Source organism: Hordeum vulgare, chromosome 4H (genome assembly GCF_904849725.1).
Source record: "Hordeum vulgare subsp. vulgare chromosome 4H, MorexV3_pseudomolecules_assembly, whole genome shotgun sequence".
Classification (NCBI taxonomy): Eukaryota; Viridiplantae; Streptophyta; class Magnoliopsida; order Poales; family Poaceae; genus Hordeum; species Hordeum vulgare.
The window spans coordinates 329,370,835-329,442,923 of record NC_058521.1 but is presented as its reverse complement, the minus strand read 5'-3'; the positions used below and the strand labels follow the sequence as shown (position 1 = coordinate 329,442,923).

General features: G+C 46.3%; 1 protein-coding gene across 5 annotated transcripts; it reads left to right on the top strand.

The window, feature by feature from the left end:
• Positions 1 to 22,392: 22,392 nt before the first annotated feature.
• On the top strand, positions 22,393 to 58,465 carry LOC123448572 (protein S-acyltransferase 24). 5 transcript variants are annotated; one of them, XM_045125518.1, is made up of 13 exons: positions 22,401 to 22,723; positions 22,829 to 22,969; positions 24,506 to 24,618; positions 30,789 to 30,868; positions 34,214 to 34,377; positions 35,472 to 35,601; positions 35,696 to 35,795; positions 36,130 to 36,178; positions 53,358 to 53,432; positions 56,641 to 56,739; positions 57,316 to 57,394; positions 57,467 to 57,615; positions 57,989 to 58,465. In XM_045125518.1, exons 1-13 carry the CDS (start codon positions 22,460 to 22,462, stop codon positions 58,175 to 58,177), a joined length of 1,632 nt encoding a protein of 543 aa, XP_044981453.1. In that variant the 5' UTR covers positions 22,401 to 22,459; the 3' UTR covers positions 58,178 to 58,465. The 5 variants fall into 5 exon arrangements, 4 of the variants coding, with proteins under 4 accessions (XP_044981456.1, XP_044981455.1, XP_044981454.1 ...); XR_006631826.1 differs by lacking the exons at positions 57,467 to 57,615; positions 57,989 to 58,465 and adding an exon at positions 57,129 to 57,205 and having other exon boundaries at positions 22,393 to 22,723; XM_045125521.1 differs by lacking the exon at positions 57,467 to 57,615 and having other exon boundaries at positions 22,396 to 22,723; positions 57,989 to 58,092.
• Positions 58,466 to 72,089: the final 13,624 nt, after the last annotated feature.

Below are 72,089 nucleotides of genomic sequence, written 5' to 3'. Positions count from 1 at the left end.
TATTTCTATCAATATAGTGTTATCCCATGTCATTAGCTTTCCAACAAACTTGGTTTCGTTGAATTCGGAGTCCGTATGCGAAAGTTAGAGCAGTTTCAGTATCCAGCGGTAGTACCGCTCCTGGAGCGGTAGTACCGCTAGGGAGCGGTAGTAAAAAATTACTACCGCTCCGGGGGTGGTACTACCGCTACACGAGCAGTACTACCACTCGCACCACGAGCGGTACTACCGCTCTATGCGGGTCGTGAAGCATAACGGTTGGGTTTTTCCCCACCTATAAAAGGGGGTCTTCTTCCCCATTGAACCTTATCTCTTTAGCTCGTGTTATTCCCCATTGTTGACCTTCTTCGAGCTTGCTAACTCTCAATCCCTCCAATGATTCTTGCTAGTTCTTTAGGGAAAAGAGATAGGAGATCTAGATCCATATTTCCACCAATCACTTTCTCCTTTAAGTGAGGGGAACCCATTGGGTCTAGATCTTGGAGTTCTTCGTGTTCTTCTTCATTCTTCCTCTCATTTTCCTCCCTAGCATTAGTTGCTTTGGTGGGATTTGGGAGAGAATGATTTGGGCACTCCGTGTACCCTTGCCATTGTATTTGGTGCATCGGTTTGAGTTCTCCACGGTGATACGTGGAAGTGAGAAGTTGATAAGCTTATTACCTTTGGGTACTTGGTACCCCTAGAAGCTTGGTGGTGCCTCGGAGCTCAATCATTGTGGTGTAAAGCTCTGGGCAAGCGTCGGGGTCTCCAATTAAGTTGTGGAGATTGCCCCGAGCATTTGTGGTCACCTCGAAGCCATATGCCATTGTGGTGAAGCTTCGTGGTGTTGTTGGGAGCCTCCAATTAAGTTGTGGAGATTGCCCCAACCTTGTTTGTACGGGTTCGGTGACAGCCCTCAAGGGTCCCTTAGTGGAATCACGACATCTTGCATTGTGCGAGGGCGTGAGGAGATTACGGTGGCCTTAGTGGCATCTTGGGGAGCATTGTGCCTCCACACCGCTCCAACGGAGATTAGCATCCGCAAGGGTGTGAACTTCGGGATACATCATCGTCTCCGCGTGCCTCGGTTATCTCTTACCCGAACCCTTTACTTATGCACTTTACTTTGTGATAGCCATATTTTTATTGTCATATATCTTGCTATCACTTAGTTGTTTATCTTGCTTAGCATAAGTTCTTGGTGCACATAGGTGAGCCTAGTAGTTGTAGGTTTTGTGCTTGACAAATTAAACATTAGTTTTATTCCACATTTGTTCAAACCTAAACCATAATTATTTTAAAGCGCCTATTCACCCCCCCCCCTAGGCGACATCCACGTCCTTTCACCGTAGTCCTTGAGGGTTTTCTTCATCCATAACAATTGAGCACAGCATGATCCAGCACCAATGTACTCAGCTTCGGCAATGGAGAGAGAAATGCAGTTCTGCTTCTTTGAGGACCAGCAGACTAATGATCTTCCGAGGAAATGACAAGTGCCAGAAGTTGAATTGCGATCCACACGGTCACCATCATAGTCAGAATCAGAATATCCCACAAGATGAAGATTTGAGCCCTTGGGGTACCATAATCCTAGTGTCGGTGTGTGAGCTAAGTATCGAAGAATATGTTTCACACCCTTATGGTGTGATTCCTTCGGTTTTGCTTGAAAACGTGCACACATGCAAATACTAAGCATTATATCTGGCCTAGATGCACACAAATACAGTAAAGAGCTAATCATTGAGCGATATACGTGCTAATCAAATTCTTTACCATTTTCTCCAGTGCACAGGTGGCCTTTGGTAGGCATGGGTGTCTTGGCGCCTTTGCATTCATGCATGTCGAATTTCCTCAGAACATCCTTGAGGTATTTCTCCTGTGATATGAAGATGCCATTGCGTTGTTGATGAATTTGAAGACCTAAGAAGAATTTCAGCTCCCCCATCATAGACATCTGATATTCTTCACTCATCATGTAAGCAAATTCATCACTGTAACGTTTGTCAGTACAGCCAAATATGATGTCATCGACATATATTTGACACACAAATAGTTCATTGTCATACGATTTTGTGAAAAGAGTTGGATCGAGTGAACCAGGTTTGAAGCCTTTCTTCATGAGGAATTCCTTCAATGTGTCATACCACGCCCGAGGGGCTTGCTTGAGGCCATAGAGTGTATTTTGAGTATGAAGACTTTGTCTGGATTCTTCGAATCCTCAAAACCTGGGGGCTGAGTAACATATACTTCTTCCTCAAGCTTACCATTGAGGAATGCACTTTTCACATCCATTTGATATAAGGTAATGTTATGATGATTAGCATAAGCAAGTAGTATTAAAATAGCTTCAAGTCTAGCAACAGGTGCAAAAGTTTCATCGAAATCAATTCGTTCAACCTTTGTGTAGCCTTGGGCTACAAGCCGTGCCTTATTCCTCACCACTTGACCATCCTCATCTTGCTTGTTTCGGAAAATCCACTTGGTGTCGATGATATTGTGCTTGCGAGGATCTGGTCGTTTGACGAGCTCCCACACGTCATTTAGCTTGAATTGAAGAAGCTCATCTTGCATGGCTTGAATCCACTAGGGTTCCATGAAAGCCTCAACAACTTTTGAAGGTTCTCTGATAGACACAAAAGAAGAATGCCCACAAAAGTTAACTAAGTGTGAAGCTTTTGAGAGAGTGAGAGGACCTGGCGCGTTGATGTCATCGAGGATTTTGTCAAGTTCTACTTCATTTGCAATCCTCGGATGAGCTGGTTGAGGATTTTCTCTAGGCTGAGGAATTTGTTCTCCAGCAATTTCCTGAGGAGCATCTTCTTGATTTTCATCAGTGTTGGGAGTGATTTCTTCAGCAATTTCCTTAGTAGGAACAATGTCTTCGGTAGCTTTGAGCTCGATTGCTTCCTCAGGAGACAATTTATCTGGATCAGGAGGCAATTGCTCTCTTTGCGAGCCATTAGTTTCATCGAATCGCACATCTATAGTTTCAACAACCTTGTTGTGATAGTTGTTCAAGATTGTGTAGGTGTGCGAGTCTTTTCCATAACCGAGCATAAAACCCTCATGTGCTTTAGGTGCAAACTTTGAGCTATGGTGAGGATCTCTAATCCAGCATTTTGCATCGAAGACTTTGAAATAACTTACATTGGGTTTCTTGTCAGTGAGGAGTTCATATGAAGTTTTCTTGAGGAATTTGTGAAGATATACCTTGTTGATGATATGGCAAGCAGTGTTGATTGCTTCAGGCCAGAAACGACGAGGAGTCTGATATTCTTCAAGCATGGTTCGTGCCATCTCAACCAGAGTCATGTTCTTTCTTTCGACGACGCCATTCTGCTAAGGAGTATAAGGAGCAGACAATTCGTGAGTAATACCAAGTTCATCAAGATAATCATCAAGACGAGTGTTTTTGAATTATGTTCCATTATCGCTCCTGATGTGTTTGATCTTGACGCCGAAATTCGTCGAGGCCCTTGAGGAAAATCGTTTGAAGACTTCCTGCACTTCAGTTTTATACAGAATGATATGCACCCAAGTATATCTAGTGTAATCATCAACTATAAAAAAGTCGTATAGAGATGCTGAATTTGTTAGAGTGGCATAATGAGTAGGTCCAAATAAATCCATGTGAAGCAATTCAAATGGACAAGTAGTAGTCATGATAGTCTTTGAGGGGTGTTTGGATCTGGTTATTTTTCCAGACTCACAAGCACCGCAGAGGTGGTCCTTGAGGAATTTGACTGATTCGATGACAATGACATGCTTCTTCTTCGCCAACGTGTGCAGTTCCTCATGCTTGCATGACCAAGTATTCGATGCCATAGCCAGCCTTCTGAGGTTTTTGCTAATAAGCAAGTGTATGGTTGAGGACCTATAGAGAAATTAACAATGTACAAATCCCCACTTCTAACACCTTCGAAGACTTTGGGTCTGTCAGATTCCATGATGACAACACATCTATATTTTCCAAAGATAACTACCATATCAAGATCACAAAGCATTGAGACTGACATGAGGTTAAACCCAAGGGATTCAACAAGCCTCACTTTGTCCATGTCTTTGTCCATGGAAATAGCCACTTTGCCAAGTCCCAATACCTTGCTTTTACCTTTGTCAGCATAAGTGATTTGCTTCGGTGGTGATGGAGTCAACGGCATATTCATCAACAAGCTTTTGTCACCATTCATGTGGTGTGTGTAGCCACTATCAAGAACTCACTCAGTACTCTTGGGTTTGTCATCCTGCAGATGAATTAGTACAGCTTACCATCTCATATGCTTCAAACTTGAAGAATATGGTATCAATTTCATCATATAGGAATTTCATCATAAACAGTAACTTTGAGGACGTGTGAAATGTTTTCATTTCATCAATGTTAGCTTGCGTCCTATCAATCATTTTCCTCAGGTCTCCAGCAAAGTCTTCAGATGATGATTTTCATCTGGAGACCTGTCCTGCACAAGTGATTAGTTCAATTCCTTCACCACCCACATCTGAAGGGGTGGTAAAGAATTCATCATCCTGCGAGCAACATATGAGAAAGGGGGCATTGAAGCTAATGCGCTTCTCTTTACAGTAGGGGGGTACAGTAGTCAAATGAATAGGCAGAGAAGTTCTTTGAGGATTTATGAACATAATGATTTGAAGAGTAATGCTCATATTCATATCCCTTGTAATTTCCCTGCATATTAGAAGCATTAGCATGGGTACGAGCATAGTTTTGACCAGATGAGGATTTTGATCTTCTTGAAGACTTTGGTCCTCCTAAGGAATTTGATCTGGGGTTCAAATTCTTCACTCGTGGTGTCATGAGGACATTCACCTAAAGATTTTCGAGACAACTTTTGGGGACCCAGATTTTCCTCACGGGTGGTCCATTCCTGCAGTTAATTCCAACATATCGAGCAATTACTTCACCAGATTGATTTTTGAACAGTTTATAGTTGGAGTCAAATGACTCGTCTGAGGAATAGGATAATTCACATGCAAAGCCTGTTAGATTGGATGGATCAACAAGAGGCCCTTTAGGAGCAACCCATGAGGTTTTGGGGTACTGCTCAGGTTTCCAGTATGATCCATCGGAATTCAGTTTCCTTTCAAAGGCAATTCCTTCTTTCCTTGGGTTCCTGTTCAAAATCTGCTTTTTGAGCACATCGCAAAGGGTTTGGTGCCCTTTGAGACTTTTGTACATGCATGTCACATACAATTCCTTCAGTCCTACATTTTCATCAGTAACCTTTGTGGTTTCCTCAAGTGAGGAATTTGATACCACATGAGCAGTTGAAGAATTTGTAGCAATAAAAGCATTTGATGATTCTGGTGAAGAATTAGCAGTTTCACGTTTGATGCATTTAAGACATGGAGGAATGCATTCAACCCGAGCGGCACTGATCTGTTGAGCGAGTAATGAATCATTTTCCATTAGAAGATCATCATGAGACATCCTCAGGTTCTCAAGATCAAGTTTCCTTTGAAGGAATTCATAGGAAAGTTTCTCATGATCAGCGAGGAGTGTGCCATGACGATCTTGAAGATTATCAAATCTAGACTGAAGACTTTTCATATCTTGAGTGAGGATTTGGGTAAGATTCATTTCATCATTCAACAAGTCATCGCTTATGTCTAGCAGTTTCTGAAGCTTTTCAAGGGCAGTTTGTTGTTTAGTTGCAATGATAGCAAGTTTACTGTAACTGGGTTTTTTATAATCATCAGGTTCACACTCACCTGAATCAAAGGAGGAAGTATCATTCGGTACCTTTGAACCTTTTTCCATGAAGCAATAGGTTGGAGCGAAGTCATCAGCATAGTCATCAGTGTGGATGGAGTTGTCGTTTTCTTCAAGGTTGAAGATTGACTTGTGGACGAATGTGGTAGCTAGTGCGAGACTAGCCTGTCCAGATTCGGAGTCTTCTTCAGATCCCTCCTCATCATCACATTCCTCAGATTCTGCCTCAGAATCCATTTCATTGCCAATAAGTGCCCGAGCCATTCTGAAACTAGTCTTCTTGTGCGATGAGGACTTTGAGGATGAGGATTTCGAAGATTTCTTCTTTTTCTTCGAGTCATCAGAACTTTCATCCTTGTATTTCTTCTTCTTTGATTCCTTCACCCAACGAGGACAATCAGCAATATAGTGACCTGATTTCTTGCATTTGTGGTGGGTTCTTTTTGTTGGAAATATGCCCTAGAGGCAATCATAAATAGTTATTATTATATTTCCTATTTAAAGATAATCGTTCATTATCCATGCTATAATTGTATTGAATGAAAACATAGATACATGTGTGGATACATAGACAAAACAATGTCCCTAGCAAGCCTCTAGTTGGCTAGCCAGCTGATCAATGATAGTCAAGGTTTTCTGACTATATGCAAGTGTTGTCACTTGATAACTAGATCACATCATTAGGAGAATCATGTGATGGACTAGACCCAAACTATGAACGTAGCATATTGATCGTGTTGTTTTATTGCTATTGTTTTATGCGTGTCAAGTATTTATTCCTATGACCATGAGATCATATAACTCACTGGCACCGGAGGAATACCTTGTGTGCATCAAACGTCGCAACGTAACTGGGTGACTATAAAGGTGCACTATAGGTATCTCCGAAGGAGTCCCTTGAGTTAGTATGGATCAAGACTAGGATTTGTCACTCCGTGTGACGGAGAGGTATCTCGGGGCCCACTCGGTAATACAACATCACACACAAGCCTTGCAAGTAATGTGACTAAGTGTAAGTCACAGGATCTTGTATTACGGAACGAGTAAAGAGACTTGCCGGTAACGAGATTGAAATAGGTATGCGGATACCGACGATCAAATCTCGGGCAAGTAACATACCGAAGGACAAGGAATGACATACGGGATTATATGAGTCCTTGAAACTGAGGTTCAACCGATAAGATCTTCGGAGAATATGTAGGATCCAATATGGGCATCCAGGTCCCGCTATTGGATATTGACCGAGGAGTTCCTCGGGGCATGTCTACATAGTTCTCGAACCCACAGGGTGTGCACACTTAAGGTTCGATGATGTTTTAGTATAGTTGAGTTATTGTGTGGTTACCGAATGTTGTTCGGAGTCCGGGATGAGATCACAGACGTCACGAGGGTTGCCGGAATGGTTCGGAAACGAAGATTGATATATAGGATGGTTTCGGGCAATTCTGACAGTGTACCGGGAGTGACGAATGGGTTCCGGGAGTTCACCGGGAGGGGCCCACCCACCCAGGAGTGAGCCCAAGGCCATAGGTTGGCACCACAAGTCCTTAGTGGGCTGGCGGAGTCAGCCCAAGGAGCCCATGGCGCCACATAAGAAAATACCAAAAAGAAAAGAAAAAAGGAAAGGGAAAGAGGGAGGTGGGAAGGAAGGGGAGGACTCCTCCTTCCCAAACCGAATTGGAGGAGGAGTCCTCCTCCTCCCTAGCACCGGCGCACCCTTGAGGCCTTGTGCCTCAAGGCTAGCCCCTCCCCCTCCCTCCTATATATAGTGGAGGTTTAGGGCTTTTTGAGACACAACTTTGCCACGTGCAACTCTAGCCTAAACCACACAGTTTCACCTCTAGATCGGATTTCTGCGGAGCTCGGGCGGAGCCCTGCAGAAGTAGATCATCACCACCACCGGAGAGCCGTTACGCTGCCGAATAACTCATCTACTTCTCCATCTTGCTTGCTGGATCAAGAAAGCCGAGATCATCGTCGAGTTGTACGTGTGCTGAATGCGGAGGTGTCGTCCTTTCGGCGCTAGATCGGAACGGATCGTGGGACAGATCGCGGGACAGTTCTTGGGACGGTTCGAGGGACATGAAGACGTTCAACTACATCAACCGTGTTTCTTAACGCTTCCTGCTATGCGATCTACAAGGGTACGTAGATCCAAATCTCCACTCATAGATGGGCATCACCATGATAGGTCTTCGTGTGCGTAGGAATTTTTTGTTTCCCATGCAACGTTCCCCAACAGTGGCATCATGAGCTAGGTTCATGCGTAGATGTTATCTCGAGTAGAACACAAAAGGTTTTGTGGACGGTGATGTTTGATTTGCTGCCCTCCTTAGTCTTTTCTCGATTCGGAGGTATTGTTGGATTGAAGCGGCCCGGACCGACATAGCTCGTACGCTTACGAGAGACTGGTTTCATCGATTGACATGCAACCTCGTTGCATAAAGATGACTGGCGGGTGCTTGTTTCTTCAACTTTAGTTGAATTCGTTTTGACCAAGGCGGTCCTTGGAGAGGTTAAATAGCAATTTGCACATCTCCGTTGTGGTTTTTGCGTAAGTAAGATGCGATCATACTAGATACCCATAGCGGCCACATAAAACATGCAACAAGAAATTAGAGGACGTCTAACTTGTTTTTGCAGGGTATGCTTGTGATATGATATGGCCAATGACGTGATGTGATATATTGGATGTACTAGATGATCATGTTGTAATAGTTAATATCGACTTGCACGTCAATGCTACGGCAACCGGCGGGAGCCATAGGGTTGTTTTTAAACTAATGTTTGTGTTTGCAGATGCGTTTACTATATTGCTAGGTAGTAGCTTTAGTAGTAATAGCATAGATAGCACGACAACCTTGATGGCGACACGTTGATGGAGATCATGGTGTGGCGTCGGTGACAAGAAGATCATGCGGGTGCTTTGGTGATGGAGATAGAGAAGCACAAGATGATGGCCATATCATGTCACTTATGAATTGCATGTGATGTTAATCCTTTTATGCACCTTATTTTGCTTAGAACGACGGTAGCATCATAAGGTGATCTCTTACTAAAATTTCAAGAGGAAATTGTGTTCTCCCCGACTGTGCACCGTTGTGACAGTTCGTCGTTTCGAGACACCACGTGATGATCGGGTGTGATAGACTCAACGTTCACATACAACAGGTGCAAAACAGTTGCACACGCGGAACACTCGGGTTAAGCTTGACGAGCCTAGCATGTCCATACATGGCCTCGGAACACATGAGACCGAAAGGTCGAGCATGAATCGTATAGTTGATATGATTAGCATAGAGATGCTTACCACTTAAACTATTCTCAACTCACGTGATGATCGGACTTGAGTTAGTGAATTTGGATCATGTACCACTCAAATGACTAGAGAGATGTACTTTTTGAGTGGGAGTTTATAAAGTAATTTGATTAGTTAAACTCTAATTATCTTGAACATAGTCTAAGTCCACTTTGAAATATTTGTGTTGTAGATCAATGGCTCACGCGACAGTCACCCTGAATTTTAATACGTTCCTAGAGAAAGCTAAGTTGAAAGATGATGGAAGCAACTTTGTAGACTGGGCTCGTAATCTTAAGTTGCTCCTGCAAGCTGGGAAGAAGGATTATGTCCTTAATGCTGCGCTAGGAGATGAACCACCCGCTACGGCTGACCAAGATGTTAAGAACGCTTGGTTAACACGTAAGAAGGACTACTCAGTACTTCAATGTGCAGTCTTGTATGGCTTAGAGCCGGGACTTCAATGTCGCTTTAAGCGTCATGGAGCATACGAGATGTTCCAAGAGTTGAAGTTTATCTTTCAGAAGAACGCCCGGATCGAGAGGTATGTGACCTCCGATAAATTCTATGCTTGCAAGATGGAGGAGAATTCGTCTGTCAGTGAACATGTGCTCAAAATGTCTGGGCACTCAAACCGTCTAGCTGAGCTGGGGATTGAACTCCCGCAAGAGGCTATCAGTGACATAATTCTTCAATCACTGCCACCAAGCTACAAGAGCTGTGTCTTGAGCTCTAACATGCAAGGGATGAACAAGTCACCCGGCGAGTTATTCGCGATGCTGAAAGTCGCAGAGTCAGAACTCCGGAAAGAGCATCAAGTGTTGATGGTCAATAAGACCACTGGTTTCAAGAGAAACGACAAAGGCAAGAAGGGTAACTCCAAGAAGAGCGGCCAGCCTGTTGCCAATCCGACGAAGAAACCCAAGGCTGGACCTAAGCCTGAAACAGAGTGTTATTATTGCAAGGGACTGGGTCACTGGAACCGCAACTGCCCCAAGTATTGGGCTGATAAGAAGGCGGCCAAGGAAAAATCAGGTATATTCGATATACATGTTATTGATGTGTACTTAACCAGCTCTCGTAGTAGTGCCTGGGTATTCGATACCGGTTCTGTTGCTCATATTTGCAACTCGAAACAGGAACTGCGGAATAAGCGAAGGCTGGTGAAGGATGAAGTGACGATGCGCGTGGGAAATGGTTCCAAGGTTGCTGCAATCGTCGCTGACACAGTTTCACTTCAGTTACTATCAGGATTACTTATGAACTTAAATAATTGTTATTTAGTGCCTGCGTTAATCATGAACATTATATCTGGATCTTGTTTATTGCGAGACGGTTACTCGTTTAAGTCACAGAATAATGGTTGTTCTATTTCTATGAGTAATATCTTTGATGGTCATGCACCCAATGTGAGAGGATTGTTCATATTGAATCTTGATAGCAATGATACACATATACATAACATTGAGACCAAAAGAGTTAGAGTTAACAATGATAGCGCCATGTTTTCGTGGCACTGCCGCTTAGGTCATATTGGTGTAAAGCGCGTGAAGAAACTCCATTCCGATGGACTTTTGGAGTCACTTGACTTTGATTCACTTGACACGTGCGAACCATGCCTCATGGGCAAGATGACTAAGACTCCGTTCTCCGGAACAATGGAGCGTGCAAGTGACTTGTTGGAAATCATACATACCGATGTGTGCGGTCCGATGAGTGTGGAGGCACGCGGCAGATATCGTTATTTTCTCACCTTCACTTATGATTCGAGTATATATGGTTATCTCTACTTGATGAAGCACAAGTCTGAAACGTTTGAGAAGTTCAAGTAGTTTCAGAGTGAAGTTGAAAATCATCGTAACAAGAAGATCAAGTTCCTACGGTCTGATCGTGGGGGTGAATATTTGAGTTTCGAGTTTGGTGCTCACTTAAGACAATGTGGAATTGTTTCACAATTGACACCGCCTGGAACACCACAGCGTAATGGTGTGTCCGAACATCGTAATCGTACTTTGTTAGAAATGGTGTGATCTATGATGTCTCTTATCGATTTGCCGTTATCGTTTTGGGGTTATGCATTAGAGACAGCTGCATTCACTTTAAATAGGGCACCATCAAAATCCGTTGAGACGACACCATACGGACTGTGGTATGGCAAAAGACCAAAGTTGTCGTTTCTTAAAGTTTGGGGATGTGATGCTTATGTCAAAAAGCTTCAGCCTGAAAAGCTGGAACCCAAAGCGGAAAAGTGCGTCTTCATAGGTTACCCAAAAGAGACAGTTGGGTATACCTTCTATCTCAAATCCGAGGGCAAAGTGTTTGTTGCTAAAACGGAGCTTTTCTTAAGAAGGAGTTTCTCTCGAAAGAATTGAGTGGGAGGAAGATAGAACTTGATGAGGTTGTCGAACCTCTAATCCCTCTGGATGGTGGCGCAGGGCAAGGGGAAACCCCTGTCATTGCGACGCCGGTTGAGGAAGAAGTTGATGATGATGATCACGAAACTTCGGATCAAGTTCCAATCGGACCTCGCAGGTCGACAAGATCACGTACTGCTCCTGAGTGGTACGGTAATCCTGTCTTATCAATTATGTTGTTAGACAACAATGAACCTGCGAATTATGAAGAAGCAATGGTGGGCCCGGATTCCAACAAATGGTGGAGGCCATGAAGTCCGAGAAAGGATCCATGTACGAGAACAAAGTGTGGACTTTGGAAGTACTACCTGAAGGCCGCAAGGCTATTCACAACAAATGGATCTTTAAGAAGAAGACGGACGCAGACGGTAATGTAACCATTTATAAAGCTCGACTTGTGGCAAAGGGTTTTTCACAAGTTCAAGGAGTTGACTACGATGATACGTTCTCAACGGTAGCGATGCTTAAGTCCGTCTGAATCATGTTAGCAATAGTTGCATTTTTCGATTATGAAATCTGCTAGATGGATGTCAAAACGGCATTCCTTAACGGTTTTCTTAAGGAAGAGTTGTATATGATGCAACCCGAAGGTTTTGTCGATCCAAAGAATGCTAACAAAGTATGCAAACTCCAGCGATCCATTTATGGACTGGTGCAAGCATCTCGGAGTTGGAATAAGCGCTTTGATGAGGTGATCAAAGCATTTGGGTTTGTACAAGTGGTTGGAGAATCTTGTATTTACAAGAAAGTGAGTGGGAGCTGTGTGGCGTTTCTAATATTATATGTGGATGACATATTGCTGATTGGAAACAACGTGGAGTTTTTGGAGAGCATAAAGGATTACTTGAATAAAAGTTTCTCTATGAAGGACCTAGGAGAAGTTGCTTACATTCTAGGCATTAAGATCTATAGGGATAGATCAAGACGCCTGATAGGACTTTCACAAAAGCACATAACTTGATAAAGTTTTGAAGAAGTTCAAAATGGATGAGTCCAAGAAAGGGTTCTTGCCAGTATTACAAGGTATAAAATTGAGTAAGACTCAGTGCCCAGCAACTGCGAAAGATAGAGAACAGATGAGTTCCATCCCCCATGCTTCAGCCATAGGATCTATCATGTATGCAATGTTGTGCACTAGGCGAGACGTCAGCTTGGCCATAAGTATGGCAGGCAGGTTTCAGAGTAATCCAGGAGTGGATCACTCGACGACGGTCAAGAATAATCTGAAGTACCTGAAAAGGACTAAGGAAATGTTTCTCGTTTATGGAGGTGACGAAGAGCTCGTCGTAAAGGGTTACGTCGACGCAAGCTTTGACACCGATCTGGATGACTCTAAGTCGCAAACCGAATACGTATTTATTCTTAATGGGGGTGCGATAAGCTGGTGCAGTTCCAAGCAAAGCGTTGTAGCAGATTCTACATGTGAAGCGGAGTACATGGCTGCCTCGGAGGCAGCAAAGGAGGGTGTCTCGATGAAGCAGTTCATGACGGATCTTGGAGTTGTGCCGAGAGCACTAAATCCAATAACTTTGTTCTGTGACAACACTCGTGTCATTGCTCTAGCAAAGGGACCAAGGTTTCACAAGAAGACCAGACACATCAAACTACGCTTCAGCCTCATCCGCGACTATGTCGACGGAGAGGACGTGAATATTTCCAAAGTGCACACGGATCTGAATGTAGCAGACCCGCTGACTAAACCTCTTCCACGGGCAAAACATGATCAACACCATAACTGTATGGGTGTTAGATTTATTACAATGTAAATCACATGGAGATGTGAGGACTAGATTATTGACTCTAGTGCAAGTGGGAGACTGTTGGAAATATGCCCTAGAGGCAATGCTAAATAGTTATTATTATATTTCCTGTTTAAAGATAATCGTTTATTATCCATGCTATAATTGTATTGAATGAAAACATAGATACATGTGTGGATACATAGACAAAACAATGTCCCTAGCAAGCCTCTAGTTGGCTAGCCAGTTGATCAATGATAGTCAAGGTTTCCTGACTATATGCAAGTGTTGTCACTTGATAACTGGATCACATCATTAGGAGAATCATGTGATGGACTAGACCCAAACTATGAATGTAGCATATTGATCGTGTTGTTTTGTTGCTATTGTTTTCTACGTGTCAAGTATTTATTCCTATGACCATGAGATCACATAACTCACTGGCACCGGAGGAATACCTTGTGTGCATCAAACGTCGCAACGTAACTGGGTGACTATAAAGGTGCTCTACAGGTATCTCCGAAGGTGCCCGTTGAGTTAGTATGGATCAAGACTGGGATTTGACACTCCGTGTGACGGAGAGGTATCTCGGGGCCCACTCGGTAATACAACATCACACACAAGCCTTGCAAGCAATGTGACTAAGTGTAAGTCATGGGATCTTGTATTACGGAATGAGTAAAGAGACTTGCCGGTAACGAGATTGAAATAGGTATGCGGATATCGACGATCAAATCTCGGGCAAGTAACATACCGAAGGACAAAGGGAATGACATACGGGATTATATGAATCCTTAACACTGAGGTTCAACCGATAAGATCATCGGAGAATATGTAGGATCCAATATGGGCATCCAGGTCCCGCTATTGGATATTGACCGAGGAGTGCCTCGGGGCATGTCTACATAGTTCTCGAACCCGCAGGGTCTGCACACTTAAGGTTCGATGATGTTTTAGTATAGTTGAGTTATATGTGTGGTTACTGAATGTTGTTCGGAGTCCCGGATGAGATCACGGACATCACGAGGGTTTCCGGAATGGTACGGAAACGAAGATTGATATATAAGATGGTTTCATTTGGTCACCGGAAAGTTTCGGGCAATTTCGGCAGTATACCGGGAGTGAGAATGGGTTCTGGGAGTTCACCGGGAGGGGCCCACCCACCCGCGAGTGAGACCAAGGCCCTAGGGTGGCGCCACAAGTTCTTAGTGGGTTGGTGAAGTCAGCCAAGGAGCCCATGGCGCCACATAAGAAAATACTAAAAAGAATAGAAAAAGAAAAGGGAAAGAGGGAGGTGGGAAGGAAGGGGAGGACTCCTCCTTCCCAAACTGAATTGGAGGAGGAGGAGTCCTCCTCCCTAGTGCTGGCCCACCCTTGAGGCCTTGTGCCTCAAGGATAGCCCCTCCCCCTCCCTCCTATATATAGTGGAGGTTTAGGGATTTTTGAGACACAACTTTGCTACATGCAACTCTAGCCTAAACCACATAGTTTCACCTATAGATCAGATTTATGCGGAGCTCGGGCGGAGCCCTGCAGGAGTAGATCAACACCACCACCGAAGCACCGTCACGCTGCCGGAGAACTCATCTACTTCTCCGACTTGCTTACTGGATCAAGAAGGCCAAGATCATCGTTGAGCTGTACGTGTGCTGAACGCGGAGGTGTCGTCCGTTCGGCGCTAGATCGGAACGGATCGTGGGACGGTTTGAGGGACGTGAAGACATTCCACTACATCAACCGTGTTTCTTAACGCTTCCTGTTGTGCGATCTACAAGGGTACGTAGATCCAAATCTCCATTCGTAGATGGGCATCACCATGATAGGTCTTCGTGTGCGTAGATTTTTTTTCCCCTTCCCATGCAACGTTCCCTAACACTTTTCTTGTAGTCCTAAGATGAAGATTCTGATTTCCTCATATCTCTTCTTGAAGATTTACAAAACTGGCCACGTCTTGTAAACTTCTGGAATTTCCTCACGAGCATTGCAAGCTCCTGTCCAAGTTCTTCACGATCACCAATGCTGCAATCCGAGTCTTCTTCTTGAGATGAGGAAATTGCTTTGGCCTTCAGTGCACGAGGTCTAGAATAGCTTGGTCCATATAGATCTCTCTTTTCTTCCTGTTGGAATTCATGAGTATTGAGTCTTTCGAGAATATCAGCAGGATCAAGCATCTTGTTGTCTGGTCTTTCTTGAATCATCAGAACCAGTGTATCAAATGATGAATCCAAGGATCTTAGCAGTTTCTTCACAACTGCATGGTCAGTAATGGCTCGAGCTCCGAGTGCTTGCAGTTCATTTGATATGTCAGTGAGGCGATCAAAGGTATCTTGGCAGCTTTCATTGTCAAGCCTCTTGAAGCGATTGAAGAGATTTCGAAGAACATCAACACGGCAGTCACGCTGAGTTGATACTCCTTCATTGACTTTGGACAACCTTTCCCAAATTAGTTTTGTTGAGCCCAAAGCACTCACTTTGCCATACTGACCTTTGCTCAGATGGCCACAAATGATATTCTTCGCTTGAGAATCAAGTTGGTTTAATTTCTTCACATCAGCGGCAGAGACAGTAGCAGTGATGAGGGGAACACCATGTTCCACAATATACCAGAGATCATTGTCAATAGCTTGTAGATGCATCTGCATCTTGGTCTTCCAGAAGGGAAAGTCCTTTCCTTCGAAAGTAGGACATCCTGAAGTAACCTTGATCATGCCTGCAGTCGACATAACTAAAACTCCAGGTGGTTAAACCAAAATCACACACAACAAGGGAGTACCTTGCTATGATACCAATTGAAAGTGCGTTATATTGACTAGAGGGGGTGAATAGGAGATTTTTAGAATTTCATCATTGAGGAAATTCCTTTTGAGGAAATTCCTAACTGATGAATAACTTGCAGCGGAACAACAAAGGATCAGGGGTGCAAAGTATCACTACAACAATTTTTAAGATGCGGAATAAGAAAACCAGTTTGCACAGTACGCAAGCACAGAATAAGCAGGTGATGATTAACTTGCGTGAAGAATTTGAGGTTGAGAAAATTCAGAGAAAGTCTTCAGCAAATTCTTCAAACAGAGACAATGAAAATCTTCAACATACAATATTGAGGAATTGAAAGAGTTGAAGAAATAGAACCCGTATCACAGTGAAGACAGTGGTTGATGACCCAGTTCCAACTGCTGTGACAGTTGTACATCTGGTTTGGAGTGGCTTGGTATTGAAACCAAAAGACACATAGTCCCGAGACACATAGTCCCTACCGTATTCTCCTTGAGCAAAGGACACCCATTCCTCACTCAACTCTCGTGGTAAGTCTTTAGGACATACTTCCAAACCCTCACAAACTTGGTCACCCGGCGATCCACAATTGACTACTGGATTGCTCTAGACCATGACGCCTAACCGTCTAGAGGATGCACAGTCCTCAAAGGTAAAAGGCTTCAGTTCCACACAGGAACAAATTCTTCAGTGATGCTCAATCACTTGGTTTTTAGTTTGTGGTTTGGTGTTTGGGGTATTTCCTCACTGATGATTTACTCTCGAAGACTCCGAGGAATTTGGGTTGCTCTCAATGACAAGTGTCAGTTTCTCGCGGAGCAGCCAACCAGCTAATGGTTTTGGGGGCGGCTATTTATAGCCTCGGAGCATCCCTACATGACATGACATAAATGCCCTTAAATATTATGACCGTTGGTGTGGATAAGATCAGTGATGTGGCGCGAATTGCGGTAACGGTCGGGACCCTCAACTGTGAGAGTCCTCATGTCTCTCATATTCCTCACTTGAGGCTTTTGTAGGATTAGGCTTGGGTTCAGCATCATGAGGAAATTCATTCCGAAGTGTTACCTCGACCCCCTTTAACAGTACGGTGTTCATATGACTCAAGAGTGAAGAAAATGAAACAGAAATAATAAATATTCATGCTTAAAAGTCTTCGAATCGTTTTTCTTCAGGACACACCGAATTCCTCATCTTCAATATCTTCATGAGGAATATCAATTTCATCGCAATTTCTTCACGATCAAAGTCTTCAGCAGACGACCAATTTCTTCAACCGAAGATATACATTTTTAGGGGTCGATATTCATCGTATAGTTCAAACTCCTCAGCGACTTATAGATCTTGTGTACACTCATGAACATGTTAGATACTTAACCTATAAGTCTTCAAACCACCAAAATCACTAAGGGGCACTAGATGCACTTACACTTCTCCCACACATTTGCATCTCATTGCACTATTTTTATCACAGAAGAGGGTACTGAGTACTAACCACTAGCTTATCGAGAGCTTTGATGTTGTACTAAAATACCTAACTGCTCAAATCGCTACACAAATAGCACACTGATTCCGTTTGGATTCTTGAGTTCTCATTGTCTTTAAAAGAGAAATTTTCGATTCTTAAAGATGATCTTTTGCATTGGCAGTTGCAGGACACATATATATTAGTAGTCAAGTAGTACAAGTTTGACCAATTTTCTTTTTTCCAACATATTGTTGGTCCAGTTATCGGCCTCTCTATAAGATTTTTTTTCACCTGTCCTTTGCTACCAGGTAATCTGGTTCAAGCTCTACTACTGTTTTATAGAAGGAAGTTGGAGGCGTCATTGGAAGAGACCAACATGTTCTTCCAGGTATGAAAAGAAATCCGACTACATATTTCTTGGTCTGCCATCACATTTCTGTATCATTGTTTTTTATTGCATTGAATGACATGATTGACATCTATTTCAAAATGTGCATATACTTCAGCAATTGATAGTATGTGTGTTATAATTTTGTTGATTAGTTATTATTCCTTATTGCCGTTGTGTTTCTTCCAAATTTGAACATGACATATTTTGATAAACTGTATTAGATGGCACTAACTAATCTTAGATGTGAGCACACATTTGCAACCTGCACAAAAAAACCAGTGGATCCTAGGTAAGTTTGACATGCCTTCTCATATTTTGAAGAAATGGATAAACCATGTTTGCTAATTTAAGCTATTTGGTATAGATTCATAGATTTTGACGACCTCGAATATCCTGATACATTCAGAATTTGTATCATATGTGTGAGGGTAGATGTCAAATTCCCGGTTAATCGAAGTGATGATAACCTTCCCTTCATTCTTATGGACAAAACTGTAAGTCTCAAGCATGTTAGATTGCTAAAATAAACATATGGTTATCATCATATAACATTTCCTAAAACAATTCTAAGGGTGCCAAAATCGAAGTTATAGTATCTGGAAAAGATTTAATGAATAGATTCAATCTTACATTGCACATGGGGAGGAATTACATCATTCATGGTGTTACTGTGCGGCCTAACTTTGAAGAACTAGAGTGTAGATACATTCAACGCACATATGAGTGTTCCTTCAGTGCAAGGACATTTGTTGAGTCCCTCTCACTTCAATTTCCAACGTATCCCAAGCATTTGATGTCATTCCAGGAAATTCAGAGGTGTCCAAAGCAAACTTTCATAGGTATGCATTCAGGCATATAATAGTTACTAACACAAAGATAATCTTAGTACCTAAATTCGACTAATGATATTTGATACAAACATAGTTGGCATAGTCGCTCATTATGATAGACATGAACTCATCGGGAGATACCCAGGTGCGGAATTATATAGAGAGGTCACCTTCATAGATATTTGGTATGTGTAGTTGATATATAATAGTTCCAACTCTTCGATGCCGAATTATATAAATTAATTCAAAACGTCGTTGACATGCTTACTATTTTTAAACATTCCAAATTGTAGGGGCAAACTTATGGTTGTTGGGGTTTGTAGTGGCAAATTGATTCAGAATTCATATAGGTGTCAACAATCGAAGGCAACAAATCTGTTGTCTTTGCCACTATGCTTCGTAAGGATTGCAAATACGGTAATCTAGGCATCTATACCGATATGTATTGCATATTCTAAGAAAGTGTATTGTTATGTCGACTTGAATATATATTTTGTCTTGACAATAGAAAAACTGGAAACTTCAAATTACACCACCCTTGCATTCAACCTGGATCATCCTGCAGCACGCACACTTGATGGTGAATTGTTCTGACTTATAATTAACTACAAATCAATTACTTATGATTGTTATTAATATATGCATAAAAAATTAAACATTACTAATTGTAACATTTACATATATATATTTGAGAAGATATTCGCGAGAAAATAATAGGGGGGTTAATTGACATGAAGTTTGTTCGACAATTTATTGAGTGGAGGTGGGCTTTTCTAGCAAGCAAGTTGCCTACAAATGATCCCCGACACAGGATGTATGCAACGAAAGCTTGGCGCGTGTAGTACAAATAGTAGACATTGGTTATGTCTATTATACATGATTATGTGTTTTAATTCGTAAGTTTAGTTATCATGAACTTGGTTTGTATCCACTATGTAGGTGCCTGTTTGGTCATGTTTGTTTGTGTCTATGGCGTTTTAATGGGTGTGTTAATTTTATGAATGTTTTAGTTATTATCTAAATTTCAAAACAAGTTTGTCCATGCTGATAGAATTTAATTTACCTTTGACATGCTCATAGATATTTAATTACCTTTGACATTCTTCTCTTTCTGAAATATATTTAATAAAAAAACGGTCGTCTAAAATATTCAAATTCCATGCTATCATTTTGTCAAGTAATCTTTTCATATCATATTTCGTATGCCATGATAATGCACAGGCATTTAACTAGTTTTTTTAAAACTCTTTCAGACCTTTGGAGGGATGGGGGCGATTGCAAACCCCACCCTCAGGGTGATTTTTCTGAAGATGCTCTAAGGCCAACTCGAGCGTGCGACCCCATCCCGTCCGGGTGCGTCCGTTTGGGGTAAAACGGACAAATAGCGCAGCACAACGCGTGGCACCAAAAAGAAAAATGTTTGTTTTTGGTCCGTTTTCGACCCATTCCTAGCCCAAACTTGCGCGGCGTTTGGGGAGAAACGGACAACGTGCGGACGGGCGGGACGCACGCCCTTGTCCTCCCCTGGTCCGCCTCTTGGGGACTCTGCCGATTCAATCCCCCAAGCCTCCACCAGCCCCTCCTGCCCAACCCCGCCGCCGGCGCCGCCACAATTATCCGACCGCCTCCTCGCTGCTCGCCTCCGGCCGTCCATACCAAACCACGTCTCACCATGGCCGCCACCACGCCCGCGCTTTGGTAGGAGTTTTGGCCGTCGTTCGGAGGAGTTTTGGCCGTGATTCACTACCTCTTCGCCATCACGACCGCAAGGTGTTTGACACTTTGCCCACAAAGGTATGGACAATCGAGATACATTTTTCTTCAACCACTTCATTTGTTCATCGGATGATTCGTCCTCGGATGACGAAGAAATTGTGGTGGCTGCACTGGTCGTTCATGACCACATTCAAAGGAAGTAGCCTCAGTACAGGGGGTCAGTGCTTGGCCGTGCGCCCAACCTGAATCGCTAGAGAGAGAAAGAGAGGCCACGCCTTGCTCTATGATGATTACTTTGAGAATACCACACTCTTCAAACCGGAGAAATTCCGTCGCCATTTTCGTATGTCAAGGCATGTGTTCAATCGCATTCGTGAGAGAGTGGTTCAGCATGACCCATTCTTTGAGTGCAAAACGGATGCCCTTGGCAAGCTTGGATTCTCCTGTTATCAGAAATGCACCGTCGCCATTCGCATGCTTGCATATGGAATTCCAGGCGATCTTGTGGATGAATACCTAAGCATGAGTGAGTCCACATGTCTACTATCAATGTACAATTTCTGCAAGGGTGTGGTAGCGGTGTTTGGCCCCGAGTACTTGAGGCAGCCAAATGTCGCTGACACAGAAAGACTGTTGGCGATCAACGTCGATAGAGGTTTTCCAGGCATTCTTGGCATCATAGATTGTATGCACTGGGAGTGGAAGAACTATCCATTTGCTTGACAGGGCCAGTACAAGGGGCATGTGAAAGCGTGCACTGTCATATTAGAAGTGGTGGCTTCGCACGATCTTTGGACATGACATTCTTTCTTCGGCATGGCCGGTTCTCACAATGATATCAACGTGCTGCAGCGTTCCCAGTGTTTGCTAGGCTTGAAGAAGGCCACTCCCCACCTGTCAACTTTGAGATCAATGGCCACCACTACAACAAGTGATACTACCTAGCTCATGGTATATATCCTCAGTGGTCAACTTTTGTGAAGACAATCTCAAACCCCCGAGGAGAGAAGAGAAAGAGATTTTTGCCCAAATGCAAGAGAGTGCTAGAAAGGATGTGGAGCGTGTTTTTGGTGTGCTTCAATTCCGATGAGGTATCGTTCGAAACCCTACATTGACATGGGATGAAGGGAAGCTTTGGTAGGTGATGTCTGCTTGTGTGATCATGCACAACATGATCGTCGAGAACGAGCGTGATGACTCCATTTTTGACCAAGGATTTGATTTTCAAGGTAACAATGTTGAGCCCGTGCACCAAGAACCGGCCACGTTTGAGCAATTGACCCAATTCCATCGTGAAATCCGTGATTGACACACTCATTTGCAGCTTCAAAATGACATGGTTGAGTACATGTGGAATCTCATTGAAAATCAATAGATGTATTGGTTAATTATCTTTATTCAAGACAATTTCAATTTAATTGTAAAACTATTTTATTTGAGATAATTTTGGTTGGGTTGTAAAACTATTTTTATTTGAAACAATTGATATTTAGACACGTAAATTTGTTTAAAACATTGATAAATATGAATATATGAACATATTGACCGTGACAGACAGGATGTGACCGAAAGATGCGTCCGTACATTAAAAGCACGACCACCGCATCCGAGGACAGTCCCGGACACGACCCCATAATTCTGGCCAAACTGACGTCCGGATTGGGGCGCTGAAGTTGGCGTAAGGTGGTGTTTCTTTACGAGGGACTAGACTAAAAAATCCCTTTTAGTCCCTAGGTAAAGAAACATGAGAGACTTTTCCTTAAAGCAAGTACAATAAGGTACAGTCACGAGGCTGTAAGGATTAAAATACTATATTTTTGCTGAGTTGGATGAGAGAGAAAATGAGAGATAAAGAAAGCGGCTCTAGCACGTGCTCCTAGATGCTTTGTGAGAATGAAAGATGAATCATATATATTAAAAGTAGTACTCTTTTTTATAACTAACTATTGTACAAGTTAGCTATAAGATAAGCTATAAGACCGTTTATAGCCAACACTTGGCTATACTATTAACTCTTAGCACTTTAGTCCCTGTACTAAAAAAGAAAAGTCCGTGGAAAGAAACACCGCCTAATACATAAGGTCCTGAACCTAAGCTTTCCCCTCGGCTCCTGCACGCGCCATGTCGTCGTCATCCCGCGTCGGAGAGATCGAGGTTGTGGTGGCCGACGGCGGAGCCAGGAAGGCGGCGGAGGAGGAGAAACAGCCGGACCCCGTGGTGAACGTCTACTCGGCCGCGGCGTACGGGGATCTGGAGCGACTGCGGCGGTTCGTGGAGCTTGACGGCGCCGACGCGTCGCTCGCCGCGCCTGACGGCAACGGCTATCACGCTCTCCAGTGGGCCGCGCTCAATAACTACCCCCACGTCGCGCTCTACATCATCGAGGTTCGCCTTATACTACTCGCCGGCCTCGAACTGGGCGCTGCTTTGGACCACCTTCCTTGCTGGATCGATTCGTGCGCGCGCGTGTGGTTGATTGTTCTTTTGCAGCATGGGGGGGACGTGAACGCGGAAGACCATTCGCAGCAGACAGCGCTGCACTGGGCGGCGGTGCGCGGGGCCACGGCCACGGCCGATGTGCTGCTGGAGAACGGCGCGAGGCTAGAGGCAGGCGATGTGAACGGCTACCGTGTATGCAATCGTTTTCTTTTTTGTTCTGAATTTGTTTTCTCGTTTTTCGATCTTCTGCAGTGTTGTTGGATTTAGTGTCTGATATTTTGTTTTTGAGAAATGGGCGTCTCCCTTCCGATCTTTCCTAATTCAGACACTAAATAGAGTATGATTTAGTGCCTGATTGTTCAGGAGCTTAAAACCGATAGCTTTGTGCAAAAGGCTTAGGTTGGTTTTCGAAAGATCTGTTTGCCAATAGAAAACTGCAGAATGCATGTTGGTTATTGTTTGATCAGACAATTCAGCTGTATGATTTGTAGTGTTTGAAGTTTTAAGCAGATAATAACATATATCTTGAGCTTATCTCTGTAGCAAGTAATTACCCCCCCTGTACCAAAAAATACTTGTCGTTCCTATATTACATTGGATATGATGGGATCAGTCATTAGTGAATTCATTATGTCACTATAATTTGGATAAACTAGCATAATAAAATCGTGGACTGTCAAATCAAGTTGCAAATATTCACACTCCATGCATATACACGTATTTTAATATTTGTGTACCAATCAGCGCGCATGTGGACGTAAAGCACAATGGATCCATGTTGCACTTGATTCTTGATGCGTGTATTTTTGTTGAGTACATCATTGATGCATGTATGAGAAGGATAAGAAAAGGTCAGCCTCATGATGGATGAAAAACTAGAGGGCCCTATGACGTACGAATAATTCGGAGGAACGCTTGTTTCTTGTTCACTTTTACGGGTGACAAGGTGAGTAATTTACTTCAACTTTAGGGGCAGTCTTGATGGCAGATGGAAAATTCAGAGAAGCAATTAACGAAGAGTTTTTTTACTTACGAATGATGGGGTGGGTAATTTATTTTAACTTTGGGGGCAATTTCGAGGACAAGCGAAAAAATCAAAGAAATAATTAACGAAGAGTTTTTTTCACTTGCGGGTGGCATGATGGGTAATTAACTTCAACTTATGGGCAGCTTATGATTATGATAGGTGGACAGACCAAAAAAATCAGAGAAACGCACCATCCTTTAATATTAGGTATATAGATATAGATATAGATATAGATATGTTACTCGTTGACCTGAGCTAACATTATTGCTTGCAGAGCTACTATGGGAATATGCTATGAAAACATAATTTTGCTACTGGATAATCGACCAGCGTACTTATAAAAAGAGTGAACTTTTTGGGAAACTTTTCGAGGCTTGATAATTTTTTCTATTAGCTACAACTTTCGGTTTAGTTTCACATTAGTAAATACTCCCTCCGTTCCTAAATATAAGTCTTTTTAGAGGTTCCACTAGGGGACTACATACGAATGTATATAGACATATTTTAGAGTGTAGATTCATTTATTTTGCTCCGTATGTAGTCCCCTAATGAAATATGTAAAAAAACTTATATTTAGGAACGGAGGGAGTAGATCATAAGTTTGCCTCAAGTCAGCCCAAGTTTATGCACTGTAGGTTTGAATTTTGTTAGCGTGAGTAGGTCTTGTGTTTTACAATTCTTCCTTTGGAACATTATGTTAGGCACTCCATGTTGCAGCTCAGTATGGCCAAACAACATTCTTGCATCACATCGTCTCCAAGTATGGTGCGGACTTTGAAGCTTTGGACAATGACGGGAGGAGCTCTTTGCACTGGTACATGAATATGAAGAATGTCTCTTACCTTTTAAAGCATGTTTGCCTGGTTTCACATAACATTGCCACCAGCAACATAAATGCATATTGTATGATTTGTTTGATACTTCAAGATTTGTCGCCTAGCTTATACCAAGTAACATAGCCACCATGAATACCTGATACAATGCTACATACAATGCTACTGGAAAATGGATTGTTGCATTGAGGTCTGAGCAAGTGCAACTGTTATGACCGTCGCGCATTATAGCCGCTGGCAGGCTACGGGCAGTAGGCCCAATAGCAGTTAGGGGCTTGGCCCACTTATCGTATTTTTATTAGCAGCTAGGAGATTATATAAACTCATGTGAAGACCTGTTTTGGAGATTAAGAAGTAGCAAACCTATTTGCTCGGCTTCTGCCGGGAAACCCTAAATCCTAGCCGCCGTTGCGGCTCCTTCCCCTCGCGCGATCACGACGCCCCAGCGCCGTTGGCCTTGCCCCCAGCTTCACCAACCCTCCTTCCACCCCTATAACCTAAGACCACGCCCTGGTAGGAGCCTTGCTCCTATCAATATGGTATCAACTGTCTCGGGTGTGATTATGTCTGCTCCTCAGCCCACCGCCTCCCAGCCGCCACACGTCACCACCACACCGCCGGCCCTCTCGGGGCCGATCGCCTCGACCGCCGGGCTGCCACCCGTCGCCGCACCCTTCGTCTTCACGCCGGAGTAGATGCCGGCTACACTCTAGGAACTCGGGCAGGCGGTTGCGGGCATCCGCACCTTCCTCTCCGGCCCCTATGCCCCGCAACCGCCCGACGCCGTCGCCGCCACCGCGGCGTCCCAGCAGCAGCAGTTGCCGCCGCCACCCTTCTCGGCCACCCCTTCCTCCCAGGGAACCGCGACTGCTGGCTCGGGGGCGTCCTCGGGCCCGGGGTCCCCATCCACCAGGTCCGGTTTCCCCCGTCGTCGTCTCCGTTGCCAGCGTGGCTCGCCGGGTCCCTCGGGTTGGTCTACACGACAGCCCCGGTTCAGCTGCACCTCCAGCCGCCAGTGCTGTCGCACCAGGCCGTGCCGTACGGCGGCGTCGACGGGCCCCTCTTCCACGATAGCTCTTTGATGCCCGTTTTTCCGGCTTCGCCGCCCTCGCTGTTCGGCGTTGAGGGCGTGCACCCGTCCGCCTTTCACGCTCATCAGCCGCCATGGTTCTCCAAGCTCGAGTTCGTCACCTACGACGGCACCGTCGACCCCCTGAACTGGCTCAACCAATGCGAGCAGTTTGTCCAGGGTTAGCGCACGCTCGCGTACGACCGCACCTGGATCGCCTCGTACCACCTACGTGGTGCTGCTCAGACGTGGTACTCGGCATGCCACCGTGGGAGCCCTTCCGCGAGCTCTGCCTCTTGCGCTTCGGGCCTCCGGTCTGCGGCAGCCGCCTGGTCGAGCTGGGGCGCCTGCCTTTCCTCTCGACGGTGCAAGACTTCGCGGACCGCTTTCAAGCCTTGGCGTGCCACGCCCCCGGCGTCTCGAGCCGCCAGCGGGCTGCGCTCTTCCTGGGTGGTCTGCCCGACCACATCCGCGTGGACGTGGAGATGTGCGGGCCACAAGACCTTTAGACGGCCATGTACTACGCCCGTGCCATCGAGCATCGTGCGACGGCCATGCAGTTGGCGTCTACATCGCGGGCCACTCTCCCGGTTTCCGTCGCCACCTCCCGTGCTGAACCGCCCCCCCGGCCGCCGCGGCCCCGGCGCGCCCGTTCCGTTGGCTCACGCCGGCCGAGCAACTCGAGTGTCGCCGCCAGGGACTGCTACAACTGCGATGAGCCCTACGTCCCAGGACACATTTGCCCGCGACTCTTCTACCTCGAGGCTGCAGACTACGTCGAGGAGGCCGCCGCCGCCGCCGCGCCTGACGATGTGGCCGTTCCGCCTGGCGGGGAGGACGCCGCAAGGGCCGCTCATGCGAACGCCTTCGTGGTCTCTCTTCACGCTCTCGCGGGTATCCGGACGGAGAAGACCATGCTGCTGTCGGTGACGATCAATGGCGAGCGCCTCCTGGCGTTCTGGATACAGGCTCCACCCATAACTTCCTGTCGGGGTCCACCATGCGCCGTCTCGCGCTACATCCGACTGGCGGGGAGCACCTTGGGATTACCGTGGCCAACGGTGACCGCCTCCACTGCGAGGGTGTTGCTCGAGATGTTCCTCTCGCCATCGGTGACGAGCACTTCTCCATCACGTGCGTCGGCCTCAACTTGGGTTGTTTTGATGTCATCCTTGGCGTTGATTTTTTGCGCACCTTGGGTCCCGTTCTCTGGGATTTTGACGCGATGACAATGATCTTTTGGTGCCTGGGCCACCGCGTCTGCTGGGAGGGTGTGGGGGGCGCTACAGCCGCGAGTCCCCAGCCACAGCTGACGGCAACCCCCGCCGACTCGGCACAGCCCCTGTTGGACCGCCTCTTGCAGCAACAGAGCGACCTCTTCAAGGTGCCACAGGGGCTCCCGCCAGTCCGGGCCTACGATCATCGCATTCACCTGCTGCCGGGCACACCACCAGTTGCTGTCTGTCCGTACCGCTACCCCCAGTTGCAGAAAGATGAACTCGAGCGGCAGTGCACGGACATGCTTGCCCAAGGTATCATCAGGCCGACCATCTGACCGTTCTCGGCGTGGGTGCTCCTCGTCCGCAAGACCGATGGCACGTGGCGCTTTTGCATTGACTATCGGGCTCTCAACATCAAGACATCCAAGGATAAATTTCCTATTCCGGTTGTTGAGGAACTCCTGGACGAGCTACACGGGGCATGCTTCTTCACCAAGCTCGACCTCTGCTCCGGCTATCATCAGGTGCGGATGCACCCGGACGACATTGCGAAGACGGCCTTTCGTACTCATCATGGCCACTTCGAGTTCTTGGTCATGCGCTTCGGCCTTCGCGCCGACTTCTTCATCCCCGGCAACCGTGTGTTGGTGCCGGATTGGGTGCGGTCTTGCGTGACTTGTCAACGCAACAAGATCGAAACACTGCAGCCGGCGGGACTACTACAGCCCCTTGAGGTACCCTCGCAGGTCTGGGCTGACATCTCCATGGATTTCATCGAGGGTCTTCCCAAGGTGGGCGGAAAGTCCGTCATTCTCATGGTGGTGGACCGCTTCTCCAAGTACGCCCACTTCATCGCGCTCGGCCACCCCTACACCGCCACCACCATCGCGCGCGCCTTCTTGGACGGAATAATCCGTCTCCACGGGTTTCCCTCGTCGATCATCAGCGACCGCGACCCGGTGTTTACCAGCCATGTCTGGCGTGATCTTTTCCGAATGGCGGGCGTCAAGTTACGGCTGAGCGTTCCATCCGCAGCCCGACGACCAGTCGGAGGTGGTTAACAAGGTGATTGCTATGTACTTACGCTGTGTTACTGGTGATCGCCCACGCGCCTGGGTGGACTGGCTCGCTTGGGCGGAGTACTGCTACAACACATCCTACTACTCCGCCTTGCGTGCCACTCCGTTCGAGGTGGTCTATGGTCGTTCTCCACCGCCCATTCTTCCGTTCCAAACGAGGGCGGCTCAGCCCGAGGCGACATGCGAGCTTCTCCGCAGCAGGGATGAGATCCTTGCCGAGGTGCGCCAGCGTCTTCTCCAAGCCCAGCAGCTGTCCAAGAAATACTACGACGCCCATCATCGCGAGGCGGAGTTTGCGGTGGGTGATTGGGTGGGGCTGCGGATTCTCCACCGCACCACGCAGTCGCTTGACCCGCGGGCCAAGCGCAAGCTCGGGCCGCGTTACGCCGGGCCGTTTCAGGTGTTGGAGCGCATCGGCAGCGTCGCCTACCGACTCCAGTTGCCGCCGGGCGCCCACATCCATGCGTCTTCCATGTGGGGCTGTTGAAGCTCTTCCGCGGTGACCTGCCGGCGACCTCGCCTGCTCTTCCACCAGCCGTCGACAGCCGTCTCCTTCCGGGTCCAGAGAAGGTGTTGAAGGCCCAGCTGAGCCACGGTGTTTGGCGCCTTTTGATACAGTGGCAAGGCCTTCCGGAGGAGGACGCCACTTGCGAGCAGCTCGAGGAGTTTCGACAACATTTTCCGGACTTTCAGCTTGAGGACGAGCTGTTTGCGTAGGCGGGGAGAGATGTTATGACCGGCGCGCATTATAGCCGCCGGCAGGCTACGGGCAGTAGGCCCGATAGCAGTTAGGGGTTTGGCCCACTTATCGTATTTTTATTAGCAGCTAGGAGATTATATAAACTCATGTAAAGACCTGTTTTGGAGATTAAGAAGTAGCAAACATATTTGCTTGGCTTCTGCCGGGAAACCCTAAACCCTAGCCGCCTCTGCGGCTCTTTCCCCTCGCGCGATCACGGCACCCCAGCACCCCAGGGCCGTTGGCCGTGCCCCCAGCCTCGCCAACCCTCCTTCCACCCCTATAACCTAAGGCCACGCCCTGGTAGGAGCCTTGCTCCTATCAGCAACATGGTAATCTTCTGTTACCAATGTATTTGCTCTGAAGTCTGTAGTATATAAATATATATACCGTGCTGCAAACTGTTTATTGGTTCTTTTTTGGTGGCCTCTCACTTTCTCTTAATAACTCTGTACCTATTCCTTGCATAGGTAGTTATGTTGCGTCAAAACATCAAATATATGAAAAAAATGCAACATTCAGGATATTGGTAACTAATAGCTGCTCGGTGGGTGGATTAACGAGCTACTGGCTCGTTAAGGCTTGGTTTGTTAAGCTTAACGAGCAAAAAACTCTGATCAGCTCTGTTCATTAATAGCTTGTTAAGCTCGGGAGTGCTCACGAGTACTCACATTATTCCCTTTTGCGTTAGTTCTGATGTGTTTTTTAGGAAGGAAAAAAGTAACCACATAAGTGGGTATGCTAGTTATTGTCTCCTGTGGGCTAGGTTGGATCGATTAGATAGAATAAATTGGTTGAGGTGCCAAGAAATGTTGCCACATAACATAAAAATAGGTATTGTGTTGTATTAGCAAGCTGAACGAGCTGCTTGTGAAACTTGTTAGCTCGCTCATTAAGCTCGTTAAGTTTAACAAGCTAAAACCTGTGCTTGGCTTTGTTTACTAAGAAGCGAGCTACGAGCTTAACGAGCCGAGCTACCGAGTGTTCATTAAGCTCGCGAGCTACGAGCTTTTGGTCCAACCCTACTGTTTGGTTAGGTGTTGAGTAGGGACTAATGGGTGAATCGGCCTATTTACTGAATTTATCGGTAACCCATTTATGGTTAGGTTAGCTGGGGCCATATCTATATATCCTAGGCTACATAGCAACATGCAATGTACTAGATGTCTAAAATATGATAATGTACACGTCAATGTAACAAGGAAAAGTGTTGCATATCTATATATCCTAGGCCACCCCACATCATCTGAATTTCTTTTCGGTGGAGCACTTGCAGCGGTAGAACTCTAGGCAGAGGAGAGGACAGAGCAGCAATGCAGATATAGCCAACCAGTAGCAGCACAACAATTTGGGAGAAGGGGCAGGAGCCCCAAACCTAGAACGCTGGGAGAAGGAGTAGGAGCCTCAAACCTAGGACACTGGGAGAAGGAGCGGGCAGCTGACAGAAGGGAGGGAAAAAGGCTACATTTTGGGCCAAACCAAAATAAGTTTGGCCTCCCCTGCCAGTTAATCGACCCACCAGAAATTTTGGCCTTTCATCGGCTCTCAGACCGATTAATTGGCTGGCCTAGTTAATTGGCCGGATAGGGGTTATTCGATTCTGTCAGGTGCCGAGTAGCAGTTAACTTAAATGTCGGCTGCTATTTTGAACAGCGGAAGAATGTGCTTCTATAGAAAAATATGCTAAGAACTACAACATCAAATATATACAGAACAAAAATACTTCTTAATGAATATACGTAACTATTTTTGTGTTGTAAATGTTGATATATTTTTCTATAGACTCCGTCAAACTTAAAGAAGTTTGACTTAGGACAAACCTAGAATTCAACTAATTTGGAATGGTGGGAGTAGAGTGGTATAAAGTTTGTTAAGAAAGCTTAAGTATATCTCCATGTCAGTCCTGAAGAATCAGTTAATTTATCATCTACTTGACTTCTGTCTCTAAGACACAAATAGAATGGATCCTTGATCCATATCTTCATATTTGGCTTTTTTTGTGCACTGTAAAACCATATCTTCTCTAACAAATTGTCATATTCAGGGCTGCCTACAAGGGAAATGCAGATACAATTAGGTTACTACTGTTTATGGATGCTAATCAAGTAAGGCAGGACAAAAATGGTACCCTTCACTTGGCAGCATCTATCTTTTCTGTGGTGTTTAGTTACTCTTCGTGCCCCCACTTTTTTTCCGCCATACACAAATTTTGAACACCTATACTGTGCTAAGAACAATTGCTGATTTTTGAATGTTGAGCTGTCTTGTACTAAGAGTAAACTGTACTAGCCAGGTTTTCTGCTCATCACAATATCTTAATGCATATTTTGTTTTAAGTTTTTTTTTTTTGGCGGCCGGTGTGCCTTTTTAAGTTTTTAGGTAATGAAATCGCAAAATAGGGGGTGGGGTATCAGTTATTTTCCTTTGAAAATTATGGATGGTTGGAATGTACTCTTTTCTCTAATTAGGTTACCATAGCCTCTTGCAGAAATGTAGGGAAAGGCTGTGTACAATAGACCCAAAGTGGTCGGACCCTTCCCCGGACCCTGCGCAAGCGGGAGCTACATGCACCGGGCTGCCCTTTTTTTTGGTTACCATAGAATATTGACAATACATGCCTACCCGGGGTGGTATAAGCATGTACGAGGAGCCATCAGATAAAGAAATTGGTGATAGGGCACATGTTAGAGAGCCAACATGTTTTAATAAAAACAGATCTCACAAGGTGGAGGTGAGCCTTTTGATAGGAAAGCACATGCCACAGGAAGCTCCTACTTGGCTTTGTCTTCAGATGAATTCTGTCTCCTCCCTATATCCTATTATTTTCTGTTTCACATTTCATACCACACATTTATTCTCTCCATTTGCTCTCCTTATCTCTTTGTCTCACTTATCCGGGCTGCCCTTATCTCTTTGTCTCACTAGTCCATTCAGATTGCTTCGTAGCTGGCACCATGAGTACACAGCTTTGTCACCCTTCGTGGCATCACACTTGGATGGCTCCTTTGGCTTCACCTCACATGTATTGCTCAAGTGTATATGTGGATTGCCTAGCCCTTTCTATCAGTTTTGACTTTTGGTTGCGTTGGCTAGTGCATGAGGCTTAACATGGTTTTAGAGCCTAGGTTTAGGCCTCCGGATGCCGCAACTCGTCCTTATAATCCAATATTTTTTGCCGTCTCCCTCTCAATCGATCTGTTCTTCTAGGTCGATCTCGTCTTCCGCCGCCGTTCCCATCTGGTTGGCCGCTGTTGCTCCTTGATATCACCACCCCCCGTGATCCTCCCGGCCAGTGACAGCCGCGTGGGCGCTTTGACTGCTCCGCTCGTGTGATCCACGCAAGTTGCGTGGGCGCTTGCCGTGTGGGCACCTGCCGCCTAGCTGCTGTGTTCGCGAAGCTGGTGACGCCTGTGACGTGCGCCCATGACATTTGCCTGCCCAGCCATTCTTCGCTGTCGTGCCGGTCCATCTGTTTGATTGCTGCTGTCCGATGATCTTCGTCGGGTGTCCCTGCTAGCAGCATGGGTGTACTTGCTGCTATGTGGTGCTCCTGTCACCCGCCATTCCATGGTCTATTGTACCATTCGGCAGCTGTCTTGATCTCATATAAAGAAACAGATACAATGTTCTTGTCGGGTATGCATCTCCCTCGCCGCCGGCTCACTCTTCACGACGTTGGATCCCGTCTCGCACATCCACCGTTCATGGGTGTTGTGTGCTCTTCTTCGCTGCTCCTCGTCGGCATCTCACCTACTTGGTTTTGGCCCTCACCGTTCACTGCTATCACATCATAGTCTAGTACGTGCTTTTTAGTTTCTATATTCCCCGCTGCGTCCACCTAGTCCGTTGCTCTTTCGTGTTTCTGATGTCATGCGAGCCCACCATGCCTTTGTCCGTCATCCTTTTTCTGGTCATTGTCCTTTGATTTTGGTGGCCTCTCTTTGCATTGTTGATCGCCATTCGTTTGCCGCCAAGCATCTTTCGCGACCAGTTTTCCTGGGCTACAATTTTTTGTGCAATGCTTCATTCTCTTGATGTGCCATCTTCTTTTGACAACCCATCTTCTCTTGATACTTCTCTTGTATCCTCTCCTGATTTGGTGTCTTGCGCTGATGCTCCATCTTCTTCATTATCCCCTTCGTCTTGACTCCGACAGATTTTGGAGACTGCATGCTACGACGATACTCCCAAAACGCGAATATGGATTATTATTTTTCTTCTAGTATTACACTTCTTCAAATGCAATGCTATTGCATATGCTTTGCAATTGAGGGGTGTGTGTGTGTGTGTGTGTGTTAAGGAGTATTAGTATAGGTCTAGGAGTCCTATTAGGCCATGTTTTCTTCCCTTGTACCCCAAGTCTTGTGTAATATACATTATATCTATGTATGTATGTATGTATATACATATATATTGCATCGATAACATGGTATCATGGGCTAAGGTCTTGAGTTCAAGTCCTGGCATTTGCAATTTATCTAAAAATTGTTGTTGCCCCCTCTTGTGTCCACGTATAGTGTTAGAGATACGACACCAAATCAAACGACGAAGAACGAAATCAACACAGGAGACACGAGATTTAACGTGGAAAATCCCTCCCAAGGCGAAGGGGAAAAACCACGGGCGCCAGCCATCGAACTTCATTATATTTGGAGAGGTTACAAACATCGGGGATTTATAACTAATCAACTTATCCCATGCGATGGCTTACAAGAGGTATATATAACACAGGTGACCTAGGTCAATACTGATCCGTATCTCTGCGCTTCGATTCGGCCCAAGCCTACCGGCGACGGGCCTCGCTCCGCTCGCTCGTCAGTAGTTAGCCTTTTCTTTATACTTGTATTTGGAGCATAACATAACATATAGGCCTCTTGAGCCATACCTCCGAGTCTATTCACATGTTGACTTCCTGCGTCACGCGTGAGAGGGGGTGTTGAAGTGTATATGTGGATTGCCTAGCCCAACTCTGGGGCGAGACCACACATCGAGGGTTGTATCATCTCTGACCAGTCCAGGAGCCAGCTGGTGAGCTTAGACAATGAGCAGTAGTAGCTGAATAGAGAAATGGAAGAGGCTCACGGGTGAGAGGGCTTTGTTTGAGACAAATTCACAGTAATATTAGGGTTTGCTAGGGTTATTGGTTGTGGATTTCATCTGGGGTTGTTGTCAACAAAATGCAGGACAAATTTTAGTGCCCAAATTTAGGAGGTACTCATTCCGTCCCAAAATAAGTGTAGCTGATTTAGTACAACTTTAGTACAAAGTTGTACTAAATCAGCGACACTTATTTTGGGACGGCGGGAGTACATAGTAAGGGGATGAATCATTAGTTAGATTTTCAACCATGTGAAGTTGCATGCGTTATGGTAGTAGACGAACGATATATATCATGAGTTGCTGGTAGTTCTATTGAGGTAGATCCTACAATCCACATGATCACTAAGCTCCTTTTGTGGTGTCATGCAGGTTGCACTCCCTTACACTGGGCTGCTATAAGAGGAAGTTTAGAAGTTTGCACCCTTCTTGTACATGCAGGCACCAAGCAGGAACTAACATTGAGGGATAGCGGTGGGTTTACTCCTTCGCAACTTGCAGCAGACAAAGGTCAACGGCATCTTTCCAATATACTTGTAAGTTTTCTCCTGGAATTGTTTCTTAACTAAGATATAAAGTTGTTTGATCCGGAAAATTTAACTAAATGCTAAGATAGACTTCTGCATCTACATAGGTGTGGGCTGTGGTAAATATTTGCAGTCAAAATACATATAAACTTGTAGAGAGGCGATTTCCTATGCATGGTGGTAGCTACGCATGCATGGTGGCACCTACACAGCCTTTGGCATAAATCCTTCTTTTATATATATGAGGTGTTGGGTTTTTGATGACATTGCACAAGTGCATTTTTGTTGTATAAAATGACTTTTTTTCTCACTTCTCTTTGTCTTTTTTATTTTCTTTTTGACACAAATGCCTTTTAATTGTGTAGAAAGGGTCTTTTCTCACTTCTCTTGGTCTTTTTGCTTGTCTTTTTGGCATAATTGCATGTTTGCTTGTCTGTATGGTCCAAAGTTATGATATTTTTGTTAGAGTTATTTTTCATAGTCTAAAATAATTTACCAAAATAACGAGAGATACAAATTGGGGCCATGCGTAGCTACTTCCTATGCATGGTGGTAGCTACGCACGCATGGTGGCACCTACACACCTTTTGGCATAAATGCCTTTTTTGATATATGAGGTGTCGGGTTTCTGATGGCACAAGTGCATTTTTGTTGTATAGAAATGAATTTTTCTCACTTCTCTTTGTCTTTTTTATTTCCTTTTTGACACAAGTGCCTTTTCATTGTGTAGAAAGGGCCTTTTCTCACTTCTCGTAGTTTTTTTCTTGTCTTTTTGGCATAATTGCCTGTTTGCTTGCCTGGCTGGTCCGAAGTCACGATACTTTTGTTATAGAGTTATTTTTCATAGTCCAAATAATTTACCAAAATAATTAGAGATACAAATTGGGGCCATGCATAGCTACCGCCATGGGTAGCAAATTATTTCTCTAAACTTGTATTTGGATTGGTACACTCACATTTGTTCTTATTTCTTGTTTCCCTACTTCTTTCTCCCCTTCCTCTTCGAGATGTTTTCCAACAAAATGACTTGGACTCGTTACTGTGTGCACTATGTACTAATCTTCTGAACTCCACTAACGGAAGTTTCGTTTCTCCGCTTTTAGTCTAATGCTACAAAAGTAAGCTTTGGAGACAAGTACTGCTCAGGGAGGCTGGGCAAGGTTGGATACGCACCTATCCTGTTTACTTATCTTGTTATCCTCGTGATCCTTTTCCTGAAATCAATTGTTTTTGGTGAGTATTGTTTGTGAGGTTTTGTTATCGATGTTCAAGCTTAAGACTTGTAAAGCATCGTTCATGATCTGACCTGATTATGAAACCTCTCCAGCATCTGATTTTTCTAGAATCACTGCTGCTGTTGGTCTTTGGTCATGGGCTGCTATTTCTCTTGCCTTGGCGTCACAAGTGCTGTTCTACAGAGTTAGCAGGTAGCCTACGTCATATGAAGTTTACTTAACTGGATCATTTGCATGCACTGTTTGGAATCTTTTTGCAAGTGCTTTCTTCTTCTATTTTCTTTTTTTGTGCTATGCAATACACTAATGATGTTTGGCGATTGTTGTATTTATGTAAAATCTTTAGAAAGATGACGAGGAAAATATTGAACACTTCTTTCAAACGTTAATAGTCCAGAATTACCCCCTTTTTAATTTTCAGTAGCTGATTTGTAGAAGTTAAGTTTGTTTACTTTTAAAGTACTCTCTGTGTTTTCTTACTTCTTACTGCTTAATGTCAGTTTTGCTATTTTGGTCTTTTGGACAGAAACAATCCAGGCTACATCAAAGCCAATACCGAGGGGCTTGATCCGAAGGTAAAATGTTCTACTAGAAGTACTAGTGGTGTTCAAACTTCAATTTTTCTACGCAAGCACTGTAAGGAAACGGCCCACCTCAATATTTAAAGAATCTTGTCATAGTGATTCTGTATAAAGTAAGAGTTCAGCCTGTGCCGCCCACTGCGGAGAGAAGAGTGCAGGTCCAGGTCCTACGCACGCTAGGGATCGTTGGGTTTAACCAGCGCATCACCTCTGCTGAGATGAAGGCATACGATGGGCTGTTCGTGGCGCCAATTCCATAACCGGTGTCTCCGCCATTGCAGCCCTGGTTGGTCGTGAGATCCCTACAAGCTTGCAGGCCTCGGCCGCCGCTGCGACGCTTACACAAATGACCGCCGCGTCATTGGCCGCACCCGCTGCACCCTTCGTCGATCTCATGTTCATGGATCACAACCTTAGAATTGCAGTTTGGAATGTGGGTGGACGCGCGTGTTCGGCGCACAACCATATGATCGCTGCTCGACACCACTTCCGCCTCCATTGTATGCCTACAGGAAACAAAAATGGCGCTCGTCTTGTGTCCTCGAGACGCTATGATCTGAGTTTGATGATTATACGTATCTCCCGGCACAAGGTACCCGGGGTAGCATATTGCTGGCTTGGAAGAGGCGGGCTGCGACCATCACGGACCCGATGTTCACCACAAACGCCCTCACGACCAAGGTAGCGACGTCCTCCGGCACGCCCTGGTGGCTTTCTGTGGTATACGGCCCTCAGGAAGATGCCGACAAGATTGCCTTCTTGCAGGAGCTTCCCGACATACGCACATACTGCCCAGGGCCTTGGATGTTATGCGGGGATTTCAACTTGATACTGCGCGATGAAGATAAGAGCTGCGGAAACTTGCACCGCCGCATGATGGGCAGATTGGCGCCGCGTCGTCAACGACCTTGCTGTGAAGGAAATATATCTCAACGGTCGACGATTCACGTGGTCGAACGAACTGTCACCACCAACCCTGGTGCACCTAGACCGTGTGCTCTGCACCTCGGACTGGGAGGATGCACATGGAAGCTGTCATCTGCGCTGCCTCGGCTCCGTCGTGTCGGATCACTGCCCCCTCCTCCTTTACTGCTCGCCCACGCACACGGCACACCAGCGCTTTCACTTCGAGGATTATTGGCTCAGGTTGGATGGGTGAAACATGGTGGCCGCCGCTTGGGGCTCGGTGCATGACACAGACACCTTCCGTCGGCTAATGCTACGGCTCCAAGCCGCGGCCCGCAAGTTGACGAGCTGGAGCGCCAAATCCAAAGGGAACATCCGGGACAAGATGGCCATCTCCAGGGAGCTGATCTCACGCTTTGACAAGGCCCAGGAGGACCGCCTGCTCTCCCCTGCTGAAGGTTGGTTCGCAAGCAACTTAAGATCACCTATCTTAGGCTCGCTTCCTTGGAGCGCACCATTGCGAGGCAACGCGCAAGAATCGCTTCCCTTAAAGACGGTGATGCCAACACAATGTTCTTCCACCGGCAATGCTCTTTTCGCCGAAAAGAACCACATATTCAGCCTCACTGTGGATGGCAACGTGATCACAGACCAGGAGGGGATGGCACATGCAGCCTTATCACACTTCAACGAGCTGCTCGGCTCCCACGCCCCTTGCGACCACTCGATGGACTTGTCGCAACTCATTGTACCATGCGACCTGACTGGCCTCGACACACCATTCAGCCACGAGGAGATTTGGGACGCTGTCAAACGCCTCCCAACCCGAAAAGCACCCGGGACCCCACGGGTTTACAACTGAGTTCTTGCGGGCATGCTATGACATAGTACGGTAGGATTTTCTGGATGCCTTCCAGCAGCTTTTTGAGTTGCTCGGCCGCGGCTTCAACAAACTAAATCAGGCCCTCCCGACCCTGCTTCCGAAGCGCGCCGACGCCTGACAGCTTGGCGACTACCGCCCGATTTGCCTCATACACATTGTGGCCAAGATTTTCACGAAAGTGATCTCACTGCGTCTTGCCAAGACTTGGAGAATTGGTAAGCCGCAACCAGAATGCATTCATCCCAGGACGGAGTCTCCATGACAACTTCGTCCTCGTCAGGCAATCGATGAAGCAGCTGCACCAGCTCGCGGCCCCGAGAGTCATGCTTAAACTGGACCTAACGCGGGCTTTTGACTCCCTATCCCCACCCTTCTTGTTTGAAGTGCTCCGCCAATACGGTTTTGGGCCTCGATTTTGGGAGTGGATCGCGATCTTACTCACCAACTCGAGCACCAGGATCATGCTCATTGGAGAGCCAGGGCCGCCTATATGGCATCGATGCGGGCTGCGCCAAGGGGACCCTGTGTCACCGCAACTCTTCGTGCTTGCCATGGACATCCTTGGCCGCCTCATCCGCAGCGCACACGATTGTGGCATCCTTTGATAGCCTCACCCACGACGGAACATCCCGACTATCTCAATATACGCCGACGACATCATGCTATTCTGCCATGCCACATCGGACGACACGGAGGCCATCAAGGGCATCCTCACCCTGTTTGGCAACGCCAGCAGCCTACGAGTCAACTATGCAAAGAGCTCGGCCACCATCATGCATGGAGACCCTGACGCGACCAGGATGATCACCTGTGATGCACGGTGGTAGAGCTCCCCATCACCTACCTGGCATTCCATTGACGTTGAGACGCCCCACGGCCGCTCAGCTCCAGCCACTTGTTGATTTAGTGGCTGCGAGGCTACCGACATGGAAGGCATGGCTCATGAACAAGGCCGGAAGACTCGCATTGGTCAAATCGGTACTCAATGCTATCCCGGTTCACCAAATGCTGGCATTTGCCCCCTAAAGAAAACTCTCAAGCAACTAGAGAAGATCCAGAGAGGCTTTCTGTTGGCCGGCCGTGCCGTGGCCAATGGTGGGCACTGCCATGTCAACTGGCGCCATGTGTGCCGCCCGATTGAGTACGGTGGCCTGGGGATCCGAGACCTAGGGCATGCCGGGCTGGCACTCCGACTTCGATGTTTGTGGTACGCCCGCACCGACGGAGACCACACATGGCAAGGACTCGACCTATAATTCTCCCATGAGGAGCTAGCGCTATTCTTCGCATCCACTTCCATGGTCATTGGAGATGGAGGGCTGCCCTATTTTGGGACGACTGCTGGCTACATGGACAGGCTGGGCGCGAATTTGCACAGGCGTTATACAAATGCATACCCAAACGGCGCTGCAAAACGAGAACGCTGGCCGAGGGGCTCGCCGACAACTCATGGACGCGTGACATCCAAGGAGTCATCGGGATGCACAAGATTGGACAATATCTGCAGCTTTGGTAGGCCGTGCAACACATCGCCCTCACGCATGAGCCAGACCGAATGATATGGAGATGGACAACAAGCGGCACATACCTGGCATAATCATGCTACGCCGCGACGTTCCACGGCTCCACGCTTTGCCCCTCATGGAACTGACATGGAAGAGCTGGGCGCCGCCTCGCGTCAGGTTCTTCAACTGGTTGCCAGGCAAGGATCGAGGTTGGACAGCGGAGCGGCTTGCTCGACGCGGCCTACCACACCCCACCCCCGATGCCTATTGTGCGACCAAGCCTCGGAGACTATGCATCACCTACTGTTGGTATTGCCCTTTTGCCTGACAAACCTGGCACGACATCCTTGCCTGGACACGTAGACCAGCACAACCCCCCACCAGCGAACCTACACTCATAGACTGGTGGCAGAGGTCTAAGGAACAAACACCCTCGGCGTTGCGCAAAGGCCTGCAATCAATCACCATGCTCGTCCCCTGGATGATTTGGAAACACCGGAACAAATGCGCCTTCGACAATGCGCGACCCTCAGTAGACACATTAGCGGATAAGATCAGAGATGAAGCCAAGTGTTGGGCACTAGCTGGGCACAAGGACTACGGGTTGTCCTGCCCACATCCTGGGATGTACACTAACCGGGCGCACGACCCATGTATAACCAGCCTCTTCGGAGGATTGTACTTTCCATCTTTTCAATGAAATGAAACGCAAATAGTCTTTTGCGTTTTCTCGAAAAAAAAGAGTTCAGACTGCAGAGTTCAAACTTATTATTGCAATTGGTACATAGTACTATTTAGGAAGAGAGAATCCATTTTTTAGTAGTAGTCAACACTCCAGCCAGGTTGATTTCCTCCTCTTAAGAAGGGAAGGCAAGCGTGCTTGCCTTGATTGTAAGGTGATACCTGGAGAGAGTGTTGTCCCTCGACACAAACTTGTGGTGTGTGACTTCCACTTTCAGATTCATGTCCAGCAGCTCGATTGCACCGATACGGATACGGATATCAGTATTGGGACAATAGGATACGTAAATTCGTCATTTTGAAAAAGTGCCAATACGGATACGTTGTACTATTTTTTTTCTTCAAAAAAAGGGTATAGAAGTAGGAGCCATTTGGTGTTGCCCCTCCAGGTGATTTCCAATTAGCAAATGAGCAGAAACTCTAGAGTAGCTACTCAAAGCATCATGACCACAATAATTACATTTTCACTTAGTGTTGCCCCTTTCAGATGATTTCTCTATGATTGTGACATGGCTCCACAATGGTGCCCTTAGATTTGTAGGTCCAGTAGGAGGTTCAGCTTGAGGAACCATGTGGAGGAGATCAGAAAATGAGATCTTCACAGATCAGAGGAGAAAGAAGAGGGGATGAGCTTGGCTGGGCATGAGAAAAGGAGAAGAGAAGTGTACATACCTGGCTGCGGTATTTAGCCACCAGCCGCCGCCTGTGTGAGCTTGGGAGGGAGGAAAGAAAACCAGGAGGAAAAGGATGGGGGCATTGGGGTCCTAGGGTTGCTGTCTGCCTCTTAACTGGGCTGAGTGGGCTCTTAGATGGGTTGGGTCGTATCCAAAACGAATCGAGAAAGTATCCTTCAAGTATCTGAATTGTTTTAAATCATTTATTCACCGATACGTATCGGGGGAGTGTCGGTATCGGATACGGTATCCGATACTGATTCGCTGGTCGCCTGAAGTATCGGTGCAATCGAGCCAGCAGGATAAACGAGTGAAAGTCGCTAGAACGAAGTGGTGGTGGCTTAAGGGGGAGGCAACTCAAGCTTTCAACAAGTAGGTTATTAAGGAGGGAGGAAGGAGGTGATGCAAACTATGTGGATGAAGATGGCGACTTGTGTTTGGAATGTGTCTTGAGAGGACTATGGGGTGACCAGGGGAAGTAGAAGCAGGTGAAACGGTGATGTTGAGAAGGCTATTATGGAGAAGAAATTCTATTTCATACCCCTAAACCTGGATAGGGGTGCGGATAACATAGAGAGTACAAGGTGGCAGACCGCAAAGCGAGCTGTGAGTGAAGCAAGGGGTCGGGCGTGTGACGTCCTTTACCAGAGTTTAAACATGAAAGAAGGCGGAACGGACATCTAGAAGATGACCAAGATCCGAGAGAGAGGAAGACGAGGATGTCATATCGACTTGCCTTGAAGGACAAGGAGATTAAGCACAGATCATGAGAATACTTTGATGTCATATCAACTTGTGGTGAAGGACAAGGAGATTAAGCATAGACATGAGAATACTTTGACAAGTTGTTCAATGGAGAGAATGAGAGCTCTACCATTGGGTTGGACAAGTCCACCGATGATACCAAAAGACGTTTTGTGCGATAGATCCAGGAGTATGAGGTCAGAGAGGCTTTAAAAAGAATGAAGGGAGGCAAGACGATGGGCCTTGATTATATTCCATTGCGGAGAGGATTTGGAGACATTGCGATATTATGGCTAACTAAGCTTTTCAACCCCATTTTTTGGTCAAACAAGATGCCCGAAGAATGGAGGCGGAGAATATTAGTACCAATCTTCAAGAATGAGGGGATGTTCACATTTGTGCTAATTACCATGGAATCCTATATACCTAAACAGTTGATCCCCACTAACTCATTTATCTTAACACGCCACTATGCCAACTCACCATGTCGTAATGCATGCCCCACTAACTTTAATTCTCTTAGCATCCAACTATGACAACTCGTGTGCCACTATGCATGGGAAAAGACCCACCATAACATGCATATAATCAAATGTAATAATCTATATGTACTTTAGTTTCAAGTCCCTCATTGCTAATTCAAATACTAAAGTTTCATACCGTCAAATCCCATAGAAATAACTGCATCCCATTCCGGCAACAACGTGCGGGGTATAATCTTTAGTTGAGCTAATGAGTAATACAATGAAGCTATGAGAGAGTCATTGAGCACCACTTAAGAAGAATGAAAAGCATGACCTAAAACCAGTTTAGGTTCATGCTTGGGAGGTTGACTATGTAAGCCATTTTCTTGGTGCGACAACTTATGGAGAGTTACAGGGAGCAAAAAGTGGACGTGCATATTGGTAGAGTTATAATATAAGTCATGTACCCTCTTGTATTTATTCCAATATATAAGGGGTTTCCTGCATATAGTCCATCACCTGTACATGTATATATACCGGCCTATGGCCTCATGGGAATACAAGTTGCTTTCCTAACATGGTATCAGAGCATTAGGTTTTCTTCTCGCACGCGCAACTCGTGCTCCTCGATCCATCCGTCCCGCTCGCCAGCCTCGTTTCGTGCTGCAGCCTCGTCCCGCACTCCCGCTCGCGTGGGCTTCTGGATCCATCCGATCTGGAGGGCGCACCCAGGGTCGAGCCGATCTCCAACTGCCCGATCTCCACAATGCACCGGATCTCCAGGTCCCTATTGGTTCCCGTCCCAGCCGGCAGTCCGTCCCGTCTCGATCTGGAGCGCACCAGCCCTGCTTCTTCCTGCTGGATCGAACCAGCCAACACGATCTGGAGCGCACCAGCCCCGCTTCTTCCTGCTGGATCGAACCAGCCAACAGTTGCGCTCCATATATTGGAGCCTGCTGGATCCGATCTGACCAGCAGCCAGCCCCTGCGCCCAGATCTCCGCCGGATTGCTGCTTGCTGGATCCCGTCGCCACCAACTTCTGATCTCGTCGCCCGGATTCTCCTGTCTCGACGTGATCTCTAAAAAAAATAAATCAAAATAAATAAATAATATGTCTGCTGCATCCGGCTACGTTGCCGTTCCTCGTTGTCCGGTGATTTTGATGGCACTAACTACACCGAGTTCATTGGCTTCATGCGCATTCACATGCGTGGCATCCGCCTATGGGGTTTTCTTTCTGGCGAGGTCTGCTGTCCGCCATGTCCGGTTCCTCCCGTGGCTCCCACTCCGCCAACCCCACCGGCTCTTCCTGCGGATGCTCCTCAGGCCGCAAAGGATGCGACTAAGCTTGCTGATGAGGCCACTGTGAGTGCTTATGATGAGAAGGTCTTGGCTTATGAGGAGGCTCTTCAGACGTATCATGGTGCTCTGTCTGCTTACACGCAGTGGCTTGATGATGATGCTCGTGCTGCAGCTGTTCTCACTGCTAGCGTTCTGCCTCAGTTTGCCTCTGAGTTTCTGGGCCTTCCTACTGTGTTTGAGATGTGGACTCGACTTCGTCAGCGCTATGAGCCCTCTGGTGATGCCTTATACCTCTCTATGGTCCGTTAGGAGCATGCTCTTCAGCAGGGTGACTCTCCTGTTGATGACTTCTATGCATAGAGTTCTGCTATCTGGCGCCAGCTTGATTCTCTCCGCAGTGCTGGTTGTCGTACTTGCCCCTGTTGCCAGGCTGTCCAGGCCGATTTGGAGTTTCATCGCGTCTACGAGTTCCTGTCTCGGCTCCGTAAGGAGTTTGAGCCCCGGCGTGCTCAGTTGTTTGCTCGTGGCCGTATCTCTCTCATGGAGGCTCTTTCTGAGATTCGTGCTGAGGAGACTCGCTTACGTGGTGCTGGTTTGCTGGAGGTTCCCTCGGTACTCGCTGCTCGGGCTACTTCTAAGCCATCTGCTGCACCGACCCCTTCTCGCTCGAGTACTCCGCCGCTCTTGCCCACACCTTCTGGGGGCTCAGGTCGTCCCCGTCCAAATTGTGGCTACTGCAACAATGATGGTCATATTGAGTCCAACTGCTACACGAAGAAGAAACACTTGCGCAAGGCGCGCTCATCATCTACAGAGACCTCGTCATCTACCTCGACAGCTTCAGCCATCGCTTTGACTGAGCAGAATATTCTGAGACTTAAGCGTCTGCTCGTTGCTTCGGGTTCTTCCTCGACGGGTACTGCTGGTTCTGTGACTGAGGCTTCCCGCACTGAGCAACCACCTTCTACACAGTCAGGTACATCCCCATGGGTTATGGACTCTGGAGCTTCCTTCCATATGACTTCTAATTCTTCCACTCTGTCCTCTCTTCGATCACTTGATTCTCCTGTTCATGTCCTCACCGCTGATGGTACTCCCCTTCCTGTCGTTAGTAGATGCACTCTTACCACTCCTTATTCTGTTCCTGATGTTGCTCATGTTCCTTGACTTACCATGAATCTGTTTTCCGCTGGTCAACTTGCTGATTCTGGTTGTCGTGTCATCCTTGACCTTGACTCTTGTTCTGTCCAGGACCGTCGCACGCACACTCTGGTTGGGGCTGGTCCTCACCGCCGTGATTCTGAGGGTCTTTCGGAGTTGGACTGGCTTCATGTTCCTTCCGCTGCCCACTCTATCGCCAGTTCTTCCGCTTTGGTCGCCTCGGCTACTGGTTCCTTCCAGCAGTGGCATCATCGACTTGGTCATCTATGTGGTTCTCGTTTATCTTCGTTAGTTCGTCAAGGTCTTCTGGGGTCTGTCTCAGGAGATGCCTCTTTAGAGTGTCAGGGTTGTCGTCTTGGCAAGCAGATTCAGTTACCATATCCATATAGTGAGTCAGTGTCTAAGTGTCCTTTTGATTAATTCATTCCGATGTATGGGGTCCGGCTCCCTTTGCATCGAAAGGGGGTCATAAATACTATATTATTTTCATAGATGACTTCTCTCGTTACACATGGCTTATTTCATGACTTCTCGTAGTGAGATGCTGTCCATTTATAAGCGTTTTGCTGCCATGGTTCATACTCAGTTCTCTTCTCCCATTCCTGTGTTTCGTGCTGACTCCGCTGGCGAGTATATCTCTAAGATGTTGCGTGGTGTTCTTGCTGAGCAAGGGACTCTCTCTCAATTCTCTTGTCCTGGTGCTCACGCTCAGAATGGTGTGGCTGAGCGCAAGCATCGTCATCTTCTTGAGACGGCTCGTGCATTGATGATTGCTGCCTCTCTCCCGCCTCATTTTTGGGCTGAGGCCGTCTCCACCTCCACCTATCTCATCAATTTTCAGCCTTCCGCTGCTCTACAGGGTGGTGTTCCTTTCGAGCGTCTTTTTGCTCGTTCTCCCGATTATTCAATGCTTTGCTTGTTTGGTTGTGTTTGCTATGTTCTTCTTGCCCCCCGCGAACGCCTAGTCTGTTGAGTGTGTCTTCTTAGGCTATAGTGATGAGCATAAGGGCTATTGTTGTTGGGATCCTATCGGTCGTCGGATGCGTATCTCTCGGGATGTGACTTTTGATGAGTCTCGTCCCTTCTACCCACGCCCATCGTCCTCGACTTTTTCAGTGGAGGATGTCTCTTTTCTCACTTCTCCTGATACACCTATCACACCCGTCGAGCCTTTGCCTACTCGTTCCGCTCCCTCTGCTTCTCCACCTCCAGTCGATTTGTCGCCACAATCTTCCACGGTCTCCTCGTCTAGCATGTCACCGGATTCTACACCTTCATCTCCGGTGACTTCTTCGTCGCCACTCCCCGATTCTATTTTGGCGACTCCTCCTTCCATTGTTCCATCTTTTCCTCAGTGTTACACTTGTCGTTCACGTTCTGTGGATGCCCCTGTGGATGTGTCGTCATCCTCGTCTCAGCCTACTTATGGCTTGCGTTCTCGTCCTCGTCCGCCTGTTGATCGCTTTGGATTTTCCATTGCTGGAGCTGCTGTTCTTGAGCCGACTACTTATCATCAGGCTGTTGTTCATCCTGAATGGCAGTTTGCGATGGCTGAGGAGATTGCTGCTCTTGAACGCACTGGTACGTGGGATCTTGTTTCCGTTCCTCCCGGAGTCCGTCCCATCACTTGTAAGTGGGTCTACAAGGTAAAGACTCGCTCCGATGGTTCTCTTGAACGTCACAAAGCTCGTCTTGTAGCTCGTGGTTTTCAGCAGGAGCATGGTCGTGATTATGACGAGACTTTTGCTCCTGTAGCTCATATGACCACTGTTCGTACACTTCTTGCCGTGGCCTCTACACGCCACTGGTCTATCTCTCAGCTTGATGTTAAGAATGCTTTTCTTAATGGTGAGCTGCGTGAGGAGGTGTACATGCAGCCTCCACCTGGGTATTCTGTTCCTGATGGCATGGTATGTCGTCTTCGTCGCTCTCTCTATGGCCTTAAGCAAGCCCCCCGCGCTTGGTTTGAGCGTTTTGCCTCTGTGGTGACTGCCGCTGGTTTTTCACCGAGTGTTCATGATCCAGCATTGTTTAATCCGCCTTTCTCCTCGTGGTCGGACTCTTCTTCTCTATGTTGATGACATGGTCATCACTAGGGATGACCCCAAGTATATTGCCTTTGTCAAGGCCCGTCTTAGTGAGCAGTTCCTTATGTCTGATCTTGGACCTCTTCGCTACTTTTTTGGGATTGAAGTCTCTTCTACCTCTGATGGCTTCTTTATATCCCAGGAAAAGTATATCCAGGATCTTCTTGCTCGTGCTGCTCTTACTGATGAGTGCATTGTTGAGACTCCTATGGAGCTCAATGTTCACCTCTCTGCTACTGATGGTGATCCCCTGCCTGACCCGACGCGCTATCGTCATCTTGTTGGCAGTCTTGTTTATCTATCTTTGTTTATCTAGCTGTCTCTCGTCCAGATATCTCTTATCCGGTTCATATTCCGAGTCAGTTTGTCTGTACTCCCACATCGGTTCACTATAGTCATCTCCTCCGTGTTCTCCGATACCTTCGGGGCACGATCTCTCACCGTCTATTCTTTCCTCGCTCCAGTTCTTTACAGCTTCAGGCCTATTCGGATGCTACGTGGGCTAGTGATCCTTTAGATCGCCGTTCACTTTCTGCTTACTGTGTTTTTCTTGGTGGTTCTCTCATTGCCTGGAAGACGAAGAAACAGATTGCAGTTTCCCGTTCGAGTGCAGAGGCTGAGTTGCGAGCGATGACTCTTTTGACGGCAGAGGTGACTTGGTTACGGTGGTTACTTCAGGATTTTGGTGTTTCTGTCACTACACCGACTCTGCTCTTATCTGACAATACATGTGCTATTAGCATTGCGCGCGATCCTGTGAAGCATGAGCTCACCAAGCATATTGGTGTTGATGCTTTCTATGTGCGCGCTGCTGTGCAGGATCAGGTTGTTGCTCTTCAGTATGTGCCTTCCGAGTTACAGTTGGCGGATTTCCTGACGAAGGCCCAGACTAGAGCACAACATGGCTTTTATCTCTCCAAACTCAGTGTTGTTCATCCACCATGAGTTTGAAGCATAGAAAGCATCAACAACGCGCACATAGAAAGCATCAACACCAATATGCTTGGTGAGCTCATGCTTCACAGGATCGCTCGCAATGCTAATAGCACCTGTACTGTCAGATAATAGCAAAGTAGGTGTAGTGTTAGAAACATCAAAATTTTGAAGTAACCACCGTAACCAAGTCACCTCAGCCGTCAAAAGAGCCATAACTCGCAACTCAGCCTTTGCAATCGAACGGGAAACTGTAGTTTGTTTCTTCGTCTTCCAGGCAATGAGAGAACCACCAAGAAAAACAGAGTAAGCAGAAAGTGAACGGCGATCTGAGGGATCACTAGCCCATGTAGCATCCGAATAGGCCTGAAGCTGTAAAGAACTGGAGCGGGGAAAGAGTAGACGGTGAGAGATCGTGCCCCAAAGATATTGGAGAACATGAAGGAGGTGACTATAGTGAACCGAAGTGGGAGTAGAGACAAACTTACTGAGAATATGAACCGGATAAGAGATATCCGGACAAGTGACAACCATGCGCGAGGGGCTTGCTTAAGTCCATAGAGAGAGCGACGAAGATGACATACCATGCCACCAGGAACAGAATACCCAGGTGGTGGCTGCATGTAGACCTCCTCACTCAACTCACCATTAAGAAATACATTCTTAACATCAAGCTGATATACAGACCAGTGGCGTCCAGAGGCCACGACAAGAAGTGTATGAACAGTGGTCATATGAGCCTCAGGAGCAAAAGTCTCGTCGTAATCAAGACCATGCTCCTGTTGAAAGCCACGAGCCACAAGACGAGCTTTGCAACGCTCAAGAGAACCATCGGAGCGAGTCTTAACCTTGTAGACCCATTTACAAGTGATGGGACGAACACATGGAGGAGGAGAAACAAGATCCCATGTATCGGTGCGTTCAAGAGCAGCAATCTCCTCTGACATCGCAAACTGCCATTCAGGATTAACAATAGTCTGATGATAAGAAGTCGGCTCAAGAACAGCAGCACCAGCGGTGGAAAAACCAAGGCGATCAACAGGCGGAAGCGGACGAGGACGCAAGCCATAGGTAGGCTGAGATGAAGAGGACGACACATCAGTAGACGCATCCATATTACGTGAACGACGAGTATAATACTCCCTCCATTCCTTTATGTAAGGTGTATTATTTCCGACACGGTGACCAAGGCACATAATTATACACATGTTAACACGAAATTAACCTTGGCAAAATCATTGATTAGTGGCAACAAAATCATTTAGGCTAGGAAAGTAAGAGATACACACAATCATAAGAGAGATTCTTTCCTTTTTTTCTCTTTACAAGAAGAGATGCATGCAATCAGGGAAGAGATACTTTCCTTTTTTTGAAGGGCTAATGACGGAATTATATGGAATTAGAAGAAATGCACCTTACATTGTGGAATTTTATCGAAAAACAAATACACCTTATATAAAGGTACGGAGGGAGTATTGAGGAAAAGACGGGAGAATACAAGGAGTCTCCGGAATAGGCGAGGGTGACGGAGAAGACATCGGGGATCAAGGTGCAGAATCCTGTGATAAGCGAGGTGTGGACACAATGGGAGATGATGCCGTCGAATCTGTAACAGTCGGAGAAGCATGGACAGTAGGACGGACGGGCAAGGGCTCAACGGGAGTGATAGGTGTGTCAGGAAAAGTGAGGAAGATATATCTTACACTACAAAGGTCGAGGAAGATGGACGCGGGTAGAAGGGACGAGGCTCATCAAAAGACACATCCCGAGAAAACGCATACGACAACCGACAGGATCCCAACAACGATAGCCCTTATGCTCATCAATATAACCTAAGAAGACACACTCAACTGACTAAGCAGTTTGGTGCGTTCACGAGGGACAAGAACATAGCAAACGCAACCAAACAAACGAAGCGCCGAGTAATCGGAAGAACGATCAAAGAGACGCTCGAAAGGAACGCCATCCTGCAAAGCAGTGGACGGCTGAAGGTTAATGAGATACGTGGAAGTGGAGACAACCTCAACGCAAAAGTGAGGCGGAAGAGAGGCAGCGATCATCATTGCACGAGCCGTCTCAAGAAGGTGACGATGCTTGCGCTCAGCCACGCCACGAGAACTGAGCAAGAGTACCCTGCTTAGCGAGAAATCCACGCAACATCTTGGAGATATACTCTCCAGCAGAGTTAGCACGAAACACACGAATAGGCATAGAGAACCGAGTGTGAACCATGACAGCAAAACGCTTATAGATAGATAATACCTCACTACGTGAAGACATGAAATATATCCACGTGTGTCGAGAGAAATCATCGCTACTATATTTTCTTTATAGATATAAGCCTTGAGCTGAAGCTTAGATTGGGGTTTTTGTTTTTTCTACTTTGAACCAGAGAGGGGCCAGTTGACTGGGCTTGGCATTGATGCTAGCCACCTAATCTCAGAGTTTCGGAGAAAGGGTTTGGGTTTAGCTAAGGTTAGGAGGGGTTTTACCCATCTGTCAGAAGGTGCTCGACAGTGGTTTGGGGTGGTTGCACCCCACGACTGGCTCTGCAACTTAACAGGATTGAGTTTGGCCCTAAAACAAGGGGTTTCACCAAGTTTGAGCTCCAATGGACAAGTTTAGCTTTGTAAACTTGAAAACTTTACCAAATGACCAGATCTGTTTCTTCCAAAGAGAGTATGGGCAAAACAAGTCCCACAAATCCCATTTTTGGCGTGGAGTCCTCATTTGAGATATTAGACACTCCTGCAAAGTTTCAGCTCCAAAGGACAAACTTTGCTATGTAGAGTTGCACTAACTTCTTACTGGCCAGAAGGGGTTTTGCAACTATTTGGTGTCCTTAATCACCTTGGATCAAGGTGAAAGTTTATATGGGCACCAAATATGGCTTAGGGATACCACTGGAATTTTCTAGGAATTTATTGAGAATATTTCTTTTGGAAATATTTCAAAAGGTCAAAACAGACAGAAAGGGTTTTCAGGGTTTTACTCAAATAATAATAATATAAATAGGGATTGAAAATCTTATGTATGGAAAATATATGTCCTTCTGATCATTTCTAAATTTTCTCAGATTTTTCTAACAGAAAAGTATTTTTCCATATAGGAATACCAATGGACATGCAAATAAATTAGGAAAATAATTCATAAAATAATTATTTTATGATTTTGGTGAACTAAAATGGTGCTAGAACCAGATCACCAACTTTGGGGTAAGAACACTCCTTGCCATCAAGGACTTGTAGTGCAACCCAAAGCAGGGTTTTGCTTTAACCAGAAATAAGAAAAAGGGTTTTGAAAATAATTAAGTCATGAGAAATGTGGTTTGTGATATCATATAATCAAGCATACAAGCATACAATGACAATCATGACACTCACAACATTAGTTTTGAAGAAGTTATTATAAACTCAGATTTTTTTAAATTACAGAAAAAGTGATAGTGAAAACAGGGTGTGACACGGGGGAAAAGAGCAGGCGTCGAGGGTCAGCAGTGACGAGCGACGGCCACGGAGGAGCGGCGGCACAAAGCGGATCAACAACACGAGTTGCGACGTGCAAAGAATTGACCTAGCTCTAATACTATGTTAGGAAAATATGCAACTTGTATTTTCAGGAGGCCATAGACCAGTATATATACATGTACATGTGTAGAATATGCAGGAAACCCCTTATACAATGGGGTAAATACGAAAGGTTACATGTACTCTTAACAGTGCCAGCATTATGTGCGCATGGCTAGGCCAGATCCTTGAGCCTGTGAGTTGTCTAGTTATTAGAATTGTCAAGATAGGAAAAAATCAGAGTTTGGTAGGAAAGAATCGAAGTTTGTTAGGGAACGTTCAGAATGTTGCTAGGAAAGGGTCTTATCCAACCTGGGGATTGTTAGGAAGTATTAGTATTAGTCTAGGAGTCCTTATTAGTCTATGTTTACTTTCCTTGCACCTCAAGTCATGTGTAGTATATATATATGCCCCTTGGGCCTTCAATAAAGATAAGTTGCTTTCCTAACATGGTATTAAAGCTTAGGTTATTTTTTTCGGGCGCCGCAACTCGTCCTCCCGATTCAATCTTCTATTCCGCCGCCGCTGCCTTCTCTCGCTGGCCATTGCTATCTTCACCGATCGCGCCCTCACCTGCCCGCTCGCTAGCTCCAGATCTTGCGGAGGGAGGCAAGAGGCTTCTTCCTCCTGCTCCCGCCGGATCCCGCTGCAGTCCCTGCCATCAGTCTTCAGGATCCCGCCGCAGGCCCGCTCTCTCCTGGATCCAGCCGCTCCAGGTCGCGCCGCCCCATCTCCCGCCGCTCCACGCTGCCGGATTTGCAGAGCGCCGCCGTCGATTCATCTGCCGCAGCTCTGATCTAGTTGCTGCTCGTTCCAATTTGGCTGACACTATCTCCTTCACGCCCTTCTAGTGCTTGCCAGCTGCTCCACGCGTGGCTCTCCCTACTTGCTGCTGATCATGTTGATTGGGTCTGCGTGCTGCTGTTTTGCTGTTTGGGCTGCCGCTCATCCGTGCAACTCTCCTGCTCCTATCTTGTGTTGCTTGCCTACATGCTTGCTGCTTCGTGTGTTAGCTCTTTCTCGTAGCTACTTCCGCTGCCAGCATCCCTAGTCTAGTTTTTTTTTGGGTTTTCCGCTGCGTCCACCAAATCCGTTGATATTTTGTGTTTTCTCATGCCATGCGAGTCCACCATACCTTAGTCCGTCGGCCTTTTCTTTGGTCCTGATCCTTTCTATGCAACTTTTGTGGCCTATTTGCCCTTGTTATTTCCTATAGGATTTTTTGGACTTCTTTTGCATTGTCGATCTACGTCCATCGTGTCTTATCCGCCGAGCTTCTTTCGCGGACGGTTGTCGTGGACTATGATTTTCCACGCAATGCTTTATTCTCTTAATGTGCCATCTTCTTTTGACAACCCATCTTCTCTTGATACTTATGTTGTATCTTCAAGTGATGCGGTGGCTTCCTCTTGATGTGCCATCTTCTTTTGACAACCCATCTTCTCTTGATACTTATGTTGTATCTTCAAGTGATGCGGTGTCTTCCTCTTGACGTGCCATCTTCTTTTGACAACCCATCTTCTCTTGATACTTATCTTGTATCTTCAAGTGATGCGGTGTCTACCTCTGATGTGCCATCTCTTCGTTATCTCCTTCGGCGACTCGACAAGTTTTGAAGACTCTTCATGCTACGACGACACTCTCAAGACGCGGATTTGGATTATCATTTTTTTTAGTATTACACTTCTTCAAATGCAATGCTATTGCATACGCCTTGCATTTGAGGGGGGGGGGGGTGTTAGGAAGTATTAGTATTAGTCTAGGAGTCCTTATTAGTCTATGTTTACTTTCCTTGCACCTCAAGTCATGTGTAATATATATATGTCCCTTGGGCCTTCAATAAAGATAAGTTGCTTTCCTAACAGAGATCAAGTAGCTGTTGTCCATATACTGGACAGCCGTGTATATGCCTTACGGGCATCAATCAATATATGAGCAAAAACCAGAAAACGGAGGTTCACCTCCACCAACCCTCTCGCCCAACTCTCTCCACGCTACGACACAGCAGCCTCCTCACGACTACGCCCTCCGGAGCTTGGGTCGTGACACTAGATGCCATCTGAGAAGTAGATTATTTTCGCTTGCATTTTTCTCTGGCAACGTGAACATCTGTACTGAACATTTTGTACTCAGCACTCACGTCATATTCTTAGGGACTTCTCTTTAGTATCTTAAAGATCATTACTGAACTGTGTTATACTTGCAGGAACTACTCATGGGGATTGATCTTAGTTCTTCTACCTTTACAGGCAATTGGTCTCAGCTATGCCCTACTTGCAAGGTATTATAATGTTGTAGTTCACTTCCATTTTCACTTTTCTTTTCTTTTCTACTCTTTTCTCTTGGATATTCATATTGACATGCCATTACAACAACAACAACCAAGCCTTTCAGTCCCAAACAAGTTGGGGTAGGCTAGAGTTGAAACCCATAAGATCTCGAAGCCAAGTCATGGCTCTGGAACGTGGATAGCTAACTTCCATGCACCCCTGTCCATGGCTAAGTCTTTGTCGATATTCCAAACCTTCAGGTCTCTCTTAACGGACTCCTCCCATGTCAAGTTTGGTCTACCACGACCCCTCTTAACATTCTCAGCATGCTTTATCCGTCCGCTATGCACCGGCGCTTTCGGTGGCCTCCGTTGAATATGTCCAAACCATCTGAGACGATGCTGGACCAGCTTCTCTTCAATTGGTGCTACCCCAAGTCTCTCTCGTATATCGTCATTCCGTACCCGATCCTTCCTTGTGTGGCCACATATCCATCTCAACATGCGCATCTCTGCTATGCTACACCTAACTGTTGGATATGTCGTCTCTTGGTTGGCCAACACTCCGCGCCATACAACATCGCAGGTCGGATAGCTGTCCTATAAAACCTGCCTTTTAGCTTTTGTGGCACTCTCTTGTCACAGAGTACGCCAGAAGCTTGGCGCCACTTCATCCACCCAGCCTTGATTCGGTGGCCCACGTCTTCATCGATATCGCCATCCTTCTGCAACGTGGACCCCAAATATCGAAACGTGTCTCTCTCCGGTACCACCTGCCCACCAAGGCTAACCTCTCCATCCTCGTGCCTAGTAGCACTAAAACTGCACCTCATGTATTCAGTTTTAGTTCTACTAAGCCTAAAACCTTTCGATTCTAGAGTCCGCCTCCATAACTCTAACTTTCTATTAACCCCCGTTCGGCTATCATCGACTAGCACCACATCATCCGCAAAGAGCATACACCATGGGATATCTCCTTGTATATCCCTTGTGACCTCATCCATCACCAAATCAAAAAGATAAGGGCTCAAAGCTGACCCTTGGTGTAGCCCTATTCTAATTGGAAAGTCATCGGTGTAGCCATCACTTGTTCGAACACTTCTCACAACATTATCATACATATCCTTGATGAGGGTAATGTACTTTATTGGGACTTTGTGTTTCTCCAAGGCCCACCACATGACATTCCCAGGTATCTTATCATAGGCCTTCTCCAAATCAATGAACACCATATGAAGGTCCTTCTTTTGGTCCCTGTATCTCTCCATCAGCTGTCGTACCAAGAAGATGGCTTCCATGGTAGACCTCCCAGGCATGAAACCAAATTGGTTTTTGGTCACGCTTGTCAACCTTCTTAAGCGGTGTTCAATGACTCTCTCCCATAGCTTCATAGTATGGCTCATCAGCTTGATTCCGCGGTAATTAGTACAACTTCGAACATCCCCCTTGTTCTTAAAGATTGGTACTAAAATACTCCGCCTCCATTCTTCGGGCATCTTGTTTGACCGAAAAACGAGCTTGAAAAGCTTAGTTAGCCATACTATCGCTATGTCTCCAAGGCCTCTCCACACCTCGTTGGGGATACCATCAGGACCCATCGCCTTGCCTACTTTCATCCTTTTTAACGCCTCCTTAACCTCACACTCCTGGATACGTCGCACAAAGCACATGCTGGTATCATCAAAGGAGTCGTCTAGCTCAATGGTAGAGCTGTCAACCTCTCCATTGTAAAGGTTGTCAAAGTACTCCCGCCATCTACGCTTGATCGCCTCATCCTTCACAAGAAGCTGATCATCTCCGTCCTTGATGCATTTGAGTTCGCCGACATCCCTCGTCTTCCTCTCCCTAATCTTGGCCATCTTATAGATGTCCCTTTCGCCTTCCTTAGTGTTTAAACGTTGGTAGAGGTCCTCATACGCCCGACCTCTCGTTTCACTCACCGCCCGCTTTGCAGCCTTCTTTGCCACCTTATACTTCTCCATGTTAGCTGCACTCCTGTCCAGATATAGGCATCTGAAACAGTCCTTCTCCCTAATAACCTTCTGGACCTCATCGTTCCACCACCAGGTGTCCTTAGCTTCCCTTCTACTTCCCTTGGTCACCCCAAACTCCTCTACAACGACCTTCCGCAAGAAGGTCGCCATACTCGTCCACATCAAGTTTGCATCGCCTCCTTCCTCCCAAGGGCCCTCCTTAATGACCCTCTCCCTGAAAGCCTGGGATGCCTCCCCCTTGAGCTTCCACCACTTCGTTCTAGCGACTTTGGCGCGCTTATCCCGTTGGACATGAATCCTAAGGGCTTGTTCGGTTCTTGGAGAATTGAAGGGGTTGGGAAGGGATTGGAAGGGATTAAATCCCCTACAAGTCAAATTCCACCTTAATCCCCTCCAATCCTCTTCAATCCCCTCCTGGCTGGGATTAACCGAACAAGGCCTAAAGCGGAAGTCAGCAACCACAAGCTTATGTTGAGGGACAACACTCTCTCCAGGTATCGCTTTACAATCAATGCAAGCGCGTCTGTCTTCTCTTCTAGAGAGGACAAAATCAATCTGGCTAGAGTGTAGACCACTACTGAACGTCACTAGATGGGATTCTCTCTTCCTAAAGAGGGTGTTAGCTACAACCATGTCGTAGGCTAGAGCGAAGCTCAGGACATCTTCTCCTTCTTGGTTCCTGATGCCATAGCCAAAGCCCCCATGCACCCTTTCAAAACCTGTGTTAGATGTACCCACATGGCCATTGAGGTCTCCTCCTATGAAGAGCTTCTCACCAATAGGTACACTCCTAACCAAGTCCTCCAGGCCTTCCCAGAACTCCCTCTTGGTGCTCTCATTGTGGCCTACTTGCGGGGCATACGCGTTGATAACATTGAGGACTAAGTCCCCAACTACCAGCTTGACAAGGATCATCCGGTCCCCTTGCCTCTTAACGTCCACAACTCCATCCCTAAGGCTCTTGTTGACCAAGATGCCTACTCCATTCTTGTTTGACGTTGTCCCCGTGTACCACAACTTGAAGCCGGTATCCTCCACCTCCTTCGCCTTTTGTCCCTTCCATTTGGTTTCTTGGACACATAGGACCATATTGACACGCCATTGTATTTTTAAAATGTATCATGTTAACCATAGCTACATAAGGCTCTTCATTGTTTTTCTTATGTCATTGATGCCATTACACCTTATTGTTACCAGACTAATTTTTTAGTAATTGTACTTACCAGATAGTTCGCCCTGTGCGCTCCAAACACTGTCCAATTTGTAAGCAGTGTGTTGAACAGTTTGACCATCACTGCCCCTGGATATCAAATTGTGTTGGGAAGGTAAGATGTGGATATGTCGATCTTGAATCTAGTTAAAGTTTTCAACTTTACTATATCTTCTACTCTCTCCGTCCCAAATAAGTGTCAAAGTTGAGACACTTATTTTGGGACGGAGGAAGTATTTGAATAGGAAACTTCACATTGCGCTGTACAAGTGGTAGTTGCAAATTATTCAAGTAAGTTAACCATAACGTATTTTACTCTTAGCTAGTGCTTTTCCATCATCCAATTATTGCATGAAATGCTTCATTTTAAGTTACGGAGCCAAATGTACCTGACGTGCTGTTCCAGCCGTAGCAAGAAATATTCTCGGAATGTCTCATTGACTAATTATTAGGGGGCACTAGTTTTGTGTGTTGATGCGTCGTGCTGCTTGTTGTTTTTTGTAGACTGTGGAAATTACTGCTTTGCTATAGCTGGGGATTATGGAGTTCATTTTCAAATACGACTGCAGTTGATATTCAAAGTGCCTCCTTTTTTGAACTTAAAATAAAGAATATGCATGCCTTATGTTCAACTGTATTTTGCATCAGATCTTATGGATCTCCGTATGACTAACATGTGTTTTGTTTATAGAGAAATAAGTGGGACTTTTTGGTATTTCTTTGTATGGGGATAGCTACAACCCTTCTCGGTGCTGCCGTTGGATTCCACAGTAAGGAGACATAGTGAACATACGTTCATTCCTTTAATAGTGTAGTAACAGTTCATGGACATCTGACGACAGGACTTTGGACCGAGCCCATTATATTGTCATCTTCTGAGTCGTGGACTCACTTCATGGTGACAAAACATCCTGGTGCTGTACTGTTCATGTTCATGGATATTTTCTTATTAACTGGAGCTCTTATTTTGACGGTAGCACAAGCAGTAATGGTAAGCTGTCATGTTGACTGATTGCTTAGGACTTTGCTGCAATATTGGTTTGTCATGCCGACTTGTTCCATACTTTAATTTTGCATGTGATGGGTTAGAAAAAAACTCGGTTGTGAAATGGAAGTTATATTTGCCTGCATGCATTGTTGTATTATTATGGTCTGACATTTTCTACAATGGGAATAGCAAAGAAACACAAGCGCATGACTTGTATTTTGCCTGCAACACTTCCAACCTTGCTATATGGTTCATCGCAAGAGAATATCTGCTCAGTCCCATATTGATACTCCCATTTGTCCCCGATATGCTAGAAAGACCAAGACGGAACACCGCCAGGCTTTTCATAACATGCACTTAACCATGTTTGATGCAGATAGCCAGGAATCTCACAACTAACGAGGCCGCAAATCAGTCGCGCTACACTTATCTTCGTGGGCCTGATGGACGCTTCAGGAATCCTTATAACCAAGACTGGCAGAAGAACTGCGGCTATTTTCTTGTTAATGGCTACAACAACGACGAGGAGGCTGCATGGCCAACCCTTCAACAGACAGTAGAGTGAAGCTATGGTTCCTTGCTAGACCATGCTGGCTGTGCAAGTGTAGAAATGGGATGATTTTCGTGCATCGAGTTGATGAGGATGGTTGTGTCAGTTGTAAAATCTAACGGCCTGGAATTTGAGTAGTCGTTTACAACAAAAGTAAGTACCAACATGCATATTTTTCAGACACAGCTCCAATCTAGACTCTATCCATCCCTATTTAGATGCTGTGAATATTCTCATCTTCCAGTGAGAAACTGAATTGCTGTGATATTTTTACTGCTATTGATATGAAATTTCTCTTCATCACGTGCCAAAATTGTGATCATAAATGGCTTGAGATGCCCTTTCTAATCGCTTGCAGGTTGTTACTGCGTGTGGGCAATTTTCTTGTTTGATCCGAGATAATTGCACGTATAGATGTTGAGAAGTGATCTAATACGGTCGTGATTTTTGCCACACATGTGGCATCTAAGAGCAACTCTAGCAGACTCCGCATAATGCCGGTCCGCAAAATGCATTTGCAGTTCGCTTAAAACCACTTTTGCGGGGTGGCACAGATGCAGACTCTCAAACAGATCCGTATAAAAGTATATTCGTCGAATATGCTTTTTTACGGGTCGGTGTCTGCGGGTTCTGCTCGGGCTTCATCGCGACGACCCGTAAATAAAAAACTGTAAATCTCGCATTTGACATAGGGTTTGGCAAACAAGTTCAAATTCAAACGAAATAAACAGTTTACGCGTAAATAAAAGCAAAGTTCATTACGCAAAAGAGGGTGCAAAGGTTTGCGTCCATGTCCGACATCATCTTGGGGGTCGATCTTCACTCCGTGCCATGGAGTCCATATTGAAGTTCATCGGCGCTACTGAATCCGCATTCGTCGGTTGGAACGCTTGTTCCAACACCCGCACCGAAATCATCCACATTGGCATCATATGGAGCAGAGAAAACATCAGCGGAACTGAAACACGGACCGGTCGAGGCGACCATTCTCCTCTTCAAGATCTCTCTCCTTGCCATGTCATGCCATGTTTGGGTGAGGTCGTCCATGTCATTACGGTTCGTTGACATGATCTTATTCTCCTCGACGAGCAACAATGACATCGATTTGGTTTCACAGGCGCGTGCTTTTCTTTCCTCAATGGCAGCTTTGCGAAGCCCCTCTTCCTTGAGCATTTGCCATTTTTCTTGCTTCTCTTTTGCCTTCTTCTTGGCCAACTCTTTCTTGATCTCCAACGACTCCAACAACATCAACTCGTTTGATTGCACCATGGCATCAATCTTCTTCCTCAAGCTCGCTGCTTCTTGCTCTCTCTTCATCTTCTTTTAGTCTTGTCACCATCGGGCTTGTGCAAATTTCTTGGGCCATCATCATCCTCATCTTCATCCATGTTTACAAGTGAGCCTCTCTTTGGTGGGGATTCTCTGTCGATCAACTTTCACTTGTCGCACTTTTGGACCAACTCCCAACAATGCTCTAATTTGAAGAATTTGCCTTCCGAAGCTTCCATGTCCTTGTATCTATGTTGAGCAATCTTGTCCTACAAAATGTGAACAAAATGATGCAATCATTTCCCATGATACATTATGATGATGCACAAATTGAACAAAGGAAAAACAAACTCACATAGTCGGATTCCATGGTGCCACTTGGAGGTGCATTGCATACTTGCTCCAAGCAAGCTGCCCAACGGTTGCACATAGGTTTGATATTCTCCCAACACACTTGAAGTGACCGAAATGTGCGTGCAGTCCTATTAGGATACTTTTTCATAATGCGGAAGTATTGATCTTCGACCCTTTGCCAATATCTCTTGGCGGTTTGAGAAACACTCGTGCATGCATCAAGAGACACCGCACTCCATGCTTGGATCAAAGCTTGATCTTCCAAGATCGTGTAGTTCTTCGATCTTTGGCTTTTTCCACCCCTTGCTTGCGATTGCTCAAACGCTTCCGCTTCGATCTCCTCCAATTCGTCCGCAACACCGTGATCATCCACGCCGTCGTCCGTTTCATTGTAGTTGAATGGTTCGAACGAGGCTTGATCAATGTCAACTGCGTTCGTGTCCAACATGTTCATGAACTCGTTTGTTGCATTGTTCGAACCACTGGTATAGCGAACGATGACAAGTCACGAGCTATCAAGACTAATGGCGAAAAATGAAAAGGAATCGCCAAGACCGAAGAGGCATACCTTCCGGCTATTTCGTCGAACACCTCGGCCGCGGGGGGAGCGAAATTGTTCAACGGCATCGTCGGAGCACCTCCTTGCGGGGGGGGGGGGGGGGTGAAGTCAGAGGTTGAATAAGGTGGCTTCCTTACAGCCGGAACCTTCCTCCGCTTTGCGGCCGCGGCCTTGCTGGCCTTCTGTGCTGCCGGCCGGGATTGCACTGCGGCATTGGCGCCCGGAGCACGGGCCGTCGCGACGGGTGCAGCCGGATTCCCTCCATGCACGACCACGGTGCCGTGCCGCTTTTGGGAAGGCGCGACATGTGTTTGGGCGACGACGACGGGGGCAACATGGCCGACGACGAGATCCGCCCGAGGGGAAGGAGCATGCGCGGCCTGGACGGTGACGGGGGACAGCATGGGGTCCTCCATGGCGGCGAGGAACGGCCGGGGAGGAGGAACCGGAGCTTGCGGAAGGGTGGCAATGGTGGCGGAGGGTGCGGGGAACAGGGAAAGGGCGCGCGGAAATGTCCGTCCCGCCAAATTTCGTGCCGGATAGGGGTTGAGCTCGGGTCGGCCTCCCAGCCCGTGAAGATGGAGGTTGGGGGAGAAGATTTGCCGCGCCCCACAAAAAATAATGCGGGTCGGCACGAGATGCGGGATCTGCTCGTGCGGATTTTCTAGCCCCGACCCGCAATTTGGCGGTTATTTTGCGGGTCGGGGTGGGATGCGGGGTCTGCTAGAGTTGCTCTAAGGGGTATATGTTGGCATGGACGCAGGACCACTTGCACGCGCACGTCCGGGTGTCTTCCCTTGCAACTCGCACGTCCAGTGTCCCAATCGATCGCCCGCATGTCCCGTCTTGCCACCCTGCGGCCCGCACGACCAAATCCACTCCCACTGCTAGCCGTCGTCCCTCCCCTCATACACCGCCAGCCGTCTCCCACCTTTCGATCGACAATCTTCCAGTACCTCCCTCTTGGTTCTCAAATTGCCATGGAAACTAGACAGAAACCCTAGCGCCCCTGGGTAGCGAAATCCACAAAGGTGAGAAACCTCATGGATCCGACCATTCTCCTCTCTCCCCCCTTTACAAATTTCCACTCAGGAGATATTGTCCTCATGGATCCTCGTGGCCAGCATATTGCTTGCCATCAAAAGTTCGTATAAGCCGGGTTGCCATCAAATTGATCTACTCGAAAGTAAGATCACACACACTAAGAACCAAAGGAAGGGCGGGGAAAATAGGTGGGTATGTGGGAGGAGCAGAGCAAACAGAGTATTTCATCACGTGATTGGAAGAAAAAAGTTGCCGCCCAACTTTGCTCGTAGTTGCCAGTCGGTTATAAAGTTAGTTGTCGTCAATCTTCCATGGCAGTTCCCATCCCGATTATAGAAGAAGAATGTATATGCATGCATTGTCGAAAAGACTCATGACTACGATGTTCTAGTTGCCATGCTATGCTAGGGGTTTATGTCAGTCATTACATAAGATTGCTGTGTTTCTTTTAGTTGAAACAACAAAATGATATGGGAAGAATAACGCATACTCATTCATGTCGTGATTGATCATTCTACAAGAGTTGAAAAACAAGGGGAGAAGCAAGTGAATCCTCTCGACGGGCCTAATCCTTGGTTTCTAGGACAACCATAAGTGTCCCCTTGGGTTGTGCTACAGTACAATGAACTCAATTTCACCACGCCCATTGCTACCACTACTACAACAATATGCACACATGGATAGGATACACAAAGGAAAAAGTTAGATTTGCCATGTTTGTATAGATAAAAATGGCATACATTTTATGTTTATGTTGACATGTTCGCAGGGTCTTACGATACAACCACAACACCAGGAGTCCGGTGGCAAGCTGCACCACAAGGAGCTATCTGTGCTACATATGCATGACATGAACTTCAAGTAGCACATGTGGCAAATCAAGGTATTATGAACCCCCCAAAAAAGTCATGCCATCTAATTAATGTGACAAGAATAAGAAGAAGGCCAACAAAGATACTGAGATCATCAAAACAGTAAAAAAGAGAGCATCATTGATGGTGAAATGTCAAACTTCAAAATGTCGGTCGAGTGAGACCCATGGAAGACGACCCTGTCCTAGCCGCTTCGGAGGAAGCTAACTCGCGAGCGGTATGTCTCATCAGGCCCCTTGCCACCGGTCCAAGTTTTGTTGAAGCTGCTGGGCACGAGGCTGCCTCGCGAGGCCCCTCCAGCAGGGCCGCCTCACGAGGCTTTGCGTGCGACACCAGCCGCGAGGCCTCGTGCCCGTCACATGGGTGATGCGCCCACGAGGAGGGAGGGCACATAGGCCGTGCCGTCCGACACAGATAGAGAGGATTTCCCTTTGGTGATCATGTCCCCCTTTGAATTGCCGTGTGGCCACCCTTTCCCGCCGATGTCTCCGAGAAGAGGACCAAGGGACTACAAAGGGGAAGGCCACACCCATGTAAGGGAGGACAAGGGACTAGCAGAGGAGGAGTGCGCGAGGGCCTCTTCTCTTCTCACTCTTCAATAGCATGTAGAAGATAGACCTAAAGGGGTCCAACTTCTTCTCCACTAGCGGAGTGAGACTAAACTTCCCACCATCACTTTGTCATGCCACCACCTACATGGGTCCTTGGTAATTTCTAAAATTCTCTTATGGGTCTAAAGCCCACCACTAATTTCAACATGTCCTAGATCCCCTCGAGACCTTGGCACCTTGCTCCATCGGCAGGTAGGACAGCCAATAGATGAGCCACTCAACCTAACCTGCTCTCTTCCCGTCCTCCTTTGCTACTCCCTCTCTGTCTTTCTCAACACGTCTCTTTCTCATTCTTCTTCACAGGGAAGGACATGAGCCATGGCCGCCGTGATGGACCTTCAAGCAGCACTGCCTCCATGCGTGCACTACACGAGCGCCCTCACGCTAAGCTCGAGCTTCGTTGACTGCGCCCCGGACGTCCACGACCTCGCCAGAACGCCTCCATTCGTTTGCCGTCGGAGCGCCGTCTACCCGCCTCGCCGGATCCGCGTTGCCTTGCCAAAGCCCCCCATCAAGTCCGCTACTTCCATGCTCCATGCGCCGGTCATCGCGTTCCCAGCCCTCGTCGCCGACCTGCTGATGAGAAGAACCAGCAAGATGATGTCGCTTCGTGAAGCCTCCTCTGCTCAGAGCTTCGTCACCCTCGCCCACCTCGGATCCACCTCCTCACGACGGGACCCGATGACGTGATGAACCTGTCGGACCTCGACCCCCTCCGCTATTGAAATTAGTAGTGGGCCTTAAGAGACTTTCAGAAAATCTCCAAGGGCCCATGTAGGTGATGGCATGACAAGGTGGTGGCGGGAAGTTTAGTCCCACCCCGCTAGTGGATAAGAAGTTGGACCCCTTTATAAGGGTCTCTCTTCCACATGCTATTGGAGAGTGAGAAGAGAAGATGCCCTCGCGCACTGCTCCTCCGCCGCCCGCCTCGCCACGCCGCGGGAATGAGCCGAGCCGAGCTCATACCTACGCGCTTATTTTTGTCGGTCAGGTTCCTGTATAGGGAAGAGGGGCGATTAGGTTTTACTGCTCGCCTCCGTTCGTCTACTTCCTCTACGTCCGCTTCGTCTCCGTCATCACCATGTCCACCGACGCCGACCGTGCTGCCGCCGAGAAGGTCAAGGCTGACAAGAAGGCCGTTGAGGACGCTGCTACTTCTACCACCGCCGCAGGGGCTTTTGCATGGCCTACTGGAGGGTATAACGCGCTTATCCCTCTCTCGATTACTTCCGTCTTAGCAGTACTAGCATCATGTGTAGATTTGTCTACTGTTTGCGTAGTACGTGCCTGTTTAGATCAATATCAGTATGTGCTCAATTATGTGAATGCCATGCTAGTCATCTATTTATGGATTAAATTAGTCGAAAAATTGCCTATTCACTCAGCAATCCAAAAACCTAATTTGTGTAGGGAATTTTTCAGCAAGTGGCTTTGCTGCCGCACTGAAACCGGATAAATTTACCGGTACGTACTTTAAGCATTGGCAGACAAAGACCACTTTATGGCTCACGGCTATGAACGTGTTCTGGGTCACCGGTGTCTCCACGGGAACGATTGCTCCTGAACTGGAGAAGGCGTTCAGAGAGGCCACCGTTGTGTTTCTCGGAGTAGTGCTTAGCGTGATCGGTGATAAACTGGTCGACGCATATTTACATGTGCGTGTCGCCAAGGATTTGTGGGAGGCGCTCGAATCTAAGTTCGGGGCCACCGATGCTGGGAGCGAGATGTATGTTATGGAGCAGTTCCATGATTACAAAATGGCCGAGAACCGTTCTGTATTGGAACAAGCTCATGAGATAATATGCATTGCTAAAGAACTTGAGATTCTGAAGTGCGATTTACCGGGCAAGTTTGTCGTGGGGTGTATAATCGCTAAGCTCCCTAATTCCTGGAGGAACTTTGCTACTACTTTGAAACATCAGAGGCGTGAATTCTCAGTAGAGGTCATCATTGGCCATCTGAGTGTTGAACAGAACTCGAGAGCAAAGGACTCGCATGGAAAAACGGTGGAAGATTCTTCTATTGCCAATATGGTACATCAGAGGAACTTCAATTCCCACAAGCCTAAGGGGAAGAATTATGTCCAACAGAATACCAACTTTAAGAAGAAGGGTAAGAATCCCTTCAAGAAGAACAAGAAGGGAGATGGCTCCTTCAATTGTGGTTCTGAGGAACATTGGGCCAACAGATGCCCAAACAAGTACAAGAAGCCAGGGCAGGACTCCAAGTCTGCCAATATGATTGTGAGCAACAATGAAAGTGGTGCATCTGGGTACGGTAATTTGTTTACTGTATTTTCGGTTTGTCAATCTACCGATTGGTGGGTGGACACAGGTGCAAATATTCATGTGTGTGCTGACATCTCATTGTTCTCTTCTTACCAGGTCACAGGTCGAGGGTCCGTATTGATGGGGAATGGAGCGAGTGCTTCTGTTCTTGGTGTTGGCACGGTCGATCTGAAGTTTACTTCGGGAAGGATCGTGCAGCTGAAGAACGTGCAGCATGTCCCCGCCATCAAGAAGAATCTCGTTAGTGGCTCCCTTTTGTGTAGAGAAGGGTTTAAGTTGGTCTTTGAGTCTAATAAAGTAGTTGTTATGAAATATGGACTTTTTGTTGGAAAAGGTTCTGAGTGCGGAGGTCTGTTCCGCCTTTCCCTCGCAGATTTCTGTAATAAAGTCGTGAACAATATTCATTCGAGTGTTAATGAATCTGAAGTTTGGCATTCACGTCTTTGTCACATAAGTTTCGGTGTTATGTCATGGCTAGCAAAACTGAATTTAATCCCAAGTTTCACTTTAGCCAAAGGTTCTAAGTGCCATTCGTGTGTGCAAGGAAAGCAACCTCGCAAGCCTCACAAGGCTGCAGAGGAGAGACACTTGGCGCCATTAGAACTCATACATTCTGATCTTTGTGAGATGAATGGTGTGTTGACTAAAGGTGAAAAGAAATTTTTCATGTCATTGATAGATGATTCCACTAGATATTGCTATGTGTATCTGTTAAATACTAAAGATGAGACTCTACACTACTTTAAAATTTATAAGGCAGAAGTTGAGAATCAACTTGAAAATAAAATTAAACGAGTCCAGTCTGATCGTGGTGGAGAGTACTTGTCAAACGAGTTTGATTCTTTTTGTGCGGAACATGGCATTATTCATGAGAGGACGCCTCCCTATTCACCCCAGTCAAACGGGGTTGCCGAGCGGAAAAACCGTACTCTAACTGATTTGGTTAACGCCATGTTAGATACATCGGGTTTATCCAAGGCATGGTGGGGGGAGGCTATATTGACCACGTGTCATGTCCTGAATAAGGTTCCTACAAAAGATAATGAGGTCACTCCCTACGAGGAGTGGTCGAAGAGAAGGACGACGCTCTCGTACTTGCGTACTTGGGGCTGCTTGGTGAAAGTCAATGTACCGATCCCCAAGAAGCGTAAGCTTGGACCAAAGACTGTGGACTGCGTTAATTTGGGATACGCTAAGAATAGCGTAGGCTATAGATTTCTAGTAGTGAAATCTGAGGTACCTGACGTGAAGCTCGGTACAATAATGGAGTCGAGGGATGCTACATTCTTTGAGGATATATTTCCCATGAGAGATATGCAAAGCACTTCTAGACAGGAATCTGAGATAACTCCCGAGCCTGCCATTCCTATGGAATATTATGAACAAACACATGATGATAATCCTGAGGAGGATGACGAGGAAACCCTTGGTAGGGCCAAGAGACAAAGGACTGCAAAGACCTTTGGTGATGATTTCTTCGTATACCTCGTGGATGATAATCCCACTTCTATTTCAGAAGCGTATGCTTCTCCAGATGCTGATTACTGGAAAGCTGCAGTCCGTAGCGAGATGGATTCCATCATGGCTAATGGGACATGGGAAATTACTGATCGTCCATATGGTTGCAAACCATCGGGATGCAAGTGGGTGTTCAAAAGGAAGCTTAGGCCCGATGGTACGATTGAAAAGTACAAGGCTAGGCTTGTGGCCAAGGGCTATGCCCAGAAAGAAGAAGATTTCTTTGATACTTATTCACTCGTGGCTAGACTGACCACCATTTGAGTACTACTCTCATTGGCGGCCTCTCATGGTCTTCTCGTTCATCAAATGGACGTTAAGACGACTTTCCTGAATGGAGAGCTAAATGAGGAAATCTATATGCAACAGCCAGATGGCTTTGTGATAGAAGGTCACGAAGGAAAGGTGTGTAAGTTGTTGAAATCTTTATATGGTCTGAGACAAGCACCTAAGCAATGGCATGAGAAGTTTAATGCAACTCTAACATCTGTTGGTTTCGTTGTTAATGAAGCTGACAAATGTGTATACTATCGCCATGGTGGGGGCGAAGGAGTTATATTGTGCTTGTATGTTGATGACATATTGATATTTGGAACCAACCTCAAAGTAATTGAGGAGGTTAAGTCTTTTCTGTCTCAAAACTTTGAGATGAAGGACCTTGGGGTGGCTGATGTCATCTTGAACATCAAGCTTTTGAGAGATGATGAGGGTGGGATTACACTTCTGCAATCCCACTATGTTGAGAAGATTTTGAGTCGCTTTGGATATTCAGACTGCAAAATTTCTCGAACACCATATGATCCTAGTGTGTTTATTCAAAAGTTTAAAGGCACAACTATAGATCAATTGAGATTCTCTCAAATTATCGGTTCACTTATGTACCTAGCTAGCGCAACGAGGCCTGACATCGCGTTTGCTGTGAGCAAACTTAGCCGGTTTGTTGCAAACCCGGTCGATGTTCATTGGCGTGCTGTTGAAAGCACTATGCGCTACTTGAAAGGTACTGTCAACCACGGACTTCACTATACGGGATACCCATCGGTACTTGAAGGGTATAGTGATGCGAATTGGATCTCTGATGCTGATGAGATGAAGGCCACTACTGGGTATATATTTACTCTTGGGGGTCATGCTGTTTCCTGGAAGTCTTGCAAGCAAACGATCTTAACGAGATCGACAATGGAAGCAGAATTAACAACATTAGACACATCTGGTGTCGAAGTAGAATTTCGTTGAGATCTCTTGATGGACTTACCTGTGGTTGAGAAGCCGGTTCCGGCTATCCTTATGAACTGCGATAATCAAACATTTATTGTTAAAGTGAAGAGTTCAAAGGATAATATGAGGTCCAACAAACATATAAGAATGAGATTGAAGTCTGTGAGATGTTTGAGAAACTCCGGAGTGATAGCGTTGGCTTACATCCAAACGGCTAAGAATCTGGCAGATCCCTTTACTAAAGGGCTATCATGTGTTGTGATAGATAGTGCATCGAGGGAGATGGGTATGAGACCCACATGAGTTGCCATGGCAGTAACCCAACCTATATGATCAGAGATCATGTGAAGTAGGACCTGGGAAAACAAGCCAATGGTGAACTGAGGAGAGTAACTTTACTAACCCACTCCGTTGGAGATGCAATACTCTCGGATACTGTATGGTAGGATGACTATTGTCTTAATGTGTTCTAAAGCTTATGTGTAAGCAAGATGCTGTCCTACAGAGCGATCTTTGGAGGAACACACCTATATGAGTCCGACTACTGATCACAGTCTATGATATTGGGGTGATCTCCAGTAAACTCATGAATAGGCCAGGAGTATGACCTATATGCTCCACCCGAGGGGTCAGTCTTCGGTAGCCTAGTACTAGTAGGACTTGTGGTGAAGCTTCTTTACGCCATACTGACAATTCAAGGCATAGTCCATTGTTCAGTTGTAAAGGGGTGTAACTACTTGCTCTAGGTGAAGCTCAACCTTAACAGGTCTTCACTGAAATGCTGGTATATTAAAACAGTGATTGAAACGAGGGAACATGATGTGCCCTTGAGATCTGGTGGGGGATTGTTGAAATTAGTAGTGGGCCTTAGGCCCATAAGAGAATTTCAGAAAATCTCCAAGGGCCCATGTAGGTGATGGCATGAGAAGGTGGTGGCGGGAAGTTTAGTCCCACCCCGCTAGTGGAGAAGAAGTTGGACCCCTTTATAAGGGTCTCTCTTCCACATGCTATTGGAGAGTGACAAGAGAAGATGCCCTCGCGCACTCCTCCTTTGCCGTCCGCCTCGCCACGCCACGCCTCGTCACGACGCGCCGCAGGAATCAGATCACATATGCCTCACGCGCTCGTTCCCTTGCTGCTGCTACCGCCGACGACTCCATCCCGTCCGCTGCGTACACGGTCGACGGGAGAGCAGGCCTCCGAAACCCCGCCTCTCCGGTTCCTGTAGGGGAAGAGGGGCGATTAGGTTTTTGGGGAGCGAACGCGACTGCTCGCCTCCGTTCGTTACTTCCTCTACGTCCGCGTCGTCTCCGTCATCACCATGTCCACCGACGCCGACCGTGCTGCCGCCGAGAAGGTCGAGGCTGACAAGAAGGCCGCCGAGGACGCTGCTGCTGCTGCTGCCACCGCCGCGGGGGCTTCTGCATGGCCTACTGGAGGGTATAACGCGCTTATCCCTCTCGTGATTACTTCTGTCTTAGCAGTACTAGCATCATGTGTAGATTTGTCTACTGTTTGCGTAGTACATGCCTGTTTAGATCAATATGAGTATGTGCTCAATTATGTGAATGCCATGCTAGTCATCTATTTATGGATTAAATTAGTCAAAAAATTGCCTATTTACTCAGCATCCGCCAGCGCCATCCCCTTCTGGTTTCTGCGCATGCAGGTCTGTAGCTGCCAAATTCGCTTTTGTTCTGGCGTTGACTGCGTGTGTTCATGGAGAACAAGGCTCGTTAAGAGTTAGTATTGATGGGCTCACCTGCTAGTATGTAACATGAGCAAGCACAACAGAGTTGGTTAGGACCGCTTAGTATAAATTTATACTAGAGCTAGCATAAAGTTGAGATAATTATTTTAGGACGGAGGGAGTACTTCATATGCTGAAATGCTAGTTAGCTAGCGTTGCTAGAGTGCGACCACGAGGTCGAGGGCTCAAATCCCCACGGTCCTACTATTTTATTTTCTACGGATTTTGGGTTTTAATCAGGGCATGCGTTGTTACAGTTTTTGCCGCTGTTTCAAATTCCTATTACAAAATATCCATGCATGCCAATAAAAACATGTCATGTATGTCAAATTGGTAGAATTATGTATAGATTCACAATATTCAATTTTTCCACTTGTTAAAGATGTTTAACATTGTTCTTCCATTTAACTTGCGTGAATGCCATGTTAAAACAATTTGTTTCATAACTAATTAATCATACCTTTGATTAAAATGTTTTATATATGTAACTTGTTTAGAAAAATGTGTAGAATAACATGATGACATTTATTTTGCCGTTTAATAACTCTAAAATGGTGCTATAGGCAGAACAGTATCGATATCTTAATTTGCATATGGGGACTTTTCGGAATTGTTATTCGTTGTTCCGGCCTCATTTAAACTTGTCAAGAATTTCATGTAGTTTCATAATAACTTGTTGCATCCAGGATTTACATGCTTGCGTCTGTCATTTGCATACAATTTGCATTCATGGCATATTATCTTGTGTTGCTCATATCTTTTAGACCGTAGCTCCATTTTAAATGATTTCTATATGTAGATTGACTAGAATGACGTGTAGAATCGCATGATGCATTTTATTTTGCTATTTAATAAATATAAAATGTGGCTAGTTAGGATCTGGAAACATTTCGAAATTAGCATATGGGGTCATTTCGAAAATATTTTATGTTGTTTCCGACCTCATTTAGAATGCCTACATAGATAATTTATTTATGCTTCACCTCTTGCCGTGTTTAACAACATTTAACAATGTTGTGTACCTAAGAGTGAACTAAGTAATTCAAATATGGAGTTTCATAAATAGTAATCTCGTTGCATATTGAGCTTCATTTAATATGTAGGACTTGATTGTTGTGCTTTGCCATGACTTGCATATTAAAATGGACTTGCATCAAAATGGCTTGCACATCATGCCATGCATATGTTGTGGTGTTTATCGTGTGTTGATTGTTGTTTCCAGATTGATTCTTCTCGATAGAGTTCCGCAAGGGTGTCGAAGTGTGAGGATTCGTTCGACTATGTTAGTTCGTCTAGTTCGCGGATCCGTTCTTCTTCCAAGCGGGATCATAGGCAAGATGATCATTTCCTTAGATACCATTACTATCATTACGTTCTAGTTGTCTCATTTCTATCGCTATGTCTCACTTCCTAATACCTGTCATGTTAACCCTCCCAACATTGCCATGAAACAACCTCTAACCCCTCTACGTCCTAGCAAACCACTGATTGACTATGTTACCGTTTGCTCATCCTTCTTATAGCGTTGCTAGTTGTGGGTGCAGTTGCTTCCATGTGAAAACATGGGTTCCTTGTTATATCACCATATTATTACTATTTAATTTAATGCACCTATATACTTTGTAAAAGGTGGAACGCTTGGCCTTCTAGCTCGGTGTTTTGTTCCATCTTGGCTGCCCTAGTTAGTTGTGAACCATTGTTATGTTCCATAATTTAGCTCTCTTAATATGCTTGGGGTTGTTATGGGGACTCCCTTGACTTTCATTTTGGATATAATTCTTCTGTCAAGGCCCAACATTGGTACTACATTTCCGTAATAACTAATAAACTTGCATACGGACATGTCGACCCCTGTGGATAATTAATTAATCCCCCGGGATAGTGCTCCTCATGAGTGTTGGTCCAACCCAGAGAAGCTTATTAACGCTACCCGGGGAAACTCGGTGTTTGGCGCGGTAACCATCGCTCATCCGTCATGTCTTGAGAACGAGATACATGACTCTTATCGGGATCGTCGACACGTCGGGCAACCTTGCTGGATTTTTTTTACCTTTCTCGAATGTCTTGTGCGAGGGATTTTGAGGATGCTTTGGGCTATCTCGAGGTTGAGGCTTTCCACCATGAATTCGAGGAGATCACGGGTTTTCCGTGGTCGAGGTTTCTGACATAGCTTGTGGTAGTTTGTGATGGACTAGTTGGAGCACCCCAGTAGGGTAAAATCCTTCTAAGAGCCGTGCCGACGGTTATGTGGCAACTTGGAAACTTCGTTTAACACCCGGTCCTAACAGACTTGAAGTAAACTTAATTAAAATATGCCAACTATGTGCGTAACCGTGGTTGTCTCTTCTCGTGAATTCTACATCTGGAAGAGGACACAATGGGGTTATGTCTGATGTAAGTAGGTGTTCAAGATCACTTCGAGATCGTTAATAGTTCATGTACGT

Excerpts from the sequence above, each read along its gene's own strand:
- LOC123448572 (XM_045125518.1), top strand. The coding sequence starts at position 22,460 with ATGTCGTCGTCATCCCGCGTCGGAGAGATCGAGGTTGTGGTGGCCGAC. Across the intron at positions 22,724-22,828 it reads TCGCGCTCTACATCATCGAG|CATGGGGGGGACGTGAACGC; the intron begins GTTCGCCTTATA and ends GTTCTTTTGCAG. Across the intron at positions 53,433-56,640 it reads AGCTATGCCCTACTTGCAAG|ATAGTTCGCCCTGTGCGCTC; the intron begins GTATTATAATGT and ends TGTACTTACCAG.